The sequence below is a fragment of the Petromyzon marinus genome, chromosome 22, assembly GCF_048934315.1.
Source record: "Petromyzon marinus isolate PM22_M1 ecotype Great Lakes invasive population chromosome 22, UKy_Petmar_22M1.pri1.0, whole genome shotgun sequence".
Classification (NCBI taxonomy): Eukaryota; Metazoa; Chordata; class Hyperoartia; order Petromyzontiformes; family Petromyzontidae; genus Petromyzon; species Petromyzon marinus.
In genome coordinates, this window is record NC_133688.1 from 15,726,254 (window position 1) to 15,798,342 (window position 72,089).

Below are 72,089 nucleotides of genomic sequence, written 5' to 3' on the forward strand. Positions count from 1 at the left end.
ACATGTTCTGTATTTGCCATCTTCTGGCCACCTCGCTGGCAGATTTTCTGGAAGTTTCACGGCCATGCTGTTGAGCCACTGTGCTGCAGACCGGCGTGTGCGCACAAAGGCCCTGTTTTATTTGTGAAACAGCCTTTAACAGGCTGTTGGGGCAAGCTCTGTTAGCAAGCACGTATCAAGGCCGAAACGGTACGCCAAGGGGGTGAGTGGTCGCCACCACGCCCGACCGCCGTTGTCTCCCTAGTGGCGATGTTTACACACTACACCAGGTACGCATTTGAGGCTGAGGTGACCTAGGGGAGGCCCAGGACCGGTTCAGATTATTTTCACTGATATTGGCCGTGAGCAGGAGCGCAACTCGCTAACCGCTACGCTACCGCTCCCCATTGTGTGGAATAACACGCGTGGTAGGTTGCACATTGGACTATAGTGTCACGTATACATAAACATCACCAACATTAAAGCATAACTATGAATGAAAATGTATCAAATGTAACCATTGTCATTTGACATTTAAAATTTGTGATGAATATAATTTGAGAATCAAATGAATCATGCTGATATAGGGGACATCATTCTATACACTAAATATGTTAAAGTCTCTTTAAAATGCAAATTAGCAATGGAACGTACGGATAATTCAACACACATGAATAATGTAAAGACACGTGCATGTGATCCCTGGGCGGCTGCTTTGAAAAATACATATATAAAAAAGAACCACACTGTGCTGACCAGCATAGTAAACTTTGGTCAAACAGCCCCATGAGCAACACAATTTGGCTAGGCCTTTATCCAGCTGCGGCTTGACAAAGGTTCGTATATTATTGTATAATGTTTTTGTTGTTATTTTTTTTAGCAACAAACGACAATTATTTCACGTACAATTGTGTTTAAGTGGCTATGATATACACACATCTCATTTTATTCGATGATTCCTTCCATTTTTTTACGAATACTAAACAGACTGGTGTTTCACAGACGTAGTAAGCACGTGTCTTCCAAGCTTTAGAGTGAGTGACCTTAAATCAAGAGTCCATGAGATGAGAGGCAATGTCATATTCGAGTTCAACCGGACACTTAAATATGAACTCTGGCACTCTCGCTGATTGCCACGCAGCCTTTCGCGGCTGCCGGGGATCTACAGTGAATTGCACAAATCAAGCTCACACTCGGAGGGTATTGCCCTTTGAGTGTTTTTACAGTTTTTGGAAGAAAAAAAATCGAGAAATACAACATGGAGCTGGGAAAAAGAATCACACATTTGGCGAACATTTCTGCTGCAAGTTTGGAGGCCCTTTTGATTGATATAGCTGTCGAATTGGCGCAATCATCCAGCTGTCTACCAAAATTAGAAAAGCGTATCGTGAGCAGTACGTCTCTGACAAAAATATATATATATCCGTTGAAATCGCGCAGTTCAGTGAAGAGAAGCAACGGAACAGAATGATACGGAGCTCGACAAAGGCAGGACGAGGCTAATGTGAAGGGTAGGGCGGGGGAACCAAACATAAGAGCTTCACAGTTGAGGTGACAGTCGAGCCCCCTGGATTCTGATGTCACGAACCGCATCGGAAACGTCACACGGATGCTGCGCATTGCCTCATGCACTCACGGCACGAGTTCTGCAGTGGCGAATGTGGTAAACAAATCCAACCGAATGTGGTAAACAACTCCAACCGAATGTGGTGAACAACTCCAACCGAATGTGGTAAACAACTCCAACCGAATGTGGTGAACAACTCCAACCGAATGTGGTAAACAACTCCAACCGAATGTGGTGAACAACTCCAACCGAATGTGGTAAACAACTCCAACCCAATGCGGTAAACAACTCCAACCCAATGCGGTAAACAACTCCAACCCAATGTGGTAAACAACTCTAACCGAAAGCGGTAAACAACTCCAACCGACGGAATTTCTGGGTGAAACAACCGTCCACTCTTACTCGTTCCCCAGAAACATCTTTGATAATTTCTCCGCAATCTCCAGAAACTCTTTGGCGAGGTATCAAACCTTCACGTCATACTGTTAAATGTCGCCATTCCTCCGTACGGCATCATCATCATTGTCCACCAAGGTGAAACTAAAACACATCTGACTTGGTGATCCTGTTACGTTTAGGCAAACAAATACACAAATAAGTAAATCAACGAAATAACACATTAATCAATAACACTGCCTTCAACAGGCTTGTCATGGCACATCATGCGACTTGAAGAAGGGACATTTACTAAAACGTCGCCTATTTCACATTACTGTATGTATGTTGTTGAACTTCTTTCGCAGCGTACGTAGCCAACCGTGCTACTGACAAATGTGTTGAGTTTTAAGGGGAAAATAAACAGAGGCAATCCAAATTTTGATTTAAAGCTTTCGTGACTGCAGGGATTCATATTCTTTGTTCTTTCGGTAAAGTCACGTAGAAGGGAAACAATAAAATAATAAAAATATAAAACAATAAAATTCTCACGACGTTTCGACTGCAACATGTGATTCCGGACATACAGTACCCTGGCGTCTACAAACTAAGTTGCCTCTGTGGTAGTAGTTACATTGGAGAAACCAAACGACATGTCTCGGACCGCATCGTGAACACAAAGCAGACCTAAAACACGGTAGGACCAACACCTCGGCCGTGGCAGATCACTGTTATAATTCAGTAGGCTCACATGACATTGACTTCTCCAAGACAGAGGTTCTCTGCAAGCCATCTGGCTACCATGAGAGATTCGTTCATGAGGCTATCCACATATACAACAACACAGAGACAATTTCAACCGAGAAGATGGATTCTGGCTTAGCAATCATTGGAAGGATTTGATAAACCATTTCGGGTCTTAATTGGTTGATCACGCTTAAGGTGGCTTTCAGACCGCATCCATTATTTTTCGTCTCCCCCCTCCTCTTTTCCGAACATAGATGGACTCGTCCATCTGAACAAACTGTCAAATCGCTCTCCGTGGTGCTAACGTTAAAAAAACGCCACTTGCTGTGGTTTTCACACCTGATGATGATTGCTTGTGCTGCAGTCGAAACGTCGTGATAATTTTATTGTTCCATATTTTTATTATTTTATGTTTCCCTTCTACATGACTTTATCGAAAGCGCCAAGAATAAGAGGCAATCCAATCGTTTTTTTGTTTGTTACACTCACCTCGAGATTAATATGAGGAGAGTCATCGTGACATCGCTCTCCCTGTATTGTGTCTGGTCGTCACTCTCAAGTCGTTTGGGCTAAACGTGCGTTCCCAGTCCCTAATTCTGGCCCCCTCTAACAAGCTCCGGATGAGACGTGCCAAGGCCTGAATTGGACACATATTCCAGCTATGGTTTTAAATCTGACAGGCAAGGGAAGACATCTGCAATGCCGAAACCAAGGTTATCATAATGCGTTCTGATGGCATACTCTGCAGTGAAAAACATTGGCAAGTAGGCTGTTTCACCCATTAGATGTTTGACCTATTCGCTTCTCGAATTTTGTATTCCCATTCAGTAGCACCTAAAGTGCTAAGTTTCATATTGTTCGCAAGAGTCTGTAAGTGCTCTGTGTACATCCCGAGTGGGGAGTGGTGATAGCGTGGCGCATCAAGCTCTGGTATATTCTGGTGATGTTACCTGTGTGCGACGCCAGTAACAATTTGTGTTTGAGCCTAAAATAAGTACCTGTTAGGGGTGCATCGAATTGCATTTTTTACTATTCATCCAAGTATTGAATTCCTGATCTCGGTGTTACATTAATCGAAATTACGTTATATTCTTGGGTCTTTTGGTAAAGTCACGTAGAAAGGTTCATAGAAAATAACAAAACAAACGAAACTACGACGTTTCGATCGCAACACAAGCAATCGTCATCAGGAGAGAAAAAAAAGCGGGAAAGCTGCAGAGGCAAGTTATTGGTGGAACGTTTCTGTGAATATGAACATCTCTTGATTTGAAGCTTTCGTGACTGCAGGAATCCATACTCTTTGGTTCTTTCTTTATGACCCTTGAGCTACACCCATTTCAAACCTTTTAAAAAGTCTGCCTCAGCAGCAGACCATACTTTCTCACCTGATGATGGACGCTTGTGCTGCGCCCGAAACGTCGTGATTTAATTTATTTTATACCTACGTGACTTTACCGAAGGAACCAAAGAGTATGAAAATCTCTGTCTCTCCGTCCCCCGGCTTTACGTCAGTCTCGTCAATGCCTCCCTCTGTCTTTGCCTGTGTTCTGTCCCCTGGACTCTCTGCGCGTGTATCTCTCTGGCTCTGACTCCTTTGGTGACTCTGAGTGTCTCTGTCTCTCGTTTTATCAACGTATCTCTCTATCTCCCCTCCGCCTCTGTGTACAGCACGAGTATATGTATCTCTGTCTCCCACTGTCTCCATCTGTCCTCTCAATACCTGTCTCTTAACGAGGGAGAAAATAACTATGTGATTCTCAATCCTATTTAATGAGGCAGGCACTATGCAGTATGTTCATATTTCTAAGTATAATTTGCCTTCGAACTATATTAATATTTAGCAGCATAATACAACGAGTTAAACATGAAGTCACCGTTCTCATCTATAATTAACAAGCTCTTCCACTGATAACCTGAACGTAATATGGATGCAAATACTTTGAAGTTAACCGGTGCCTGCCATCAGTTGCAAATTCCACTTTATTAAACCACCTCCTGGGTCAAGTCACCAGATTATTTTTTTTGAAAGACACATCCTCAGTAATTGGTGCATCTCAAATAATTGGATCGTTTCTTGCTGCCCTTCAATAGGGTTATTTCTGTTTTGTCTGGTTATATTTTTGGCCTGATTGTTCAGTCATCTGACAGCTCACCATGCCACCTCTTCTGACAACAGCAGCAAGTCACAACAATTATTGCTCAGCACACTGATTTGCCAACTGTGACAGCTCTGGCTATGGTGAGCTGTCCATTCCAAATCCTTCATGGCCGATCAGCCATTGCATCCAAGCCTGTCCAATTACGAATGGCGGTCTAACGTTTGTCATGCACTCTTCAATTTCACGTTTAAAAAAAAAACATTGTTATCGGGTGGATTTTTTTCAGCCCTTGCTAAATCCATTGGTGGATGAAGGCCACTGCATTCAGTGTCTCAATGGTATATCGCTGGCGCTGGCCAATGCTGACTGACGCAGTAGGCAGCCTAAGACCGGGTCAGCTATCACTCGCCACTGATGCTCGTGCGTGGTCGGGAATCAAACTTGGGGTCGTCAGGTTCACAGGGTAGTCCGTTAACCACTGCGTCACCACTTCGTCGTATCCACTGTACAATGCGCATTCCTTTTTTTCAAATATTTTTGTTCAGATATCCTGATTGTGCTATCGACGCCATGCTCTGAGAATAGGTATCAAATCACACGTAGCACCTGTGTTTTTAAGCAAAGTAGTGTTTTTAAAACAACGTAGTTAACAATGTAGATTTGTCAATTACACCATTTCTGACCACCTTCATGCGCTCTACTGATTTGTATGTCTTCCGTGAATGTAAATGCTGAATTCACGTTGTCGCCGTACTGCGACTCGGGTCAAGTCCAAACCATCGGCATCATTCACGGACATCCTGGCGGCGTTCCTGCGATCCATAGGGCGTCTACTGCCTCCTTGTTTTTTTTTAAGTGAGCATTCGACGATAATACGTTTCAAAACTGTTGGTTTTCCACCCAACCATACGGCAGAAGAAGAAGATGCCACGAGTTGTATTACTATCTGTTGGCAATCTACCATTTGTATTACTCTGTATTGCCTTTTCTCGGCTGTATTACATTCTAAGGTGCTACTAGTTGGTGTACGTCGATTCACTGTTCAATACAGGACTGTGTGAATGGCTGTTTCTGAGTTTCAAGGGAGTGCTGCTGATGTTGTTGCGGTGGATTTTCCTTTTCAAATTGTTTCACTGTTATATTTTCGATTTTTCAATGTTTTCATTTTCATTGTTTTCTCTTTTCACCCCTCCCCCTCCCTCCCCGAGGTCACCTTTGAATAAGAGGTGTATCGCTCAATGGGGGCCCGAACAAAAACAAAATAAAATAAATAGACATCCATCAGAGCGGTGTGAATCCCTTCGTGTTAGAGAACGGCCCACATAAGTGCACCCCACAGAACTACCGCTGATTAAATACATTAAAGTTACCTCTGGTCCACACATTGGAGGGGCAGCACTTTCCCACCCTCCCTGACACAGAGTAATACGCATCGCGTGACAATCAAGGCCGATATCTTTAATTATCAGAGCAGGAACGTAGCTCAATTGAATGCATAAACAAAGTTAACTGTGATGGTTTTTTGGTGACTGGGCTGAGACCATCGACAGTCGATTAACAGTAGGCAGCTGCCTGGGATTCAATCCCAGAATCTGAGCGGTGCCAATTCAACGTCGTGACCTCTGAGCCACCCGCCCACCTCATGTAAAGTAGAAATGCTTAATCAGTGTTGGTGCATCACTTGTAATATTATGCATTTCAAAGTTGACTGTGGCTGGAACAATTGTTACGACTGAAGCAGGCGGTGAAAGTGGCATTGATCCCGTGTTGTAACTTCAGTGAATTTCTTGGTATGATAAAAAAAAATCAAAAGTCATGGGTGTTTTATTGTCTCTTGTTTTTAATGTTGTTTATCTTTTATTATTGTCTTGCCTTCTTCTATTCTTGTGTTACGTTTCATCTGAGCACGTTGGGTAAAGTGCTTTCATACATTGGCGAGCCAGGAGGTTATGAGATAAACACAAGTTATTGTTTACATTTTATTTGTTTAAGAACGAAACTCCTCGAGTCCTGAATTCCTCTACCTTAATCTAACATTATAATAAATAGCCAAACTATTATGTTACACACCCTTTCTTGGTAAATTTACTTTTGTGCCACTGTGTTTAAGCACTATGTAAATGCAAATCGTTGTGTAAAAAGCTCACGCTTTAGGATGTAACTGGGCGATCCAGAGGTGAGTGCTGAGCTGGCGAGATGTTAACTAGCTCGCCTGGTATACAGTATGTCATGGGTTCGATCCCGACCCTGACGCCTGCTGTATATTTAGAGTTTGCATGTTCTCTCTCTCTCTGTGGTGGTGTGGATTTCGGGTTCTCCACATTTCGAATCATGCGTTTAGAGTATTTGGAAATGCCCTACTAATATCGAGGCAATGGCTCTCCTACCTAAGCACTCATTAATTGAAGGTCGTGGGTTCGATCCCGGCCCTGACGCCTGTATATTTAGAGTTTGAATGTCTCTATGCCGGTGGTCGCGTGGATTTTTCTCCGGGCCCTCTGGTTTTTCCCTCCACGTTTAGAATTAACATGCATTCAAAAGTATTTGGCTGATATAAACGTCCACGTGATAGGCCACTTCGTTGAGCTATCATTTGTGGCCAGGTCGCTTCTGAAAAAGAGCCACGTAGCTCAGTGGGCCTTACCTGGTACAATAAAAAAAAGTTCATATATATAAAAAACATAGTTTCGTTTTGTGCTGAGTTGGCACAGCTGAGATCCTGGGTTCGATTCTGGTCAGAGACCCATAATTAAACTTGATTCACAGGTGTGGGGAGCTGATGGCCTCAGCCTGGTCACTTCTGACGGACCCATCACATTGCGTTTGGTTTTGCACTTAATTTCGCTAAGTTCCAGCTCTGCAACTTGAAAATGTTTCTTTGACTTACATGCGATGAACACAGTTTGCAGGGCATTCGAAAGTGTGCCCTGAGTGTAGATAATGCGGTCTATTCAGAATCAGATTCAAAATATGTATTGATATTGGTGGAATCAGATGAGCTATAAAGCTCTTTGTCACCGATGTCCAGTAGGGGCAGGTCAGAACGTGACAACAACAAACAGTACGAAACAGGATAGGAGTGCAACGAAGAATAACGGTAAACAAATCACCAAAACAAATACAATTAAACCATCCCCATCCTACTCTTTGGTTTTTTCGGTAAAGTCACGTAGGTAAAATAAAATAAACAACTAAATTAAATCACGACGTTTCGGAGGCAACACAAGCTTCCGTCTTCAGGTGGAATAGTCACAGCAGAATATGTGTCAAGTGGACAGTTCTGAGACAACCGGGATTATATACAGGTTAAGGTGGGGGGGGGGGGGGCAGAAAGGGACGTGGGTGGGGGGGAGGGCTGAGTTAAGCCGCCTTTTGTTAAACTGCAGGGGGTTCGGGGGGAAGGGTGGTGCACTGCGCGAAAAGCGAGTACAGCCCCATCCTACCAGGCAAAGCCCACTGAGGCTCCCCACACCTGTGAATCAAGTTTAATTATGGGTCTCTGACCAGAATCGAACCCAGGATCTCAGCTGTGCCAACTCAGCACAAAACTAAACTATGTTTTTTTTATATATATGAACTTTTTTTATTGTACCAGGTAAGGCCCACTGAGCTACGTGGCTCCTTTTCAGAAGCGACCTGGCCACGAATGATAGCTCAACGAAGTGACCCATCATTTGGACATTAAGAGCAGCAAAAATATTCTCATTAATCTCAATGCATGTTTCTATTGAAGTGAGCTCGGAATTAGTTCTATGATCTCATCTTCTAGAGGCTGTTCACTGACACGGGGTGATGCATTGCGAGCTGCAGAAGGTCCAAATGAAAATCGCTTTGTCTCACGACACGACAGGGAGAGCGCAATTGGAATATTATTTGCGGGGGGGGGGGGGAGCTACTACAATACAACATTAATAATAAAGAATTACAACGTAATGCTTTAGATGTTACAGTTTTGTATGTGGTGTGTGTTTGGCTTTTGAAACTTACACACGAAGGACAGGAATGGCGGTATCAATAAATGAGTGGCTCTGCACTTTAGCTGTCGCTCACTGGCCAACTATCGCTGCGGTATTTGCAAAAAAGATCAAGTGGTTGTCTGGCTGAATGTGAACGCGTGCATGTATGCGCACAACCCTGTGTCAATCTACTGCTATATGAGGGCCTTCCTACACTGCGTGGCTCGCGCGGGCTATTTGATGATACGTCACCATGCCAATCAGGATCAGATTCTTTATCAAAATCGTTATTTAGACTGGAGAAATCCGATGAGCTACGAAGCTCTTGTGCACATATGTCCAGTAGTCAGCATGAGTTCGTGAAGGTGTGGAGCATAGAAGTAAAGCACAACTTGGGGGGGGGGTGGTAATTTTTCCGCATTGCCCTCCACTGCTGACAACACAGTCCTGCATGATGGCCACCCATCCTGCAATGCACTATGCAGGCTCATACCTTCTGAGAGATCCAAAGCGCATGCGGGGTGATTTGTTTGGGTCAAAGGGGCTCGCTGAGTAGACTCAACAAATAGATCCCCCCGCTGTGTTGCAATTTTTCATCGAATGGATTCTCGGCAAGAAAATGTGCCTTTTCAAATACGTGGAAATATAGTTTCTGGATAAACATCTGTATCCTCTTCGCGGGGCTAATAGCATGAGGTCAGCCCTTGTGTTAAGGAATTGGCCCACTAGGCCTACGCCTGCATAGACCAGGATACACGAGAGCCAAATGAATGGACACTTGATTTTAAAACCTCATTTTGTTCGTCTTGTTGAGTGTATTACATGTGGGATGGCGGTGTAAAGAGCATCAAAAATATGAAATTGGCTCTGCGAATATATTAGGATTCTCCGTACAAGACAGCATTCGACCACTCCGCGATGTGGTTAACATGTAATCTAGGTACATATATATACCCGATGTTCTGAAATAGCTATGGAACATTCAATTTCACAATTTGTTGCACACCGTGGAGTTTTGCATTGAAACCAGTGTCAGGCAAGGATTCTAGATAAATATTTCAGATCGCTGCACTTTCAAAATATGAATCCGTTTTTTTATAAGTTTTCCCACACGTATTCGGGTTGTACCGCGTGCTGATCGGCACGATGTCTGACGTTTCGCAGCATGTGCCAGAAGAAGTGAATATCATTCCAATCAACGCACGTTGCAACATAAACCCCCATCATAGAGTGATACAGCACAACAGCAAAAACTCACGCAGTTTTTTTTTCATATTTGTTCACAATACTGTGATATTATCTTTAGCGTAGGGTAATAAACTCGCACATTCTGTTAGAGGAATGCTTGAAGTTCTTGACAATCCTGGGCAACACGGTGCACTCTCTCTGGCAAGATACATCATTAAACGTGGTGCAATGAAGTAAAGCACACACGTCAGTACGGAACTTTTAATGCATCAATATTTCACAGCGTTGTCCATTGACACCCCGCACCTGGGGCAGGTGCACAGCGCATTGTTCTCTCTGCTGGCTTCTCATTGCCAGCAGGGTCAGCTACAAGATCGCCTGCCTGTGCCACAGCGCCTCGACTTTCGGTGGCCCGCCGTATCCCTCTTGGCTCCTGTGACCCTGCACTACAGCTCACGGTGGAGCTCCCCGCAGCAGCGTGACTCACAACCTCCTCAGCCTCTCTACGCCAAGGGCCAGAACTGTCACTGCCAGGCGTCATTTATAAACGGAGGCTCCCCCCCCCCTCGTCCACCGTCCGGAATGTCATCCCTGCGACATATTCGTGACAGCATTGAATCTACGCACGGATTAGCACGGTTGGCTACGTACGGTGCGAAATAAGTTCAACAGGTCTCTCCTTCCTTCTACTCGAGGCTTGTGCGTGTGCGGATGGCGTGCTTCGCACACACACACTCAGTCGGAGGCAAGGTAGTCGCAGTAGGCACCCGGCCCAGACACGACCCTGTCCGCATTGCACCGACGGCGTTGACCGAGACAGCCAACCACTGTCCGGCCGCGCAATGATCAGGCGACGATGACAGCAACAACGAGAAGAGTCCACTCCCAGAACCGGCAGCCCGGAGCTCTCGCTCTCCGCTGCTTTTATTCCCCTCGGCGCGGCCTGGCACCGCCCTAGCCGCGCCTCCCTTCTCGAACCCACCAGAGGGTTCCAGGGGCTTCCCCACGAGGTCTACCGTGACCCTTGCCCCAGTTCCTCCGCCCTGCCGGCACACACACACACACCGTGCACACACACACACACACCGTGTATATGCTCAACGGCGTGTGCGATAAGTGTCTACCTGCAGTTGCAGCTGTTGTACAACAGTCAGGGCTATGTCACGACACATACATAGACTCACACAGAGACCCATAGACTCACACAGAGACCCATAGACTCACACAGAGACCCATAGACTCACACAGAGACCCATAGACTCACACAGAGACCCATAGACTCACACAGAGACCCATAGACTCACACAGAGACCCATAGACTCACACAGAGACCCATAGTTTTTTGTCGTTACCTCTGCACCTCCGATTAGCACGGTTGGCTGCGTCCGGTGCGAAGAAAGTTCAACATACGTACACACAAATTTTGAAGAGACACTTGAAGGCCCAACATCTCACATTTAGATTTCGAGTGACACCTTACTTAGCTGCACGCCTCGGAGCTACGGGCATTTATCTCTGTGACATATTGTACATGTCACAAATTGCATTATCAATGCAGTATTGTTATAATTACGTTTTCAAGCCATTATCAAAATGTTTGTTATTGGGAATAATCTACATTCCACAGCAACTGAAACACTCTCCAACTTTTATTCGTAAACCATTATTGTACCCATTGTTATCTGCCATCCTTCATAAATTACAATTTGAGAAACATTTTCCAACACATATATGTTTGTATAATATATCACTGCATTTCATTACAATCAACCCTGTCATATTGCCCATCATGCATTGTTAAATGTGTCCTCTGAGGCTGTCTGAGACTGAGCATTTCATGCAGAATCCTAGAATTTTCACGAAAAAATTAACACGATAAATTTTACAGCCTGGATGAAGGCATGTCCGTGCTGAGCCAGTAATTGAGATTTTCTCACCGTGGCCAGTGTGGGTTGGTGAACAGGTGGCCAGCACCGGTTGGGATATCACTCGTCATTGATGTTAGCCGTGGTCTTGAATCAAACTTGGGGCACCAGGTTACGAGTGCAGTGTGCTAACTACTCCTGCACCAATGTGCCGATACATAAATTATAAAAGAATATTATTTTGTTTCAAGCTACAGCTTGCCACAGTTAACTATCCCCTGTTACGATACAATATAGCATTTGGATACGGAGACTCAAGGCCAAAGTGCGCAGAAACGTGCCCAAGATAACAAAACTAAAAAAGGACTGCAGAGAGTGCTGAGTATAACCTAAAGTAATATAACGTCTGATTATATAATGGCAATTGAGGTTCATCCGATCATTAATTTAAGAACCTCGAGTCCAACATAATCGTAAAATACGAGGGTAATAAACCTATTGACTGGTATAAATGTGTAATTAATTAACTAACTAGATTTTTTTTACACCGTGTGTCGTACATTACAATACAAATGTGATACCGAATGCTGAAGTGAATCGTTTAAATGTAAGAGACAACTATTCGTCGTTAACATTGAATGATCATGGTGCAGGACCCCCATTGTAGATATATTTACCATTACACACCTTTTCCAGAAATATTTTAACAACTAAAAGGGGATGATAATGAGTATATCCTCGTCACATCTATTTCTTTACAGCCCTTTGCCAATCCACTGCTAGGCAAAGGCCCCTCAGTATCATGTTAGTCATGGGGGAAAGTTTAACCAGACTTCGCCACACAATCTAGATTTGAAGTTTTCGTGACTGCCACACAGTTCAGCGCGGGTTGGTGACAGAGCATTTTGATATTCGGAAACGTGTTTACTTCGTATGTTGACGCTTGCGTTCCAACCAATTATTTTGCACGCATTCACAGCCCTGTCACGAATATTGCGGTGCTGTCGCCGCTCCATTCTACGTTGATCGTCAACATCTCGCTCATAACCTGCACGGGATGAAGGCGTGTGACTCACCTTGGGGACTGGCCACAGCGTGTGTGCTCGGCACAAGGAGAGATCCCATTATTATTCCTGAAATTTTAATAGAAATCCCACGTCCGTCCAGCTCAATAAACTGGCTGACACGGGAGTGAAAATATATTGATGTATACATATTTTAACGGTAACTTACAGCCGTGTGGCAATCCACTGCTTGATGAGGGCCTGCCCACACTGTTTCGGTTACCGGGAGTTGATTGACCATACTTCACCATGCTGGTCAGTGTGAGTTGTTGAAAGGCAATGGAAAGGGCATATTTTGGATGTTAGCCGATGGCTGAACATGTAACTGAGGTTCTGCTGGCTTCATGGTGCACAAATCAGAGCCACCGTTCTATCCCTCTTAGCATTTATGCTGCGTTTTCAATTTTATTTTGCAATACCTTTAAGAACTGTTATACGGTGTGTCAGTGTGTGCATGTATACTGTATACTGGGGAGCGATCGTGTGGTTAGCACGCTGCACTACGAACCCGGTGACCCAAGTTCGATTCCCGCTCATGGCCAACACCAGTGACGATTATCTGAGCCGGTACTGGGCCTCCCCTATGTCGACTCAGCCTAAAAAAGTACCTGATGTGGTGTGTAAACATCGCCACTGGGGAGACAAAGGCAGCCGGGCGTGGTGTTGGTCACCCACCCCCTCGTGTGCCGTACCAGCCTTCATAGGTGCTCGCTAACAGCGCTTACCCCAACAGTCAGTTACAGGCTATACTGTATGTATATTATGAATGTTTTTTCCCCAATTGTCACATTAATCTAAAACATCTGAAAATTGGACTGGACACATTTCAGATTTTATTTTTTGTTTCAGATTGATCCGAAAATGTGATGACACAGCAAGGCCCTGTCTTGCTTCACTTCACGTGACGTCATTTTGTCAATTAATCTATATTTTTTTTAAATCAAGTTGTTCATAGTAACATTGAATAATTGAACATTATGTTGAACTCTTCAATTAAATTACTAATATTTAACATAGATACAATTACAATTATTACGTTTGGTGCAAAAAAAATGGAAGCTATTAACGTTTCTTAAAATGAAATATTAAAAAAATCTGAAATCGGGCTTAAAAATCTGAAAATCTCTTATTTGGTGATCCCTAGTGTATTACTATATGTCATGGGGTTATATTTTATTTTAAAACTCATTTATAAGGGAGTACGATTTATTCCTCGGGACGGATCTATATTTTTTCTGAGTGAGTGTGAGTAAGGGGTTCGTACGTATGTATGTTGAACTTCTTTCGCACCGTACGTAGCCACCCGTGCTTAATCGGACGTGCGAAAGGGTACGAAGAAGATGGTGGTGGTCATGAAGTTTGAGTGAGTGTAATGGCCTGGTCAGCATGGGACTATCTCTAACAACATATGATTGCAAGTGGTAAATACAGCTATTACATGTGAGTGCCATATTGGCTTTAAAATCACAGCCGGGGTCGGGGTTACCAAATATATTAACACAGTGAGGTCGCACAACAATCCTCGTGGTATTATAAATAATCATCGCCCAGTTGCACAACTCTATGTGCCTGGGATGCTGTTTGCTGCTGAGAAAGCAGGTGGTCTCGGGATTAGGATAATAGCTGTTCTTCGCACAGATTAACAGATATATTTTAGAGCATCAAAATGCCAGTGAGTCTATTATTTGGTGGACAACGAATTAATCGTACCACTTTATTACCCATCGCGCGCAGCAGTTTAGTGTATTTGTAGGGGAATTAAATGCGATGGGTAGACCAGTGGCACGGTGGTTAACGCACTGCACTATGAACTCCCCACGGGGAGTCTCACCTGAGTTTGATATTTGGCCACGGCTAACTTCAGTGATGAGTGACATCTTAACCCCATCTGGTACCCTCCCCACCTTCACCAGTTCGCGTTGACCGGTGGTGGTTAAGTATGGTTAAACAATCCACCATAACCATTTAAGTAATACAATGAACAGTATACAGCGATTACGAGATGTCAAATAACACTGCATGGAGCAGCTAAATATAAGCCCTGTAATGTATGTTTAAGGCAGTGGACGTGGGAATTTAAAATAAATGGACAATAAATGGCAAATTGAGCTTTGTAGATGACGTAGATTTGCCGGGAGTATCACGTGAATAATCACAGACTGGGTGTGTAACAGCAGCAGTAGATTTGGACTCGGTGCAAATACTCAACAAACAAGAGAAATGCCATTTGGAAAACGTCGGAAGAGGTGACATTCCAGCTGGGCAGTCGGGATTTAGAGCAAGTAAAGGGATTGTGTATCTAGCAAGCACATTGACCGAGGGCAGTTCATGCAAGTCGAATACAGTATTAACCATTGCATTGGGATAGCCTTCAGTAGCATTTGGAAAACCGAACAAAATCTGGAAGGCAACGGAGATCTCAAGGACAGCCAATGTCAGACTAGAAGTGGCATTGGCGGTCCCGGCTCCACATTATGGATTTGGATGTTGGCCCCATAGGAGAAAGCATGACATAATGACACTGGGAGTAGAAATGAACTGGATGAGAAGGATCCCGGGAGTATTGAGACTATAAAGAATGAGACATTGCATCATAAGCCAGCAGGTATTGGTTCAAATTAAAGAAAAAGCAACAAACACCTCTGGAGCTGCCACCGCATTCACTTGAAATTGCTGTGGCAAGGATTGTCACTCAAGGATTGGCCTACTAAGTCATTCTAGGCGCTGCAAAATCTACAGCTGACCTCGTAAGGTGCAAAAAGAATTGTCTCTCGAGACACAAAGGGCTATGTATGTATTGGTTCAAAGATTTAAAAAAACTTTATTTTACCAGGTAAGGCCCACTGAGCTCTATCGCTCTTTTTCACAAGCAACCTGGCCACAAATAGTATCCCAACGAAGTGGCTTATCACGTGGAAATGTATAGTAGCCAAATACTCTAAACGCGTGTTTAACCTAAATGTGGAGGGCAAAACCGGAGGACCCGGAGAAAAACCCCACACGACCACGGGAAGAGAAACACGCAAACTCCATATACACACAGCAGGCGTCAGGGTCGGGATCGAAGCCACGACCTCCTGCATACCAGGCGAGGTAGTTAACATCTCCTAGCCACCGTGGCGCACTCTCACTACCCACACAGCCGTGTGTGTGGGTTGGGCATATGACGAGATACATAGGCCAACAAATTAACATAATTTAATTTGCAGCGTCATGTGGAAGAATCAAGAAGAATCAGGTCGTCCGTGCTAGAGGTGACTTGACATTGAAAAGGAGAAGTATCTTCTTGGTTCTTTCGGTAAAGTCACGTAGAATGGAAATTAAAAAAAAACATAATAAAATAAAATTCTCACGACGTTTCGGCCACAACACAAGCAGCCGTCCTCAGGCGAAGAAACAGAACCGTCGGAAAGACAGCACTCCAATGAACACCGCCAAGCCCAGCAGCGCACCCTAAGCTGGGTGGGAGGAGCAGAGCGCCTCGGCAAAGGAACCCACACGTCAACAGAAGAATTCAGCATCGAAGTAGCCACGTCAATGTGAGAGACCAGCAGGATGCCAAAGCCAGAAACCAGCATGCAACTGGGAGATCAGCATGACGTCAACGTGAGGAACCAGCATGCAACTGGGAGATCAGCATGACGTCAACGTGAGGAACCAGCATGCAACTGGCCACGGAAGCAGCTACGTCAAAGTCAGAGCCCACATATCAACAGAGGCATTCAGTACATTGACGCCAAAGAATGTACTGAATGCCTCTGTTGATGTGTGGGCTCCTTTGCCGAGCCGCTCTGCTCCTCCCACCCAGCTTAGGGTGCGCTGCTGGGCTTGGCGGTGTTCATTGGAGCGCTGTCTTTCCGACGGTTCTGTTTCTTCACCTGAGGATGGCTGCTTGTGTTGTGGCCGAAACGTCGTGAGAATTTTATTTTATTATGGTTTTTTATCATTTTTATTTCTTTTCATTTTATTTCCCTTCTGCGTGACTTTACCGAAAGAACCAAGAATATGAATCCCTGCAGTCACGAAAGCTTTAATTCGAAAGAAGTATGTCAGAGAGAAACATGTACTGTAGGTCCACAGAGAGCGATCGCCATTACCAGCGAATGCAATTACTGAAGATGAAGAAGTTAATGCGGCCTCATCGATAACCACCATGTGACGACTGGCGTCAGAAGAAGAGGAAGAAAAAAGATTAAAAGATAATGTGTTTTGCTGTAAAATGCGAGCTCAACCAATACTACTCAATAGATACTTACACAAACACGCACTTTTAAAATAAAAACCCCCTATATTTTATGAATACTGACATTTAATGCAAATTGGGCAATCAAAATGTCGTTAACAGAAACATCAGCACAGAGATAAAACGAAAAAGAACCTTATACCGTATAGGAAAATGACTTTCTACATCATGTCAAAGGTGTTTTTTTTTATTGAGGTGCACCCTCAACCACTGCAATACAACGTTGCATGCTGGCACGAGTGGACGTGTACACACAATTACCGCAACTCATTTTGGTTGTGGCTCGTAGCTGGAAAGGAATCCTGGCAGGCGCCTGACACACACAGGCGAGCGGCACCAAAAAAAATTGCCAAAAACCTCCCGGCTCACAGCAAGTTGGCAGCAGCAGCAGCACCACCACCAACAGAGGCATCGTAATGACCGCTTTGTGAAGCCTCAGAGCACCTCTCATTCCACGCTTCAGAACGTGGATTTCCTTTCACGGCGTTGCTGGGCACCACATGGACGCTGTTCGTAGGGGGGTTTTTTTCTTCTTCTCAAGAACGCACAGAACCTGCCACAGGAGTGTTCTTTTATATATATAAAGACCCCAATTGCATGGATTATGCAACAGACATCCGCAGTTAACTTTGAATGGATTTCACGATTATTTTTGGGCAAGGCTAACCCAGTATGTACTGCCATTTATATGAATGTAGCCATGCACCGTATGAACAAATGTGATGCGCTATTCAGTGGTGATGCGGTGTTGGCAGTGGTTCGAAAGCGTTAATTCACGAAAAAAAGTCAACACATTCGTCAATAAAACCGTGGCCTTAGAATAAAAGAATATATAATAGGCAACGTTTTGAGCAGTGTCCCTTCTTCATAGGCATTTCATCATTAATAAGCTAAACTAAAAGTATTTGTTAAAACAGTCTGCCTCAGCAGCAGACCATGCTTTCCCACCTGATGATGGACGCTTGTGTGTTGCGCCCGAAACGTCGTGGTTTATTTGATTTTCTACCTACGCGACTTTACCGAAAGAACCAAAGAGTATGGATTCCTGCAGTCACGAAAGCTTCGAATCAAGATTTACTAGGTAAGGCCTACTAAGCTATACAGCTCTTTTTCAGAAGCGACCTGGCCATAAAATGATAGATAAACGAAGTGGCTTATCGCGTGGAAATTTATAGCAGCCAAATACTCTAAAAGCATGTTTGTAAATGTGGAGTGAAAACCCGGAGTACCCAGAGAACATGTAAACTCCAAATATACAGGCGTCAGGGTCCACGACCTCATGTATTTAAGAAAGGCCATTTCCTGAAACATTGCCCATCGTATATATATATTTTTTATTTTAACATGTTGGGTTTTTGCTGCATTATCCAATGTCTGGTGTATGCAGGTACAGTGAATGATCTGTTGAGAAAGCCAGCGAGTGCAGCAGGCACTGTGGCATTCTGCCTTGTTTCACACTTCTGGAACGATTTTCTCTTTTGCACACCAATGACAATTGAAATTGCCATGGATGTTCCTGTGCATGCACGCGACTCATTATTATGCACGCGGCTCATTATTATGCACGCGGCTCATTATTATGCACATACTTAAACCCACTCATACTTGCTGCTTAATGTAAGTGAAAATGTATGTCTTAACGGCACTTCTAGCTAAGCTATTGTGAGTACAAGTACTGTGATAGTCATCTTTAGAGTGCATCTTGGCACTCATCATAAAAAAGTACATTTGCTGTTTAAAAAGGGGAAATAATAAATTGCAAGGGTTTTTACCGATTTGCAACCGACTTTAAATGATTGTGTTTTTACATTGTTTGATTAACGCATAATAAACGTTGACTGTAAATGATAGCTTTGCATTTGATAATTACAGCTAATAGCTGTAAATTAGCGCACTCTTATTTCGTCGATGGCCCTTAAACGTTGATAAAACATCCAGAATACGATGCATAGGAAAAAAAAACAGTACTCGCCGAGCTACAGGTTCGAACAATTTGAAATACAATGTTTATTACAATAGAATTGAACAAACAATTTAAAACAGGCGTCTGCATGTCCTTAGGCCTCAAAACAGCACTCTGCAGGCCATCGGTTTTTTTTCTTCTTCCAAAAACCAAACCAATGACCCAGGCGACAGGGCGATAAATCCAGCAGACCGAAACAGCGTTTCTCATTATACAAACGATAATTCACAGGTAAAATATTGCTATTTCTTAACATTGAGGGAAACACCCTGTGCTTCGTGTTTACACAAGCGGTGGAGGTGATTGAAAAAATAAAATAAAATTCAAGCATTTCCCATTCTCCTTGACCTTTCATTCCTCGTCAGCCACGATTAAAAATTAAAGCATGTATAACGTTATATCCGCACGATATTGGTAAGTAAAAAAAAACACAAACGATGCTGGGAAGAGAAAAGTATCAATATTACGAATCGTATCAATATTACGAATCATTTAGTCTTTCAGATCTATTTCGTAGGCTTTTTGAAGACCCAAATACAGTGTTAACATCCGGCAAACTTTCTAAGAATTATTGTACGTTTGAATGTTACTTTAATCAGTTGCATTTCTGTTCATTAAATGTGTCAAGGTTACATTTTTTTGTTTAGAAATATGATGTTCATGAATGCCAGCTATGGGTTGCCGCTGTTTTTGCACTTGTCCTGAAGAAACCCTGCACAAGGCATTCGTGTTTGGGGCGTAGAACTTTGATTTGTACGGATATCTGGTGATATTGTTGTCGAACGTGCGTTGGACACAGTTTTGTGTTCGATCGCGTAAATATAAATGCGTCGTTAAACCCGCCACCACCCGACACAGCCAATTAGTAAGATTTGTCACGTAAACAAAACGTGCCAATCTGTTGCCAGTACACAACAGCACACCGGAGAGTAAAACCTACATTGTGGGTATTATTGGTCTCGAAAGCCGATGTATTAAACTGACGGCTTTGACAGAACTAGGCTGGCTGAGGAATACGGTCTGTGAAAATTGGTGGCAACGCTAATGCCAGCCACTGTAACATCCTGCACATTCGAGATCTGCTTCAACAACTGTAATGCTTCACGAGTGTAGTTCAATTGAATTCTCTTTGCAGACATGGTTTCCAATTTATGACGCTACACTCAAAGTTAACCAACTATAACCACAACGCATATTCAGACCTAACGACAGCATTTCTTTAAAAAGCAACGCTGTTATGTGCTCAGCACCTAACACACACTTTTCGTGACTATGCAGTAAAACGCTAAATTCTGAAGTATTACTTAACGATAACCGTGTTACGTTCATAAGCATCATGGAAATGCTAGCTTGCTTAATATGGATAAAATTACGAAAAACAGGTATAGGTACAGGTGTATATATAGTACTGTATTTATTACCATAATTAGTATTTTGTGCTTTTCATTAACCATGTTTCAATAGAATATATAACACAACTTGCGCATGATGACTTCTGCCAGCAATCGTAAAAATATGCGGCCACAGAAAGTGTGAAATTACGGAGGATTTGTATACAAGAAAGCACTCTGTCATAAACTTGAGTAGGCAATTAAAGCACAAAATAGATCATTATATATCACGGCTCCTTCAAAGGCAAAAATCATCTCGCTAAGTTATATACTTTTTTACAAAAGGTCAGGCATTAATCTCAGGAGACTCGTACAAGTTAACCTGACAATGACACACTTCTGATGATATTTAAATAACAATATAAACTGTCCTGCTGCATTACATCAGCAGCAGACTTAATGACATTAAGAATTGCTAAATGACTAACTTGATCCATTATGAAGTCAGACTGAATAGTGTGTACGATACAGTATATCAATATTGCCTGCCAGTTAAGTGATCTCAATAAATAACCATGCCAAGCAATATTATGTTATGCTTAGTCTGTGTCTAATGAGAGACAAGTGCGATCGAGGATCGTAGCTTATATAAGCTATGTGTACGTGTTTACAACGATAGGCAATATAGTTTACAATGCACGTCTATAAAGATATTAAATGTTTAAACGGAGTTGCACATCAACTGCAGGTGAATGAAACAATACATAACAATAAAATGATTTGCATCTGTTTTATCGGCTCAACTAGGGGGACAACTTGCCTAGTTTTGCTGGTAAATATCGCTAAAGCGTAATATATAGTTATTTTCCAGAGTAATAATCTAAATAAAGGCACATCCATTTCATAAGAGGTTTTTTTTTTTACAAGAGAACAGAACTATTGCCGTGAGATATGTCATTGGGGTGGTGCCATTTTAGATGCACATCAACAATTTTGAAAAGTGAAAATTCTAAATTGCGCAAGACGTCTGTAACGGGGCTTAGATTTTTTTTAGTTCTTACAGACAACCGTATTTGTACAATATCCATTTACTAAAATGTGCGGTATACAAATACTCCTTTATTTTCCGTTAAAGTATTTTCAGTACGTAAAATACCAATGTATTTTTTTTGTAAATGCGACACAAAATTAAAATGTTTCCGTCTGCAGCAACAACAGTTTTTGTCTGTGTTAGTGACAGTGTATTAAGTGTAGTGTAACATGTATTTAAAAACGGTGTAGCAAAATGTACATTAAACAGCACGTTTCAACACCATGCCTTATATGCCACGTGAAAGTCAAGCAGTGCCATCATCTTTAAAACCATCAAAAGCAAACTACTGCTCACCAACTGTGTGCTGGATTGCACAACGACCTTCCAAATATACTTCTTGGCCTTAAAGCCCCACTTTCGGGACCGACGCTCAGAGTGGCACAAAAAAATGGCTGAGGAAGCTCCTTAAATGTTTTCACGCTAAAAATCCCAGCCGCCAATTGCTTTGGTGCAATGATGTTCAATACAAATTGCACGTGCCTCCGGGGCATTCTATGTGCATTTTACCTTAAAAAGAGACATGAGGCAGAGAAACGTAGGCCCGAGGCTTGGCTTTCTCTTGTGCCTGGGTGTGAATTTCATCAGAGCACATACAGCAGCCGCCATGACCACAAAACTGCCTTCATTGAGGACGGATAAAGAGCAAAATCGCTCTCCTTTTCCCTCCTTTTCAAACTTCAAACCCCTTCAGTGGTTCCATCTCTTACTTCGACACCAGACGTTTACTCATAAGATTTCATCAAAATCATCCACAAGTTTGGAATGCTGCCGAGCCTTCCATAACTTATAAAGACGAAAGCTAAAGTAAGTTTCTATCATCTTCTTGCCTGCGAAAACAAAATGAAGAAAAAAGGGATAAATATATTGATTTAACCAACATATCTTAATGCATGGTGCTAATGTAGTATGTATGAGCTGACCAAAAATGTTTCTTGTACCTTTTTTGTTAGTTTTAACTTCACATTAATTTTATACCGCGTCTATGCCTTTTAATTCATAAAGTAGTTTCGTAAGTGGCACTGCTGACTGCAAACTAAACCTTTAGCCACTGTTAACAACATGTGTAAAATTGGTATTTCGGTATTGAGAGATAGACACAATTAACTACAGAGCGGAGAACAAAAGGTGAACGCTGCAGAGGAATAGAGCGTAAGAGATGGCGGCAGAAAGTGGAAATCGCAGATTCAGTTCAAAAGCCACTACTGGACAGGAAAAAAAAACAAAGCAGACGAAGCACACGTTTAACACGTAGGCTTTCGTCACCAACGTTATCCAAAAATATTTTTTTCTGGTTAGATCGCATAAATATAAACTCTGGCTGTCCGCCTGATGAATACAGTTGTGATTACTGGCGAAACGTCGTACGCGAATTGTTGATACTCTTTGGTTCTTTCGGTAAAGTCACGTAGGTAGGAAAAGAAATAATAAATCACGCCGTTTTGATCGCAACACAAGCAATCGTCATCTACTACTGCCGCATCTTTCAACCTGATGACGATTGCTTGTGTTGCGATCGAAACGTCGTGATTTATTATTTTATTTTTCTACCTACGTGACTTTACCGAAAGAACCAAAGACCATGAATTCCTGCAGTCACGGAAACTTCAAATCTAGATCGAATTGTAAATGTTGTGAATTTTACCCTCCAACACACCGGTGTGCTGAATTAGTAACGAATTGGCACGTTCTGTTTAAGTGACAAACCTTACTAATTGGCTGTGTCGGGCGGTGGCGGGTTTAACGGCACATTCATATTTACGCGATCTAACTCAAAACACCTCTATTTTGGAGAGGAAGCACCGCATGAGAATGGTAAGGCCATTGCCCAGCAATACGAAGTTACAGTCTCACAAGCGCATCAACAAGCTCCAACACGCACCTTGAGCAGACAACTCCAGTGGTGACTCAAAAGACACCCGATAGGGCCCCATTATAGACTTGAGGCTGTCCAACAGCTGCACGCAGGAAAATTAAAACACAACACGTTCATTTTTAACTTGCGGCATGCGTCCATAAAATGTGATTAAAGCACTTATTGAACAAACAAAAAAATCGGTAAATATATTATGCGGAATTGGTGATTGTCGCTAGGTTTCAAAATAAACTTTTTTGTTCCAACTATGCTGTTTATTTGATTAAGAATAGTTTGAAGAAATGTTTGAACGAATAAAAAAGTATTCATCCTTTCAATAAACATCAAATATGCAAATAGGCAAACGCATGCATACATTCTTTATGCACTGTCCAAAATATACATTATGACCCAGTGAATCTATTATGAATAGAAAATGGGCAATTATAATTCAGTAGTCGCTGCTAAAGAAAACAAATCCTCGTTAGAAAATGGCAAGTTATTAAAATCCATTACAAATAGAAAAAGGCCAAGGTAAATATACTACTTCTAAATGGAAAATCGATACACGTTACGTGACAGTGACTGTATTGCTGCTACAAGAAACACGCTCGCCTAGGAATTAAATGTGCGGCTATCCAAGGGCATCCACAGAAGTGTTCATGACACCTGTGACCTGTATGGCACCAAAGTATTTGCGACAGCAAACTTGACGGTTATAACCGTCAACATACCTCCATCCTCGCGACAGTTATTCCTTGATTGCAACGATTTCAATAATATATGATAGTGCGGGTTTACTACTTCCCCCCCAAACTCCCGCAAAACAAGTTCCAGCCACAAGACACCACAGAATTCCTGTCGCCGTCCGGTGCACAACAAATGGAAGGGAAAATACGCCACAACGTCGCATATCCGCACCCCACCTATTGAGCGGCCACATACCAGCTGCAATATTTGTGCATAATGTCACTGTCACTATCTATAGATCTACGCAAATCCCGACCTTTCGCACGCAGCAGTGGGTTCTTAATCTCACGTACATTATGTAGCTCACTTCGAAAAGCGCATTCGAGCATTCTCCCATGTCTAAAGCAGCCTTTGCTTTATTTTTTGTCCGGTAACCTATCTGTTGCACGGTGTGCATCCACCTGGGTCGCCATCGAGTTGGATGTGCGATGTATGAATGTCCTTTCCGAGTGTTTTGTGCGCGGTATTGTAATTCGCACGCGGAAAAAAAACCACGGCCAGTACCTTCTCTCCATTGTGATTGCCCAGCACGTAGCATCCCATAATGTGGACGACGTTGAGCTCGGTGTTGATCTTGCTCATCAAGCTTCCGAGGCACTTCCAGAACCTGCACGACGGGACCAAAGAGCACCAGAGATGCTGTCACTGCCCTGGCCCAAAAGCTGCAATCCCCGTTTATGCGCCTGAAATCCAGCATCTTGGGAGGCAGCGAGAGAGATGGCAAATTTGTGAAACTCCCAAACCCACTGAAAATTATGCTGAAATTATGCACTCCTTAAAGGTTGTGTGCATGATGGGTTGTGAAAGAAATAGTTTTTTTTTTATGTGGAGAGATTAATTCATGAAGGAGAAAATGCCCGCTTAATTATTCTCTTATTTATATTCTCCACAAGGACGAGAATGGTTATTTTGAGTTGTAGATCAATTAAGTAATGATGATTACGTACATAATTAAATCATCTTCTTTCTCCAGCTTGGCGAATGTTGCCACCTTATTCTTCAACAGATACAAGTATCCGGGCCCTCCCTGTGTGGTGAGAAGAAGAAGAAGAAGAAGCACAACATCAGGTTACTGAAGTGTCACGTGACAAACCGCTCCACTTACAGTCATCGGAGTGTCTGTCTGGTCTGTGACCACAAAAATGGAGCAAAATTAATAACACATTCGACGAATGTTAATCGAGCCAAAGTGAATGCAAAGGTTATCCTTCAATAAACTGCTGTAGAATACTTAAAGACTGGTTATAGTTTATGCAAAGGTCACTGTTAAAGCATAAAATAACAAGGAAAAAAAAACAATCATTCACGTCCAAGGATTGTGTTAGACTTTCCAACGTGCAATTAGTTTAGAGTTCGTGATAACAACGTTAGATTCTGAGCCACACAACAGCCAGGTTTTCTGTCTGGTGAGTCCTATATAGCAACACAACTTTGCATCAAAATGTATTATGTAATGAATTACCTTCAGGAGAATTATCGTGACCCCATGTTACCCATACATGCATGAGTTCTGTACCATGGCTGAACATCGTTTCATATTTTATGTAAGAGATTTAGCGTTTTTTTACCAGGTGAGGTCCACTGGCCGCAAATGATAGCTCAACAAAGTGGCTCATCATGCAGAAATGTATAGCACTCAAATACTCTAAACACATGTTTATAAATGTGGAGGGAAAAATTGGAGTATCCGCGGAAAATTCCACACAACCACGGGGAGAACACGCAAAGTACAAATATACAGGCGTCCTCCTGCATACCTAGGCAAGAGAGTTAACATCTTGCCAATGCGGCGCTCCAAATATAAAGATCATCGAGCTTGTCTGTGGTTCGTCAGCGATTCTGAGATGTAATTTGCATGAACCACGCGACATAAACCTAAAAAAAAACGCCACTTTTTTCAAATGTTCTTGCTGTGGTTTTCACACCTGATGATGATTGCTTGTGTTGCAGTCGAAACGTCGTGAGAATTTTTTTTTTATATTTGTATTATTTTATTGTTTCCCTTCTGTGTGACTTTACCGAAAGAACCAAGAATATGAATCCCTGCAGTCACGAAAGCTTTAAATAAAAAAAATAAACCTAAAAGTTATTATTAATAACAAAGATGGATAGATAGACAGACACAGAGAGAGCTAATACATTAACGCCCTCAGCCTTAGTTGGAAAGCGTTAAAGAAACTATTACAATGCTATTAATCATTAGACCTCCTTTGCCAGTACCAAAATATAATAATAGGGTTTTTCCCCTTTTTTCTGGCAACAAAACTGAACCTTTTTACAAGTATTCATGTCTGCATTAACCACAATACCTGCAGTCAAAATGCAAACAAAAAACATACTATGATAATATATGCATTGTCCTTGAATCTGATTGGTCCACACCAAGGGACGGCTTTCTTTTGAGCGTCGACCCAATTGGTGCTCGACCAGATGACGCCAAAAGGCGTACAGCTCAAAGACAATGCACTATCAAAGTAATGAGGGCTCGGGGTGAGCATTACTTTGATAGTGCATTGTCTTTGAGCTGTACGCCTTTTGGCGTCATCTGGTCGAGCACCAATTGGGTCGACGCTCAAAAGAAAGCCGTCCCTTGGTGTGGACCAATCAGATTCAAGGACAATGCATATATTATCATAGTATGTTTTTTGTTTGCATTTTGACTGCAGGTATTGTGGTTAATGCAGACATGAATCCTTGTAAAAAGGTTCAGTTTTGTTGCCAGAAAAAAGGGGAAAAACCCTATTATAATGCTATTAATGTTTTTAATCAACACTATTAAACATTATACAGCTCAGACTTGAACCACCTCTTCGGGGAGGTAAGAGGTCTGTATCTTTGTGTTGTCTGCTTGTGTATCTGCCTTTGTGTCTTGGCTTGGATTTGTGTCTCTGTGCTGTCTCTGCCTGTGTGTGGGCCTTGTTGCTTCCGAGTGGGTGCTGCCGACCCCACTTTACCTCGTGCTGTTTTGTCCCATTGTGCGCTGCCGCTCCCCACTTTGCTCCATGCATACCTCATGCTAATTTTGTCCCATTGTCTCTCAGCCTTACCTTCTCTGCCTATTTAAGGCGACTTTACTGTGTGCTTGTCTCTGTGCTGGTTCGCTCTACTTGGATGTCTGTGTGTGTGTGTGTGTGCGGTCTGTATTTTGAGTTTCATACTCAACTTGCAATTTAGCAATCTTTGAAATAACGTGATCAACCGGACTATGCGTTAATTGTGTTTTGACCGACCGTCTGTGTTGCTTTACATGGTTTCCAAAATGTTGCTGAACCCTGTTTGTCTGGTATGCTTCTCCCTCTGTGTCCCCTATTGTGTCGGTGTTAGTTCCCCCTACTTGGGTGTCTGTATATACATCCGAGGTTATGTGTCTCCCCTCTCTCATAATTTAGCTCTTCTGTACCTGATGATGGCTTCTTGTGTTGCAACCGAAACGTCGTACGCTATTATGTTCTTTTATTATTTCTTATTTATACGTGACTTTACCGAAAAAACCAAAGAGTAATTATACAGCTCCTTGGCCTTGCCTGTACTCTGACAAGATAAACTACATATTCAATATAAAATATTTTAAACACTCTTAAGAATAGTTCTCGTCTAATGTGTTTGCTTCTGAGAGTCTGATGCCACAAACTCATGTTTGTTTTGCTCTCTGAAATTCCAAATGAATACTGCAATGTTTGAAAATATTGAATACAACAACAATCTTCTTTGGTTCTTTCGGTAAAGTCACGTAGAATGAGAATAAAATAATACATTGATAAAATAAAATAACACAATATCAATGTATTATTATCAATGTATTATTTTATTCTCATTCTACGTGACTTTACCGAAAGAACCAAAGAAGATGAATCATTGCAGTCACGAAAGCTTTAAATCGAAATACAACAATATTTATTAATTATATTTATGGTGATGTAACTCTCGACTGACTCTTAAAACAATGCAAACATCGTCAGCCAAATACATGTCCAGTTTTAGGAACCGCATTTTGGTTGTGATGAACATAGGCATTAAAACAATGCCTTGAGTTAAAACAACCCTTGTTTGTGATAGTTCCATAATCAGATTTTATAAGCTGGCCATCTACTTTGTGGATAATAAAGATATTATGATGCCCTTCAAGTTGGAAGGTAAATATCTGGCAGTTTCATGGCCAAAATAACCACCCACTATAATTGTCCCTCTCTTCAAACACACAATGCCCTTAATTTTAAATGAGCTTTGCACATGGTAGCATAATGAAGCCACCGAGTAAACAGATATCATATCCTTGTGCTAATGACTAATCCCGTATTCTTATATCATTTAGAATGCCTGCGTGCATGATTGTTCTGTCCGTATGGCAATCAGATAACATTCCCCACTGAATTGTGTGCTGGATTACAAAATACACGAAATAATCTATCCTTGAGCCGTGCCGTGGTTCAATAAATATGCCAGACAGCACTAGACCAGACGTCATTGGTTGTTATTGAGTCATAAATAAATAAACGCTTTCTTGAAGTCCATTTTCAGCCATGTCGCACTGGTAATGATTTGGGCTGAGATTCCTCTCGTGTTAAATGATTAATGTGTGTCATGAAGCTTCACCTGGCAGTAAATCAGAAGCTTCCAGATTTTGCAGCCTCTTCGATATTCATTCAGCTTCTTCTCTATCTCATCTATGAAAGGCAAAAAACATTTCAATGCTTACAACAAATAAGAGCACTTCAATTCCACACACAATTGCGGTGTAAATTGTGCAAAAATGGATAATGATGTCTTGTATACAATTGCACTTAAGGAGTCCAATCTACTTGTTATGAAAGTTTCTTTTCATGCATTTTATCAATGTCTCCTTTAACAATGGTGGGGTAAATCATTAAGGTGATGAGTTTTTGACCATTTTGTCAACAACTGACTGCGGTCCACAGTCACGAGTTGGGAAAAAAAATACTGCGGTGGAATACAATCGGGTGACATAATTTTCACTGCCTGGGATATAAATCAGAAATAAATAATATGTGTTTGTTTGCTTAATATTGTAAATACATCCCTCGCAGTTTTGAATTTGTTATTTTCTTAACGATGGCAATTATTCATCCGTAATTTTAATAGACATTCAGATATTTGTTTTACTGAAAAATCTGCCCGAGGACATGAAATAGGGCGTCAACCTTAAAAGGCGATGATCACGAAAACGAATCTGATTGGATTAAAAAAAAACTTCTGCTTGAATAAGATGGAGTCTACGTCGCGTCAGTCAACCCGCCACCCATTTCTGTAAACTCCATCTCTTTTAAGGGACAATGAACTGAGAAGTCGAGAAATTAACCAACTCTTTAAGGAGGTCACGCACACAGGCACATGGGAGCTGTGATTCCCCGGACTGGTGGCACTGAGCGAATGGAACATCTGTGTGGAAACACACATTTGCCAGTTCTTGCGCGACCTCTTACCACCGACGCTGACACTTTAAATGAATCACCACTTTTGTGCGATAACAGGTGTTTAACTGTAGAATTTTGTTTTTGCAATTTCTCGCTCATGCGGCTGTTGACTTGAAGGGCGTCCAATAATATAAAGGGTGGTCTAGAGATCCCCCTTGAGGGTAGTTGCCCTACTTTCCACGCTGGCCAGATGTGTTGGAAGAGGTGGCAGTACTTCACCCCACCTAATGTGTCCTGTTGTTCGACTCACAGTGGAGAACCCATGAATACCGCTACGTGGACAGAGGTGGCAGGGGAGTATACGAAACCCCTTTAGCTAATTGTGTTACAATCGTGTTAATATGTGAGAGGCGCTCCAAAAGTAATGTCGTCTATTTTTATTTATTTTATATTGAACTAACATGAAAAACTTGATATATAAAAGTCGAGTGACTCAGCAGTAGAGCAAGCGGCTCACAATCAGAAGGAATGCGAGTTCACATCCTGGTTAGGGGGTACTGTGGTTGCAAAATGTGTGGCCCACTTAAAGAATCCTTCAAAGGGGCAAACGTTAAATCTGAGAATGCCAAGTTTATGCTTTTTAGATGATGGATCAGCGCAGGCCACTTGACCTCTGAAATAGACTGAGTGTTCTGGCATTGTCATATTGGAGAAGGAATTCTGCCATCTGAATGTCTCACTTCGTTCGTTGCAAAAAACAAGGTCATTTCAAACTCTCCCGCATGTCAAAATGTAACCATGTCAAAATTTAAAGGAATCATTCAAAAGGTTACGGAGGTAGAAGTGTGACCATTAATTTTTGGGGTAACCCTCGCATTGCTGTTCGTGCTATTTTAATGAATAAATAAAATGCAGTAATCCGATGAAGCTCGGCAGATTATCACCAGATTACCAGCAAGGGTAAATGCCCGTTGCCTAGCAATGTTCTGAATACCATCAGATTACGGCTTAACAAAATGACGGAAAAGCCAGTGCGTGGAAGCAGAAAGGCAGGGAAATAATATCATGTTTTGATAGAGCTGATGCACTAAGCATCACGTGGAGTCTATGCATTCGGGTGCTGCACCGCCCGCTTCAGAGTATTTGCAAAAGAGTTAAATCAAAACAAATTAACATGGAGATGAAAGATGTACGATGATCTACACTTTGGCCTGCAGCTACTTAATGACTTCTTTTGTCTCCGGTGCCTAGTTCTGAGCCATGATTGTGTTCATATGTAATTTCCTTATAATTGTATGAACAAATAAAACAGCACTCCAACTCGAATATCTATCGAGCGCAATAACACTTTGTTTTGGAAAGCAAGGAAGTGCTGGAACACCTTATATGCAAAGGGAACAGCACATTAAAATGCATCAACAGCATTTGTATAACATGTCGGCTTTTGCGACCAATATCATCCATAATATAGGTTTTTGTGGGTTAGATCACGATTGTAAATGGTGTGGATTTGCTCTCCCAACACACCAGTTTTGTTGTACTAGTAACGAATTGGCACGTTCTGTTTACGTGGTGGTGGCGGTTTTAACGACACATTTATATTAACGTACTGTAACAAAAAAAACTATATTATGGAGCATTTGTATACGTTTTCAAAAGAATGGAAAAAATATTTCAGCACTTACCTAAAATGTCAGAAAAGGTTGCATGCTCATGGTCCTAAAAAAATAAGAGAAAAACAAATATTCAGAAAAAATGTTTTGCATTTCATCAAATGTCATTCATTTCTTTTGACCTCATTATATATATATAAAATGCCCTCAGCTCCTATAATTACTATAATCGTGATGGAAAGTTCTCTAGCTGTGTGGCTTTGCCTACAGATATGAATTGCTATCAAATCCGGACTTAATAAACATTTGTAGCGGACGGGTAAGCTTGAATCCAGTGCAATCCTCTGAACCCTGAGGCTGACAGCGTGTCTTCCTGTAATTTCCCCAAATCCCCTCCCATTGCTTTCCCTCAAAATTATTGGTGTAATTTTTATACTGGTTGTGCTGGCAGACAGATAATGGAAGTGCGTAAAGGCAGCGGAACGTATAAAAGTGAATTACGAGCATAATTTGCGATTCGTTTGCTGCCGCCAAAAAATTAAAAAAATTCCATTACTCTTTGTTCCATCTCAAAGCTCCTGCAGTTGATCCAGCACTATTGCAGCATTGAAATGTCCCGTAACATCAAGGTGCATGATCAAAACCCGAGGTGGTCCAGGAGGGCTAAACTACAATGCATAAGTAAAGCAGTAATGTTTAATAATTTATTGATTGTGGCAAGTATTACTGGATCAGAAATAACCGTGGGTAATATTAGAATTGGTTCTGGCAATAAAACAGGTGTTAAGATTTTGATTTAAAGCTTTCGTGACTGCAGGGATTCATATTCTTGGTTCTTTCGGTAAAGTCATGTAGAAGGGAAACAATAAAATAATAAAAATCTAAAACAATAAAATTCTCACGACGTTTCGACTGCAACACAGCAAATTTTCTTGCTGTGGTTTTCACACCTGATGATAATTGCGTGTGTTGCAGTCTAAACGTCGTGAGAATTTTATTGTTTAACATTTTTTTATTGTATTGTTTCCCTTCTACGTGACTTTACCAAAAGAACCAAGAATATAGGTGTTAAGATGTTAAAACATTTTCGCACGTAGGCTTTTGCGACCAATATCCATATTGTAGGATTGTTTTTTAAACAACAAACAGAAACCCTTTGCACGGAATCATGTCTGCTTTAACCACACTTCATACTTGTTGTGAAGATACAAACAAAAACATGCTCTGGTACTATATGCATTGTCTTTGAGACAGCTTTCTTTAGAACCGGGGGTAATTTGGCGATGGCCTCAACTGCCTCCATATTGGTGTTGGCCGCTGTTAGGCATTCCTCAAGAAGTGGTGCTACCGTGGCCAAGACCAGAACACCACTCTATCTGTGGTGACATTGGATCAAATGACATATCATCAGCTCCGATGTCGTCTGTAAGAGGAGGCGCGTGCACAGCTGATGATCATCATTGGTTGAACTAACTTACTATTGTGGACACAAAATTAATTAATGGTGGCAACTGTCAATTAAAATGATGCCAAGTGCATTCTTGAAAATTAACGTGATTTTACAGCACAACCGTGAGGAAGCGATAACGCAGTTCGTTTAAATATTCCCAATGAAATTTTGTTTTATTATTATGTGAATGCAATGTTATGCGGTGGCGCAATGATTACTGCACTACTCTGTGAAGTCCAATTACCTGCCACAAGTGATATCCCAACGACTCCCAGGCCACCCCTTCATCACCAACTCGCAATGACCAACGTGTTGACGTATGTCAACACCACCCTGACCTCTCTGTGTGCTCTGACGAAGGCCCATTGCCTGATACATCGCCTATTGTATACTTGTTTCTAGTATTAAAGACGAATGTGATGAGGTTTTTGTTATTAGTGCACCACAGCCAAAGCAGTATCACCAAATAGTCTGTTGATACGGACAAACAACCCCCCCATGACTGATACGACGTAGAAGATACCTTCATCCAGTTGTGGATTGATAAACGGCTTGTACGCATTTATACATACACAGGTACATTAATGCAGTGCGAATAGTATTATCTGTATGAAAGGTCACACAATTCCACCTAGACACTGTCGGCAGTTGTCTCGTTAGCACTGGGACATTGCCGCATGCTCTTTCAAGTAAGGGTGCACCTGATCAGGGTAGGGCTTCCGAACCGAAAAATACATTGCCCGTTTTTCCATTGATGGTAAATCAATATAGCAAAGAGAATTTCTGAGATCCTGCCTTGAATCGCACCGATAAAAAATTAACGCTGCATTGGCCAGATGGCTACTCTTGGCTTCCAGAAAAGCTGGATTGTACTCGTATTCGCGGTTGTGTCTTTGCGAGGTTTATTCCTCTAAATCCAGAAAGCTCTACTATTCCAGATTTAAAGGGCTTACTGGAGAGCATGCATGGTTGGGAAGCAAACCCAACTAATTATTTGTGTACTGCAAATTTTTTGTAAAGAGTTAAGATGAATTACTGAAATATATGCATGTTTTGCACATTACAGGAAAGACATTTGAACAATTGCTTACACGGTGATACCATAACTAGGGACGTGTAAGTAATGCATTATTTACATTGATGTAAGCTGTAATTATAGCACAATACTTATTTGATATCTGTGTATATAAATAGTTCTGTAGTGCGTGTGTGCGTGCATATTGGTTTGACGTCACCGAGAGGTATTGATTACATGCCTGGCATGACCTTATTTCTACATAAAGGATTTCACTTGAAAGTCAGCATTTAACACTGAACATTTGACCCAGTAGCCAAGAGCAGCGCAGAACTCTCAAAACCACGTTTAGTGGACCAAAGCGATGACCCCGTGCCCTGCCCGTTTGTTGTATGTGCTGTATGTTGAACTTCTTTCGCACCACATGTAGCCAACCGTGCTAATTGGAGGTGCAGGAGAAAGACAACAAACTAAACAGAAAAAGCATCTCTAAAGAAATGAGTTTTCAATCTAGATTTAAAATTGCATAGCTCCAGTGGCTTCCCAATATCGGAAGGAAGAACGTTCCAGATGGCTGAAAAAGCAGATCTGAAAGTTCGCGATGCAGTGACCGGCTTTGTCCGACGGCTAGCCAAAAGCCGCTGCAGCGAGCATGACCGGAGTTCACGTGATGATGGTTTATGCTCCTTGACGAGATCAGTGATGCACTGCGGTTCATTTGTGGCGAACACTTTTGTGTGTGTAGTGAGTGCGACCCTTATAATGTGCTCCTTCGTGAGCGGATCATTCAGCGGCGCGTTCTATGTAACCTCTGCACACGCCACTCAACTATCACTTCAGACAAGACAGCACAGCGGCCCATGCCGTGATTTATATTGCTCAGCATTTGAGGTTTTGTGGTGCGGGAGGGGGGGATTTGTTGTGCAGATATTTTGAGATGCCTTGGAGCCAAAAGTTCTGCAAACCGTGGTCTAGAGAGAGCTCAGCCATACCAGCATAAATCGTGAATGCTTGACATATGCAAGGGCCGGCAGAATGCAATAATACCGGCGCTTAATGTAAAATATTCCACAGCTGCATTAAGCAAGGGTATAAAAGACAAATTAGCAGGGAAATTGGCTGACATATCTCCGGCGTTTTTGTAGTGTTAAACATTCATCTTTAAAAGTTGTTAGTTAGCAAAATTGTCCATATAACCTGAGGTTCAATCATTTGTTTACACATTTTTTTACTAATTTTTTTTTACCTTTTTACCTTTACAATAAGAAAACTTGGGCCAAGTACTGCCAAATTTCAAATATGTTCTGGGTTACATTTCACATACGGCTGCTTGGCCTTAAAATGGGAATGTGAAAAAAATGGTAATCTTTTTTTGTTTGTTTAAAAAATCAATGCTGTATTTGAGCATTTGACAAGAGAATTGGAGGAAGAAACCCAAGGGAGCCAGACAGATCTCTTTGGCCCCTCATCGGCACAGGAAGTGCTTTATTTATGTATTTATGTGACACCCCCCCCACCCCGGCCTGCAAGAGGGCAGATACCTGCTTCAAGATGGCAGCAGATTGCATTACCTCATTGAGACAGATAGAATCGGAGAGCGCCCGATTTTTTTTACGGACAAAATTTCCAGTTATTCTCGCGGGCAGCTCTGCGCGCTGTAATGCCAATTTTTTTTTATTCAAAACATTTATTTGAATTTATAAAACAAAGGTACAGGTGCAGCCCTGCAATTTCTTGCTCACGACACTGCTGGCAGAAGCTCTGTATGGCCCCTCTGGAGAGTACTTTGGCCTTTTTCTTCCACTGTGCGTGGTGTACCTATTTACAGAGCTGGTTGGACAGAGGCGGGGGAATTTAAGATACCGATTGCAACTTCAACGCCGGGAGACGAACAAGCATCCTCTGGATCCAGTGTTCTAACCCTTATTCCACGGGAACATCCCACTTTTAATGAAAAAATATAAGTAAATAACATCACTGTCAGATGACAGTCACAAATATTTTCTCGGATTTCCCTCTACATATAAAATGAATATTTTCAACTGCAAGCCACGGAAAATGTTTCATCTCGAATAAGAGAATTCAATTTCTCATCTTATCTTAAAGGAATGTATATAGCATCTTACCCAAGGCGCTTTACACGTAATTAACGATAGTACATATTAATATAATGGTGGAGATGAGGTGAATGAAATAGATGAGAGGAACCAATGGGGGTGAATCTGTGATGTGTGAATTCGGTGAAAGCGAAATTGATGACGGTAAATTATGATTAATTAAATTAATGAGTGAAAGCAGCATAATGAGAATATGAAGAGGGAACAGTGACGGTGGCGGTTAAGAGGGGGAGATTAAGGGGACATGGGGTGAGTTAGAGAAAATAAGTCAGTTTTGAGTGAGGAACGGAAATTTGTAGATATGGATGTCTGTTACATAAGTCCTATGTACCGTAGTGTCATTGATGATGGCACTATGGTGAAGCGACAGTGCCGTGTGAGTGGTACTGCATGGGCGCAGCCTCTCCCTGGCAACTGATGGGCATACCAGGGGAGAGGCCGGGCAAACAGGAGGGGGCACGTGACCGGATGGGGTGGTAACGAGGGCCAGGGTGAGAGTGAGAGGGACACGTGATGTGGGTCCTGAACCCTCACGAAGGATCTGGAAAACGGGGCGTGGCTAAGGGCGGGGCCTGGCCACGCCGCAGCGGATAAAAGCCAAGCCCCCGGGGGGGACCGGGGTTGGTCCTTGCTGGGAAGAAACCTTCGTGGGCTTCGGTCTTCGTAGACGTGGACCAGGCAGCGTGTTGGCTGTCCTGGTCCGATTTAGTAGTTGTCCCATACAGAGTGTAAATAGCCATCTCCCCGAGTGTTTATAGTTAAGTAAAGGAACGGTGGGTTACCACCCTATGTCGTTATCCCGTTAGTGTTAAGAGTTTATGTGACGTTAGTTAATAAAAGCGTGTTGCCTCCAAGTTCTAGTGTGTGCCTCGATTGAACCAATTACACCTAAATCTGCTGTTGTAGCTGTTGTATTTTGAGCTGGCCCTGGAGCCTAAAGCACCATTCAATAGCTCATGACTCAAGACACTGAGGTCACTCGAGCAGAAAGACTGGGGCTTGACAGCTATCAGGGGGTCCTCTCATCTCATATTAGTGCCTATTCGCCCAAGTGTTTGTCTCAGTGAAAGCATCAAGAGCAAGACACAATGTCACATTGGCCTGACGTCGTATTTTAAAACGAGACTCCACATGTGTGCTCTACAAAATACAGCATACTAAAAGCATTACAAATGGATTAACATGTTCACATGAATGAAATGTCAAACGCATTAAAGCAACAGATTTCATGCCCATGTGAATGTGCGCTTCTGTGCATGTGTGTGGGTGTGCATGTGGATGCACGCTTGTGTGTGTAGGTGTGCATGTGGTTATATGCTTGTGTGTGTGTGTGTGTAGGCGTGCATGTGTCCATACATATGTACGCATTTACGCCTATCTCCCACGGCGTCCATCACCGACCGTGGGTCTTGTATCAGCACTATGTGCGAGTGTTGTGGCAAGCCTCTGGGGTGGTCTGCTGAGGCGTGTGGAGGTGAGCGAGTCACCGATTCATGTTGTGTTGCTTTCAAAAAAACCTACTGCACAACAGTGTCACTTACGTAGAGGATAGCGATGATGGACGGATCATCTTTGCGGATAATGTTGGGGATGTACTCGGCCTTTGGGACCTTTGATGAAATCAGCTGTGGGATGAACAAAAAACACGAGATGGAATTGTGTTTTTTTTTATATCGTGACTGTGTTCAGCGGCCACTGTCAAGCGCTTGCTTGTCTCTGAGGCTTAACGCAACACATGTCGTAGCTCTGCTTAAGCCCCTCGTAACAAAAACACAAACGATTGTTTATTATGCAAATGGCTCGCATAAAACGCCGCATTCAATGCAGCAGACAGTAATGGGAAAGATTATGAAACAAAACATGCAGTGCATTTAGCGCAAATCGCTTGTCTGCATCCAACATTGATCAACACAGCAGAATGCTGCTGCTGCTGCTGCTGCTGTGTGGCATTCTAAATATACAAGCACAGGACGACGGGATGTGCACATTGTGCAGAGAAAACGCTTGGACTGCCTTAGGCACAATTCCAAACCTGCGTGGCATGATGTCGGAATGTAACCAACATGAACCATGTACGCAATTTCCAGGCCTTTAATATTCAATATATTGATTCCTCTTTAAATGATTAAAAAAAATAAAACATTTAACAGTTTTAACTAAATAAATACAGGGTATCCGTAAAGATATCACACATTATAAAATTACAACTAGACAGTGGTATGAACAGAGCGGTTGAATGTTGGGGCTATGGGAAAAATCCCACAATAACCGAAAAACGTGAATTCTTTTCAAAAGCACATATCAGAAGCATTCTAATGAATCACACCCAAACACCCGTGACTCCTCAAATCTTGACTTATCTATCATGGCCTCAACACATTGACCATGTGTTAAGGTTTAGGGGGATTAAACTGATCTGATAAAATATACTACCAAGTGTGTGTGTATATATATAGTTTTATCGACCTAGCTCTAACTACTGTCTAATTATAACTATTTGATAAGGCGTGAGGTTATGTCTGGAGGCTGAATGACCATAATGTTCACTGAAGGGTCTTGGGCAATGGGCCAACAGCTGCAAAGTTAGATGGTGGCATTAGGGATCTGTTGTTCAACTGACCAGAATTCAGACATGGCTGAATGAATAAATATTGGATCAACCATCTCTCTGAACAGAGCTAAGGCTCCACTCGGGTATTAGCAGAGATGACGTGAACGCTAGATCCATTAACAACGTCACAGTGGCAGGCAGAATAGGCCTCGTCAACATTAACAAACCATTTTCTCGTGAAACACCCCACCACCACCATTCAGCCAGGATTCAACCAGCAGCATTTTTGTGGCATGGGCTCTGGTGAACAATTTTCACACCGAACAAGATCATCACGTAGCCAGATGAGATATTTGGGAAAGCCCAAACTGTAAATGTAAACATGTGCAGACTGATTAATGTTGAGGTGGAGGATGATTGTCCTCTGAGCAGACTGAATAGAGCACTGAGAGCTCTGAACACTGCAGATGATAATGATGATGACGTAGCCTGGCTCAGCAAGGTACGCATTCACTAGAAGATGCATGGATGAGACCTCCATAGAAAACCTGTAAACTGAAAAAGAACTTGAAATAATGGTCCCGAATATAGTCCACCTCGTCAAATGTGTAAACGTTTATTAGCATTGTACTCAAAGCCACTGCAATATCTGCCCATTCTTCACGGTTAAATATTGCCAAATTGTAAGATTTACAATCCAACACGTGAAATATCTGAACCCACTCACCCTGGAATGCGAGTGAATGGGAAGCACACCTTTGAAGGTCACAATATGAGTTCAATAAAAAAAACAAAAGCTTCTGTGTGGATTTTAATTGCTTCCCAGTTCAATAGTAACAAGAAATGTGAAGAGAAACATTTTTCAACAAATCTTTTTTGTTGCTTCAAGGCCATGGCTCCTGCGTCACTATTTTTGAGTAAATATACTCTCGTTTACGTGAACACACACGCAAATCATGCACAAATATTAACAGCACAACATACACAATAAAACCTCTCAAAGCTGGACTCGATTCAGCAGGATTGTGGATAATCTGGAGAGGTACCCATACATCATAAATAAACACCGATTTTCATAGACCATTAACAATATTTGCGTGCCAAGCTGTGCACAGAAGGATATGTAATTCTACACCCAATCCACATGCGTCAGCAGATTTAAGATGTGCAGGACATTTTTGATACATTTATCAACACGAGGGAGTGTAATATTTCAATCTTTGTAACAATTAGAATTGATGCAGATGCGTTGCGCTAGAAGTTCTAAAGCTATACACGTTATCTGGTGTATGCAATTTGGTGAGGACGTGTCCTTGGCTGTCTAAGCCATTCAAACTAAACTACGCGCATTTTTTATTTCATCTGAACCGATTCTGGGCCCCTCGACCCCTCTCACCATTGTTCTACACGCCAGTGTGTACTCTAGTACGTACTCTAGTACTCTACTGGCATTCATCTTTCATGAGTACATGTGCAATGACAGGGGTAATCGCCTGGAGGGGTAATCGCGGGTATGGGCAAGTTATATAATGACTAACTAGAAGGGGGGCGTATCTGGGGTGAAGGTGAAAGGCGGAGTCAGTCGGGAAGTTCCGGGAGCCTGCTCGAAGGTTCTGGAAGGGGGCGTGGCCAGAGGCGGGGCGTGGCCAGAGGTGGGGCTTGGCCACAACGGGAGGTATATAAGGGGGTCGGAACCAGAGGTTCGGAGCTGTTGCGTGTCCTGGGTCCTGGCTGCGTCGCTACTCGCCATCATCTCTCTTCTTCGTCCGGCCGCATGGCCGATCCTCTGCACGGCTCTCATCGTCGTTGTCGCTACGCTAGTCAGACAGCTGTGTAGTTAGACGCCGACGATGGGGTTGTTTAGAAGGGTCGGTTATGTTTCGCAATGTAGGTACGTTGTGTATAACGGCCAGCGTTGTGCTTAAAGTGTGAGAATAAGTAAGAAGCTCTCTACACGACGTGTCTCGGAAGTTGCTCACTACACACGTGACCGCTTCACAACACAAGCAGGACCCTTTTGAGCGAGGGTGTTTGGGACCCAGGTCTTCATGAGTAAAAAAAAAAAGTCTAAATACGTATATGCTCGATATAACAACAAAAAACAATGCCCTACCGAATGTTAGATGTATGTTTAATTACTCTCAGGATAAACCGGTATCGTTTTTTTTGTGCGCACTTCACCCACAATGCCCTGAAGTAACCTTGAGCGGGAATGCATCCATCTAAAATATTCATCCCGTCATCGCGCCAAGAAGAGCACACAGCTTCTTTTTTTTCCAAAGCAAACAAACAAAACGCTTTCCACTTGCCCAGGAACACATCCCAAGGATTTAATTACAATGGATGCGCCCGCTAAGAAGACTAATGACCCTTTGGCACGCTAAAGATTCATTTAGAGCACGCTCAAGGGCTGACCACAGCCTGGAGATCTACTGGCCTGGGGGACTTTAATAATCTCCACCACTGTCTCCCCCCCCCCCCCGCCCTCCAACGTGCGTGGTCTGATGGTTCTGGATTAATCAAAAATAAGAGGGGGGGGGTGGGCAGGGAGGGTTTTAGTTGTCCCTGGATACATTTGCTTTATCCTCCTCCTGCACTCGTGTGCCAATGAATGCGATGTTTAATACTACAGTGTACAGCTACACTTTAATTTGTATAGTATCTGAATGCGTCACCCTCTAAATATACATTAAAATAATATTAAACTTTTTAAATCAGAGTTGAAAACAACTTTGAGAGAGACAGACGATAATTTTCTCATTTATTATCATTAAATAAACACGAGGCATTCATGCAAACAGCATGTAAAAGTTCGTGGGTGAAGTCACTATCCTCGATTTAACCAGGAGAGCAAGTAAACACATTGGGACATAGGAATAATTGTCGCTCTTGCAAGGAAGACCTGAGTCTCATGAAGGCATTTTAAAGTGAACAGAATATTTGAAATCATTCATTTTTTTTACAAACCTAGTCTAAGTTCCACAAAAAATTTCATGACATTTCAAGAAAGGAAAATGACTCGAATAGGCAAGTTGAGGCAATGGAGAAAATTGCACAAAATGTAATTACATTTTTGATTTAAAGCTTTCGTGACTGCAGGGATTCATATTCTTTGTTCTTTCGGTAAAGTCACGGAGAACGGAAACAATAAAATAATAAAAATATCAAACAATAAAATTCTCACGACGTTTCGACTGCAACACAAGCAATCATCATCGGGTGTGAAAACCACAGCATGCTGTGCTACGAGCCTGGAAACCCAAGTTCAATTCCTGCTTATGGCCAACACAAGTGACATTTATCTGAACTGGTCCGAGGCCTTCCCGAGGTCGACTCAGCCTCAAATGAGTACCTGGTACGATGTGTAAACATCGCTACGAGGGAGACAAAGGCGGCTGGGCGTGGTGCTGGCCACCCAACCCCTCATGTGCTACGCGGGCCTTCATAGGTGCTCGCTAAGAGCACTTGCCCCAACAGTCTGTCAAAGATACGAGGGATCTTTGTCTATGATGCTTATAGTCACCCAGACTAGTGATAGATGGAAACAGATACTTTTCATTCTATTACCCGCTGTTCCAAAACAGCAGAAAACAGGGATGTTGGGCAGTACTCTGGAGCATTAACAATCAATGAGAGCCTCACCGCTCTATTAGCAGTGAATGGGGGTTGTGGTACGATTCAAAATGTGATGGTGCAGCAAGCACATCTGGCAGACTTGGGACTTTGTTGCAATGTACATGGAGGACCTTTAACAGATACACAACGACCTGATGTTTATGAGAACCTTCTCCAATGCTTAAAAGGGGGCACAGAGGCTGTAGGGAGGCCAGAGCAAATCGAATCATATTTAAAGATTCATGACCGCATTGGATTTGTGAACACATAACTGCATACACAAGAAAAAGCAGGCAGCAGCATGCGGTTTGTTGATTGTCTTCATTTGTAATAGTTAATTTATCCGAATGGTTCCAGGGGTCTCGAAACAATCACACATTCTCCACGTAACGGAAATAACCTTTCTTAAAAGAGGAACTCGTTATGTGCTGTATTCGAACATACTGGGTAATGAAATAGACACGTCGACTTTGATCCGCATCACCACAAAAGTAATACTCTAAAATCTATCCACCTGATCGGCCTTCTTAGAACCAATAGGCATGTTAAGGAAGTAGTAACCTGGAAGGCAAACATTTCTTAATTTGTTAATACCTACCCTGGGCTATGTGTTCCAGGCTGTCGCCCTGTGTGGCTTTTAAGCTTTGTTCACGATAAGAAAGCAATTAAGTTTTGGTAATGAACACTCTTGTGACATGATTGCTGTATCACTTCATTCGATGCAGTAATATCACAAGAGTAAACGTGGACGTGATTTTACATGCTTTTTTATTATTATCAGCAAAGCTTCTAACTGGTGTCGGTAGCCTGGAACACATAGCCTATGTGTGTACCCACAAGATAACAGCTGTCCATCGTTTCGTATTGCATCTTTTAACTGATGCAAAGTTCATTTGCAGACTGTGTGTGATGATTGATTTATTTTGAACCAACACATCAGCTTTTGTAAATACTCAAAGTAAGCATAATAAATGATCGTCCTTCATCAATTTAAAGATCTCCCCATGAAATGTCAGTAATAGCACTTTGGATTATGAGGATACTTTACCAAACTGGTCAGTGCGGGTCGGTGTCGGATGATGCCTTACAACATTTAAAATATCACTCGCCAACTGATGTTAATCCAGGGTTTGGGAATCAAACTCAGGTCGTCGGCTTCAGAGTACAGTGCGCGAATCACCGCGTCACTACCACGCCGCCCAAAACAATCACAACGGATAATCTATCGCAACTTTCCGCACTGCAAGTGGCACCCCCCTTTTCCGTGATGGTCAACTCAAAGGCAGCGGTAACGACGAAATAAAAAACGTAAACGTGAAGACGCTGGCTGGAATCACAACAGGAGACAAATGAAGGCTCACCATAACTTTAGGCGGGATAAAGTCCGTTCGGCTGCAAGATTCCAGCTCGATCTCCCTCTCCTCCTCCCAGCGGGCGCTGTTGGGCTCCCTATGCAGTCTCTCGTAGGTGCTCTGCATGTCGTGACCTGACACCAGGTTCCGAGACCACCGCATTTCAGTTGGGGAGGATACGTGCAGGATGGAAACATGACAGTGAAACGTGACAGTACTCAGATTGTAAATGTTGTGGATTTGCTCTCCAACGCACACCGGTGTTGCTGTACTGGTAACGAATTGGCCCACGTTCTGTTTACGTGACAAACGTTGCTAATTGGTTGTGTCGGGTGGTGGTGGGTTTAACGACACATTTATATTTACACGATCTAACACACAAAAAATAAACCTTTATTATGGATAGCAGTGCGTGCGCGCAAAAAAAAATAGGCTGTCTTGAACAGCGAAAACACAATGGGAAGTTTGGCGTGTTTTGCACGTCAAGATGCCGCCACAATTCTTGTGCACATTTTGCACAGACCTGTTGCCATGGTTTTCAGCTCAACGGAGCTGAGACTGTGTAATTTTTTTTTTATTTTGACGGTAGAAAGGCAACATGACAACTGTGTTCCCCGTTTTAGAATCATTAGGATTCATCTGCAGAAGTGTTGTCATCATAGCCTGACGCTGCTGCCATGTCTCCCCGAGCACCTCTTCCCGTTGTCTTTCCACTGCCTACATTACAACGCCACAATCTTGGAGCTCTTCTGAGCTGCCCGGCTGCGTCTGTGGACTTTGCGCAGGGGTGGCGACGTCACGTCGGCTTGCAGAGCACGCGAGGAATCGCGGTTACGTTTGGCCGTTCAGGGCACCCATTTTGCATATGTGTAGAAATCAAAGGAAGAATTTGCAATGCAACTGAAATTACATTTGATGGGCTCGGTGGGGGGAGGGGGTGGGGAGTGAACGCAGCGAGCCGAGTGTGAACGCCCGCGGTGCAGAGGGAACGGGAGGACGCGCACACTGGGAACCCCCCTCCAAAGACGCTGTTGAGAAGGCATTGTTCATGCCGACTGCTGCTTTTGTTTTTTCATATCCAAAGCTTACTGCCAGAACTTTGACAGCGCAGAATTACTTGCCGTAGTACACAGTGTCGCGCGTGTTAACGGGCGCGAAAATTAGTGACGTCTTCCAAATATTTAAAATGTATTTTTGCCTTCCCCCCACCACCCACCCCCCACCCCCTGTTTCTTTTTAAGTGCTTACAATATTCTTAGTTTTTTCGGTAAAGTCACGTTGAAGAGAAACAACAAAATAACAAAATATATATAAAACAATAAAAAATTCTCACGACGTTTCGACCATAACTCAAACGGTCATCATCAGGTGTGTCGGTTTGCATAAATTTATTTTGAAAACGGCATATTTATTTATATATATAAAAATAACGTTTGCGTCACGCGCAACGATGGCAGTTTGCCAGGACTAGTCCATCTATTTTTTGAAAAGAGGAGGGGGGAGACGAAATTTGTTTTTTTATGTATGCTGTCTGAAAGGCACTGTAAGCGTGAACAATCAATCAAGAACTGAAATGATTTATCAAATCTTTCCAATGATTGCTAAGATAGAATCCATCTTCTCGGTTGAAATTGTCTCTGTGTTTGTATATGTGGATAGCCTCATGAACGAATCTCTCATGGAAGCCAGATGGCTTACAAAGAACCTCCGTCTTGGAAAAGTCAATGGCATGTGAGCCTACTGAATTAGAACAATGATCTGCTACGGCCGAGGTGTTGGTCCTACCGTGTTTAAGGTCTGCTTTATGTTCACGAATGCGGTCCGAGATATGGCGTTTGGTTTCTCCAATGTAACTACTACCACAGAGGCAACTTAGTTTGTAGACACCAGGGTATTGTATGTCCGGAATCACATCTTTTACAGACGGAACCAGATCACGGATTTTATGTAATGTGTTGAAACGGACCTGGATCTTGTGTTTATTCAAGATTTTGGAGATCTTTTTTGTGATCCCAGCAATGTAGGGTAAAGTGATGGTTTTGAAAGGCTCCTCAAGAGGGTTCTTCTTCATGGTTTGAGTGATAGCTTTGCGGATTGTATAGTCGGAGTAACCATTAGCCCTAAGAGCTTGGTGTACGTGCTTGAGTTCACTGCTTATGTGTTCCTGGTCGGATATGCATTGGGCTCTATGATACAGAGTCTTGATGAGAGAATTCTTCTGTGAAGGATGGTGGTGGGAATCCGGTTTCAGATAAGCATCCGTATGGGTAGCTTTCCTGTAGACAGAGTGGCTCATTGAACCATCAGGTCTCTTTTTAATTAGGACATCCAAAAAAGGTATCTTGCCATCTATTTCGACTTCCATGGTAAATCTGATGGCTGGGTGTATGGAATTGATGTGGTCGAAGAATTTGTCTAGAGCAGGCCGGCCATGTGGCCAGATGACAAAAGTGTCATCCACGTACCTCTTCCATAAGGTTGGGCGCAGAGTGGCAGTCTGGATGGCGTCAGTCTCAAATTTCTCCATGAAAATGTTAGCTATAACTGGAGAAAGGGGGGAGCCCATTGGGGTGCCCTCAGTTTGTTTGTAGAAAGTTCCATTCCAAGTGAAGTATGTATTGGTTAAACAGTGTCTCACCAGGGGGGGTACCTCAGTGTTTAGTCCTTGATGAACCAAGTCTTCAATGATTGCAATGGTGTCAGGTACAGGAACCTTGGTGAATAAGGAAACTACATCAAAACTGACAAGCAGGTCGTCTGGGGACAGGGAAATACCCTTGATTGTTGATACCAGGTGACTAAACACTGAGGTACCCCCCCTGGTGAGACACTGTTTAACCAATACATACTTCACTTGGAATGGAACTTTCTACAAACAAACTGAGGGCACCCCAATGGGCTCCCCCCTTTCTCCAGTTATAGCTAACATTTTCATGGAGAAATTTGAGACTGACGCCATCCAGACTGCCACTCTGCGCCCAACCTTATGGAAGAGGTACGTGGATGACACTTTTGTCATCTGGCCACATGGCCGGCCTGCTCTAGACAAATTCTTCGACCACATCAATTCCATACACCCAGCCATCAGATTTACCATGGAAGTCGAAATAGATGGCAAGATACCTTTTTTGGATGTCCTAATTAAAAAGAGACCTGATGGTTCAATGAGCCACTCTGTCTACAGGAAAGCTACCCATACGGATGCTTATCTGAAACCGGATTCCCACCACCATCCTTCACAGAAGAATTCTCTCATCAAGACTCTGTATCATAGAGCCCAATGCATATCCGACCAGGAACACATAAGCAGTGAACTCAAGCACGTACACCAAGCTCTTAGGGCTAATGGTTACTCCGACTATACAATCCGCAAAGCTATCACTCAAACCATGAAGAAGAACCCTCTTGAGGAGCCTTTCAAAACCATCACTTTACCCTACATTGCTGGGATCACAAAAAAGATCTCCAAAATCTTGAATAAACACAAGATCCAGGTCCGTTTCAACACATTACATAAAATCCGTGATCTGGTTCCGTCTGTAAAAGATGTGATTCCGGACATACAATACCCTGGTGTCTACAAACTAAGTTGCCTCTGTGGTAGTAGTTACATTGGAGAAACCAAACGCCATATCTCGGACCGCATTCGTGAACATAAAGCAGACCTTAAACACGGTAGGACCAACACCTCGGCCGTAGCAGATCATTGTTCTAATTCAGTAGGCTCACATGCCATTGACTTTTCCAAGACGGAGGTTCTTTGTAAGCCATCTGGCTTCCATGAGAGATTCGTTCATGAGGCTATCCACATATACAAACACAGAGACAATTTCAACCGAGAAGATGGATTCTATCTTAGCAATCATTGGAAAGATTTGATAAATCATTTCAGTTCTTGATTGATTGTTCACGCTTACAGTGCCTTTCAGACAGCATACATAAAAAAACAAATTTCGTCTCCCCCCTCCTCTTTTCAAAAAATAGATGGACTAGTCCTGGCAAACTGCCATCGTTGCGCGTGACGCAAACGTTATTTTTATATATATAAATAAATATGCCGTTTTCAAAATAAATTTATGCAAACCGACACACCTGATGATGACCGTTTGAGTTATGGTCGAAACGTCGTGAGAATTTTTTATTGTTTTATATATATTTTGTTATTTTGTTGTTTCTCTTCAACGTGACTTTACCGAAAAAACTAAGAATATGAATTACTGCAGTCACGAAAGCTTTAAATCAAAATTTGCTTACAATATGTTGTAATGTATTTTCATCGCACTAAGTTTTTCTACAAACGCAACCTGAAAATCCTTGCTGAGGAAGAGATTTAAAAACGGCAAGCGCGTTGAATATGAGGCGTTACGTCGCAGTTTACGGATAACTTTTTCAGGTGACCACAAAAAATGCAATTGGTGATAACTGCACGAGGTGCAACAGTATATTTACGAGACAAAGCTCTCCGTGAGCTTGATATTAATGGGAAATATACACGAATTAAAATGTATATATTTCGCATAAGCTTGATATGAAACATCCTCACATTGCAACACTAAAAATGAAATACAATCAAATTATTTTACTTTTCCCACTATTCATTACCACATTACTTCCACTAGAGCAGTCACGTAAATGAGCCAGAAATTAATTTAATAAAAACCTTCTGTTGTTATTAACAAATTAATTTCAACTTATTAACAAATTAATTTCAACTTGTTCACCGTGTCCAGTATGATAAAGCTTTGAATAATAGATTTCATTAGATAATCAATATAATTTCCTTTGATATAGAGATAGTGAAATCAACCTGCAGTTGATTTCTATTGGGTAACTCTTGCTCTATAATACTTAACTTCATCGTATTTGTTTTTTGTCATTTTGGTAACCTAGGTCGCTCTTGAAAATTAGATGATCACGGTCTCTTGAGTCGTCACCCAGTTAAATAAACTTAGGACATCCACTTAAACTCGACACCAGCGTGGATTTTCCTTCACCGGGGCAAAAGGGGCGACGGGCGAGGCCACTCACTGAATCGAGCATCGAGGACTGGGTCGGACTTGGACTGCGACACGTCGCTCAGAGGCAGGGCCCGGCCGCACTCTCTGCTTTCCTGACGGTCGAGGGACACTAAACGGAGAGGAACCAACATTGCACTGACCGTGAATGATTGTTAAAAGAGGCGAAGAGCACAAGTGGCATTCAAACGCGCACGTATAACGATGTGCGAGTACAAGTTTATTCAAGTTGACAAGTTTAGCTGCTGCAGGTATAATCCACTTCAACAAAAGCATTGGGTCTCTTTTTTTAACGTCTACAACTTTTTGTGTTGGCAGTTTTGCACCACGCCATAAAAATGCTGACAAGCGATAGTCAAACGTATTTTTCGTCCTTGTATTTGTACGCTGTAATGTCGAGCGCACTGGACTTGCAACCCAGAGGTCACCGGATCGCTTTCTCGCGGTGCGGCATTTTTAAGTATGAGCAGGGTTCTTAAATCCCAGCACCTCTGTCCACTCCGCAGTAATGAATGGTGCACCGCAGTTAGTAGATCGTTGTGCCACACGTGGTGTGGTAAAGGTTGTGTACTCCCGCCTCTCCCAAGACGAATGGCCCAATGTGGAAGAGGAGACAAAAATAACGTCTGGAGGTGGCTCTCCAGAACTCCCACTCGCGAAGGTCTTGCCGCCAGCTGCGGCGTCAGCGAGCATTTGCAGGGCTGCATCTCTACGCTTTACTTCGCTTGCAAACAAAATCCTTGACCTCAGGCTCACGGCAAAATGCGTGGTCACCGGTTTTTTTTTAAAGTTACCCGCAAATAACTCAACTGGAATATATAAATACTGCAAACAAGACTTGGCAGGCCCCTCCTGCAAGAGAGTCACGGTCCTCATTGAGGCTTTTATTGGTAATACAAGCGTAGTAGTAATAATATAAAGTCTGGCCCATGAGCACGGATGTTTGTAGCCTGTAGCCTGACGTGGCACCATGTTTCTGTAAAACCCGCCAAGTACATTTGTGGCACATTAGGAATGGACCACTCTTTTAATTATTTCCTCCGTGCAGTAAGGTCATAAAGTGTGGTTTTGTGAAAGTCCTTATGTGCTGTGCAGTACATCAATGCACGTGTGTACACCAGCATGGGATAACTGAGTTGGGCCTGTGGGTGGCTGGCAGGGTTATTGATTAACCAGACATTTACACCAGTCACGTGGTTAACGGCGACTGGTTGAGAATTGCTGTTGCATTTTACAGATTGACCACAATAAATGTGTTTGCCGTCAATTTGGAGCACCTGCCCACGTCGTTCATTTCGAGTGTGGAACACATTCATCCCCATCGAGCCACAGCGGGCCAGATGGCCGCTGCTCATTACACATCTCTACCGGTACTTTGCTCATTGTGGAACCGAGAGCTCCCCTTTATTGGGGCAGCAAAGCGTGTGACTTGCCTGCAGCCCTCCCGCGGTGCCGTCCCACCATCCGCAGATGTTTGTGGAAGTTCCTGCGAAGGATGCGAGAGAGTCAGTGGGAGATGCATTGCCCGATGACAGACGTCGCTTTAACAAGGTAATATTTACCCGACTAACAAGCGGCAGCATTCGACGTCAAATCGCGCTCCTGTTAAGTGCCCGTGTGGGCAACTTTTTTTCCGTTCGTTCTCCGGTTGAGTGAGCTGGAAGCACCAGCTCATTAAGCGAGCCTCCTCATTAAAATATAAAATGCACCTGTGTCCCGCAGCTCTGAGACGCTGCAGATGCGTCTCTCTGTGCACTGCGTGGAAAGTCACAGATTTTTTTTTTAATTTTAAGCGAAATGTGCCGTGCAACGCGGCTCGCTATAAAACGTCCGTCGTAAACACCGAGCTCAAAATGCGAAGCTGGAAGACCTCGTACAATACAACGGGAAGGCGTGCGCAGTTGGCAGTCGGCCAGAGGTTCGAATTTCACTTGGCAAGCCACTTTGTAATGCAGAACCAGCCCTTCCTACAAAATGGAGAAGCGGTGGCACTTTATACCCATTTCAGATAAAGACTGGAAGCGGATGTACAGCCCAATCAACGCCCACCCTTAAATTTAAGCCGCGTTTGGTTGGAATATCCACGAAGAACCACAAACGCGCGTGTGAACCAACGCGCCCGCGTTAAATCGCACACAAAAAGGCAACACACTTGGATTTATCCAAGTGCCAGCACTTCAAACATGTCCGTGGCTTTTTTTCTTTTGTATCGCGAAACAGCACATTTTCCGTGGCCCCGTGGATGGATTTAAGACTTTCAATTGTGAACAACTGTAAATACATTTTGTCGGTGGAGAGTGTCTCTCCTAACAAGTAAAAAAAACAACAACAACGTTGAAATGGGTAGACGCTCCGAGCACAGGGGAACGAGACAATCAGCTGTCTTCTGCCACAGCTGTGCGGTGTTTTACAATTCTACAGAGAGGTTGTGACCCCTTTCACAAATCGGCCTGCCACCACGGCTATACCCCAAAATGGAAATTCTCAAGGCCAACGCTCCGTACAGTCACATTCACAAAACCGCAGGGGGGGATGGGGGTGGTGGGCACACTCACGTGCATGCACACACCGAGAATACAAACAACATACACCGGAATTTCTGGCAAATTTCAAAGCCAGCAACCCCCCCACCACACACCTCCATGGCTGTTCTTCCACGCGCACGCACGGAGCACACGTCAATGTGCATTGGCACGAATGGCCAACATATTCATCGCGAACGCTGATGTCCACGGCGCTTCGCTGCGATTTCAGTTTCCCAGTGACGATCGCTGAATCGGAAGTGAGAGGACGCTCTGGATTCTGAGGCGGGAGCGGCGCGCTCAGAGCCGTGCCCTGTGATCTTCCGTTCCCAGAGGCTGCGTCTTTATCAGATCACGAGGGCAAAAACGGCGCCCAGCTGTGCTAGTGTGCTGGCATTCTTCCATTACTGATCAGCGAAAGAGGCGAAATCAAATTCGCAAGCAGTTAGTGCCAGAACTGCCGATGGGTTAATCCACCTCTCAATCCACCAAACTGCCTTCCCCATGAGATGCAAGTGTTGGGAAAGCGAAAAGTGTGCCCAGCAAACACCTTCACCCTCTGCGCCTACCCCATCGGCCAAAACAAATAAATCCTATGATGAAGGCTGATAAAATAATATTCAAATCTACTTTGCCTGCCCACCGTTTGATGTACTACCAAGTCTTCCACCAAACATAATGGCTATATATTCAAACGTACGCTTGAAATTTAAATTCTGTACTCAGGGAAGCCTCCCCTAAGTCTTCAAGAGTTTTTTTTTTATGTTTGGTCTCAACTCTGCATCACTGTCAATGGAAATACAATATAGGCATTTATAGAAAGTTGGTAAAGGCGCAACCCTGCAATTGTTTGCAAGCACCACCGCTGATGGAAGGGCAAGCTTTCGAGACCTTCTCTAGAGGGTAATGTGACCTAATCTTCCACACTCGCCAGACACCTTGGAAGGGGTGGAAGTACCCACAATATTCATCACAACACGTGACCTGCCGATCGACTGTGGTGAACCCATTTGCACTTGCTTGGGTGGACAGAGGCGGCGGGAAATAATGCCCCATCATTTCAACTGCTGCGCCAAGAGGTCAAACCTGCAGACCTCTTGATTGCAATTCCAGTGGTGTAAACCATGACACCACGGAAGCACACGCAGGCGGGCATTAATCGCCAGTGCCTAAATTACGCCTCCTTCTCTACCGGGCCGTAGCTGAGGGATCTGGCAGAGGGTAGAAAGCGTTGGCGAGGTGTGATGGTATCGATGGCTCTGGCCATTGACCTTTCTCTCCGGCCGCTGGAAAGGCAATGCTCACCTCTGCACCATCGCTGAAGGATCCAGTTCCCGCTTGCGTCTCTTCCGCTCCGCGTATCCACGGAAGGCACTGCAGACGTGCAAAGCACAGCCGCTCGATTCACCATTAATTATTTACGCGCAAGAAAAAAGTCGAGCATTTTAAATGAAGCACAGTCCTGAGATGCGACGTAATGACGCGGAATGTTATTTAATGGAGGGTACTTACGCGATGCTGTGGTTCGGTGTTCGTGCAAAAGAAAAAGAAAAAACAGAATTACGAGATGCTCATTATTTAAATGCAAATGGGTGTTTTTTTTGCACACGAGATTTATTTATTGCAGAAAATATGACGCAAATATAACGTGCAAAAAAGTTGTATACGTTCAGTTACTTTAAACAATGATTCTTTAATATATATAATAAATCCTTAACTCAATAATACGCATGCATTTATATGGGGTTACTACTGCCACCTGATGATTAATGCATTGATAATTACGCGGTTGCCTCATGATTGTACGCACATTTCTAAACACGGCAAATGTGCAACAGCTGAGAGGTCTGTGAGAGGAATGAAGCGATGAGACGGGGTGGTGGCATCTTCCACGTTGGCCTTGAAGACCTCACAACCTTGGTCTATTCTACCCCAGCTCATCGTCACATGACGCTTGTCAAAACTTTTATTATATGGGGTTGTTATTTTAAATATATGTAAATAATAGGGCCAGACCAGTTTCAAACACCGGCTGAAAAGGAGAGACACCCCCCCACCCCTTCCCAAGAGATATTCCAAGGAGCACGAGGTTAGGGACGGCGGTCGGGGGAGCGTGCTACGTACGCCTGCAGCGTCGACGCGGTGCTGTGCAGCATGTGCATGCTCTCGCTGGGGAACCAGCTCCGGCACTCGATGTCGTCTGTTAGGCGAGAGACAAAAGATGATGCCCCCCCCCCCCATTTTCAAGCAATCCTCACAACAAGTCACCGGAAAAAAATGAAGAAAATTACGGTAACACGCCTTGCCTTAGGAGGCCCTGCAAATTGCTCGTTCAGAATGAAGTAAACAAAAAACACTCCACGTGTGTACTTTCGCGATCGTACCGGCCAGGGCAAGCCTCGCTCGCCGTTATGCCTGTCATACTCAAGTGGGAGATTAGTCATAATAAGGGATTCTTGAGACTGAACCCAAAAGTCCTTTAAAACATCTTACGAACAACACGTCCACCGCCCGAGCGCTGGGGTTTAATTAAACTTGGGCACCACAAGGTGGGAATGGAATGTGAAAGTATCTAACTGAAATAATGAAAGATTAATGTATAAATTATTAAACAATATTACATCTCACAATATGTTCAACATCATTAAACCTACGTATGTTAATTGTGAGCAAGCGAGCAGTGACATTCACAGCAATAATATTCATACGTATTGCATACATATGTCTGACGTGTCCTGTCCAAGCCCGACTACATTTCTTAACAGTTTGAATTCTCTTTACTATGCACGCGTTCTCTAATCCATGAGTTCTTCTCCCCTATCTCAATTGAATTCCACGCATGCACTTCTCTACGCCTGAGACGAGATGGTGGCCGATGGCCAACAACATTAACGGAGTGGGTGAGCCAAGGCCATTGAATGTGTTGTTCGGAGGACACGTCCATTTGGGGGAGACGGAGCGATGAAATCACCTCGTGTGCAGGTGCAGGGCGAACGTTCACATCGCAAGCTCGTGAGAGACAGTGGTGGATGGGGAGACCTTCAGCCAGCAGTGGATTGGCCATGGTTGCTGCTGATAATATATATGTCACTGCTGGAAAGATTATTTTTCCAATTTGGTGCCAACAATCTTTCTTAGGTCTCCCCACATCCCGACCCCACTCCAGGGTCAACGTGTAAACTTTAAAGTGTTCAATGTCTCTTCTAACACACCCCTAGAACACACACACACAGCCAATGTCTCCCTACACACCCACACAAGACTTCATGAATATCTGCTTAGCAGAGCAGCACACACATACAGGATGAGTTTAATTTTCGTCACTGACCCTCGGTACTGAAAACACGATGTTTTACTCTCCGCGTGGCTTATCAGCTGATTTAAAATGTCCTGCTCAGCTGTTTGTAAAGCCCTTTTAGACCTGCTGTACATTATTTATTTTTTTACAGCTTTTATAGAATTCAAAAAGTACCCCCATCTTTCGGTTGCCATATTTTTGGTTTGTAGTGTAGCTTTGAGCATTCCATGGAGAAATAACTTTGGCCAGCTATTTCCCACTATCAAAGACGTGCGTCACAGCTTCCATCCGATGAACTGTCCCAAATGATTCATACATCAGTTTTCATCATCATCATCATCAATCATCCATGGTAAATCCAATGCTGGATGAAGTGCAATTTTTGGAACAAGATTATCAGGCGTCCCGAAATATTTTGACATAGAAATTAAATACCATAATTTAAAAAAAAATCCTTAAAAAATTCCCAAAACCATCAGCCTCTTATCACATTGTTCACGATAATAATTTGTGAACAAAATTTGAGGCCAGCCAACAAGGGGAGCAATAAGAAATATTTTTTTTTTAAATCGGCCACTTACGCATTACACATCAGTGGTCTCAACATATACATACAAATGCAGGAGGTCAAATGTGCGGAAGGTTAAGCAATGACTCTAGGTAATTTTACCACACCTGTTCACCCACACGGTTTACCCGTATTATTGTACAGGGAAATGGAGTTTTCAGGTCCATATGGCATACAGCCGTTTCAATAGGGCACTTTTTTTTTTAAACATTGTCTATTTATTTGTGTTTCTCCCTTGTGATACTTAGTAGGATGAACGTTGAGATTTCTAAGGGCACGAGGTGACCAATAAGGTCTGCATTGTTCTGTAATAAGTTAGGCACTTGATTAAGGGGGTGACAGGTATGTTTTTACTTTTCCCAAAAACATGGCAGTTGAAAAGAGCTCGCACATTGCTGGAGCCTCACACAACAACAACAACCACCACCCTCCCCCCCAAACGGAAGTCAGCAACAAAAACTTAATAAAAAATACATCAAAACAAATTGGCAACGTTAAGCGTGAAGTCCAATTATAAAACTGCTCATGCAGCCATGCAGACAACAGTCCTGTTTGAAAGCAGCACCAGTCAAGTGATGACACAGTTACATAAACTCTCAATGTGCCTTGGGATAGAAAATGAGTGAGAAGTGTGCCTATTTTTGTCCGCTAATGCTACTCTCACAAGCACGCCGGTCCCCTTATGTTGCACATTAAAGCCAGGAGCGTAAACACTCAGAGGCCAAATGAATGCACCTGAGGTTCATCCTTTTGTTCGGAGAAAGAACGGTGAAAGCAAAATAAATGTGTTTAGTCCTCCTGATGCAAAACGCGAATTTCAAATGGGATTTTTACCTTTGTCCATGCCTAATCAGTGGCTCTGCAGAACAACACTACTTTTGTTTCTCTCTCCCTTGTTCCGAGAATGAGACCTCGAGTGTTCACAGCATTTAACGCTAAGACGGTACATAATGTCTCAAATAAGAACATCTAATAATAAATGCACCGGACAAAAACACCGTGCAAAAACGTCAGAAGGACAGCATTACAATGCTACAAGAGCTAACCGTGAAAAGCACCTGTAAATACATAACATCACTTGCAGCACACTTACCCACATACACCCATACGAACATAGATACAACTATATAATAATAAACGTATAGGCTTGTCAATCAACTGCTGGATAAAGGCCTCACCACGCCGTGTCAGTCAAGGGAGTTGCTTGACTACACTCCAACGTGGCTCGCCATGCTTCGGGCACTCGCCACTGATGTTTGCGATGGCCAAGAATAAAACTCGCCATCCAATATTAAAACACAATATCGAATAATACTTTAGGCTTTTGGCACCACTACGCATAAAATAAAATTTTGCTGTTTAAATATACCGCGTCTATTCAGAGTTCCTCCAACACATCTCAGTGTAGGGCTCTGCCCCACAGAGTCAGGGTTTGACATTTCACTCAGTGGCTGTCGTATGCCATTCGCAGTCGACCACAACCTCGTCCCGTAATGTTTCGCACCCTTGTCGGCGGCCAGCGGCGCCTCTGGGCGTCGCACATGCCACTGCCTACTGGGCCACGCACAACGTGCGCTGCAATCCGGGTGAAGAAAAAAAAACACACACAGAAAAAGAGGCGATGCGCAAACGACGCCCCGACACCCACCGGAGATGCGATCCATGCTGTACATCCGCTCCAGCTTCTTCTTGCTGTTCAGCGCCTCCTGCTCGGCCTTCTCCTGCTCCAGGTCGAAGGAATGCTTGAAGACGCCGAGGCTCTCGCAAGCCGGACACTCCAGGGAGTCGCGCTCCCTCACGCTGGAGCCGCCGCCACCACCATCCCGGCTGCTCCCGGCGCTGCTGCTGCTGCCGCCGCTGCCGCTGAAGTGCGATCCCCGGGAGATGGCGTGAAGCCAGCGCAGGTGGCGCCTGCCCTTGTTCTCCTTGCTGTGGCCTCCGCCGCCGTGGCTGCAGCCGGCGGCCGGAGAGGTCCGGGCGGACGCGGAGCGGGAGGGCGGCGGCGGCGGGGACGGGGGCCCGTAGTCGCGCTCGTCGCCGAGGATGGTGTACACCTTGGGCGGCTGCAGCAGCCCCGGGTCGGGCGGAGGAGGAGGAGGAGGAGGTGGAGGCGCGGGAACGGCAGACGGAGACGAGGAGGGGATGGAGGGGACGGAGGGGGAGGGAGCCGGCGTCGCGGGGGTACGCTCCGCCGCCTCGTCCGAGAAGCTGCGGCTCAGCGAGAGGCGACGCTTCTGCTGGAGCAGCGAGGGGGGCTGTAGGCACGGGGAGGGCGTCGTCGCGGCTGACGCCGACACCACCACCACCACCGCCGCCGCCGCCGATGCTTCCACGCCGGGCTCCGACAAGCACCGTTCTGCCAAGTGGCAATCGCACCGCACGTTCTCACGGCGCCGCCCACAGCAAAACAACGCCCTGAAGCTGACCAGAGCCATTTGCTGTCCGCCAGCCGGTGCTGATGTGCGACGTTGTTCCTTGGTAAAGTTCTAGGCAATGAAGCGTTTGACAGCAGGCACGGCGGCCGGGTCTAGAGACACAGCGCGGCGCTCACATGTTAGCAATCAGCTATAACTGGGTCATTTTTACAGTGTGAATTAGTGGTGTAGCGAGCGAGCTGGCTGTGCGTGTGAGCGTGCAGACAGTGAGTCTCCTAGGGGGCTCACCTGTGCCTCCTCTTTCGTGGCCCTGCATGTGACCGAGCTGAACGTAGTCCCCAAAAGACTTCACTGCCCTGCGCACCCACAGGTCACAACAACACAGCGAAGCAGATGTTCAAGTGCACCAAGATGGATTTGACAAAATATGGTGACAACACAATTATCAAAGCTGTATAAAATGTTTTACTGGATTTTTTTTGTACTTCTTCATGGTGAATTATAATGCCAATTGTTCATCCAGGAAAGCCTCACCTGAGTCTCAAGACTCTTTTTAAGGAAGGTCCTGCTACATGGGACCATTACGAATTATGTATGTGGCTTGGGGACAGGTACCAAATTCATATTTCGCCAGACACTATTTCAAATGCGGCAATAGCACTCCTACTTTAAGCAGATCAAGACAATCTCACCGTGATGACTAATAATAAATGAATAAACCAGCGAGCCAAAATGGTACTTCGTAGCTGCAATCAGGATTATAATGGAAAAAGACCATCGAAAGGCGAATTAATTCACGATTTGCCAGTTTTTAATGAGACTTACTGTACCTGAATTTAATTGCCGCTGAGGAAATAGCTTCTGCTCGCATTTGTCTTCTCTTGGACACAGAGGTCCCCATAGTCAGCCGAGCGCTCGCTCCGCTCTTCACGGTGCAGAACGCAGCACACCAAAGTGAAAAAAACACAGAAACAAATGGAAATGTAAAAAAAAATAACAGCTTTCGTGCGAGAGAGCTCCCTATAAATGTGTCTCTATCCCCGCCGAAGCTCTCACAACACCGTGGAACGGCACCACAGTGCCCACGACTGCTGCTGCTGCTGCTGCCCGACTGCCGTTGTAATTTTTGGACAGCGATGCCCGAGTCATGATTCTGGCCGGGAGTCCTCCTCCAGACTGAGTGAAGCGGCGGGTCAACGTGGTGGGGTAAGGGGGGGGAGTGGTGATAGCGGGGGTGGGAGGATGAAGCGTCCGTGTGTGTCTCTCTCTCTCACTCCCTCGCTCTCTCTCTCTGTGTTGTCAGTGTCTGCGTGCGGCCGTAACGGTGCCTGGGAGGTGAATAGAGGAACGGGGGTGTTGGGGGGAGGTGTGTAATCGCGAGCGATGGTGGTGGTGATGACGATTCCGGCGTTTGTGTCCCGTGGGGGGTGGAGGGGGGGTGATAAGGAGGGGGGGGGGGGGGGCGATCGCACCGATGAGAAGTCACTCTGCGCGTCTGCACGATGTGCACTACCCACCACTGGCTGCAGCCACACAGCACACAAAGACAAAGATCCCCCATATAGCCTTAACAGGCTGTTTGATGCAAGTGCTGTCAGCAAGTAGCACCTATGAAGGCCGGCACGGCACACGAGGGGGTGGGTGGCCAGCACCACGCGCGGCCGCCTTTGTCTCCCCAGTGGGCGATGTTTACACACCGCACAAGATACTAATTTGAGGCTGAGTTGACCTAGGGGAACCCCAGGACCGGTCCAGATATTCGTTACTGATGTAGGCAGTGAGCGGGAATCGAACTCGCTCGGGTGACCAGGTTCGGAGCGTAGCGCGCTCACCGCTACACCACCACTCCCACGTACCCATCCACACACAAGACAAAGATCCGCCTCTATAGCCTGAACAGACTCTTGGGGAAAGTGCTGTTAGCGAGCACCTACGAAGGCCGGATCGGCACACGAGGTGGGGGAGGGGGGGGTAGCTAGCGCCACGCCCGGCCGCCTTTGTCTCCCCGGTGACGATGTTTCTACACACACACGCCCACGCGCACCCCCTCCTTGCACGTGCGCAATCGCCAGCACACGCCTACAGCCGGCTTGCACCTTCCTCTCCCATCCATCTCCAAGCTCCAACACCCCCCACCCCCCAAACCCACCCACACCACCGACAAATCCGAGGCACAGATGACACGCAAGACAAAGACTTACACACACCCCCCCCTCCTCCCTTCCCTCCACACCGACCATTGAGTGCCAAGTTGCTGTTTGCGAGCGCCTATCGTGAGACCCCCCCGATGGTGAATGTGATGGTCTACTGGCGTTGGTACAGACAAAGAGAGAGAGAGACACGCACAGCAACTGCGGCGGACACCTTTGTCTTCACACGCGTTCGTCGCCGCTGGTTCCCGACCACAACCGCTGTCTTAAATGAGCTGCTGCTTGCTGCTCGCTCCTGGCTGTGGCTGCTGCTCAAATTAGGCTGAGTCAGCCGTGGGGGGAAGGGAGCTGGAGGAGGAGGAGGGTTTGGAGTCGTCAACGAGTCGCACTGCCACCCTGTGTTACTCGTGCAGGACCACGGGGACGCGGATCGACACCCAACCCAGGCGTGATGGCACCGGCTCCGTACAATGGGCGCGTTCGAAGGGCAAAAAATAAACACGCACGTGAACCCAATGACACACACGTGTGTGTCTGTGTGTGTGCTACATCGGTGCTCGCTAACAGCACTTGCCCCTACAGTCTGTTCAGGCTACACGGGGGATCTTTGATCTTTGTCACATCGCCGCGGGGAGCGGTAGTGTAGCGATTAGCGCTACGCTGCGCTACGAACCCGGTGACCCGAGTTCGATTCCCGCTCACGGCCAACACCAGTGACGATTATCTGAACCGGTCCTGGGCCCTCCCCTAGGTCGACTCAGCCTCAAATGATGACCTGGTGCAGTGTGTAGTAAATATCGCCACTAGGGAGACAAAGGCGGCCGGGCGTGATGCTGACCACCCACCCCCTCGTGTGCCGTGCGGTGCTCGCTGACGGCACTTGCCCCGAAACGTCCATCGAGGCGATACGAGGGAGGTCTTTGTCGAGTATTAAAAAAAAAATCAATACCGGGGAGACAAAGGCGGCCGGGCGTGGTGCAGGAACAACCCCACTCTCTCGCGTGCCGTGCCGGCCTTTAAATAAGGTGACTTCTCACAGCACTCGCCCCAAACAGTCTTTCTGAAGGCTCTATGGGGAAGAGGTGGTGGATCTTTGTCTTTGTGTGTGTGAAGGATCGCGCGTTATGTTGTGTTTAACACACGCGGTGACACACTTGTGCAACATCGCAACACTCTTTTTGTGTGCGCGTGTGTGCACACAAGACATTGAGACATCGCGTCCTTGAGATTCGTACCTGGGAAGGAGAGATAGGGGGGTGGTGGTGGTGGTAGTAGGGGAGAATGGAGTTTCGGAAGATACACGTGTGTGCGTCTTAGGGGCCGTCCATAAATGACGTCACGCACCTAGGGCGGGGGGGGGGTCAGACATTTGTGACGATGTGTGACGAGGGGGGGGGGGGTGAGAATTGTGACGTCACATCAAAATGCGCAACTTTAAATAAATATAGACAACACGTTCCACTTAATTAAATAGACGTTTTAATAAATGTTTTCTCCTACAACATCAGAGTACAGCGCAACATTAAATACGCGCTACAATGACAATCGTTTAAAGCGATTTGAAGCATGTTTTTTTTGGGGGGGGGGCAGAGCTTTGTGACGTCATATTTGAGGGGGGGGTCTGACTTTTTGTGAAGCCGTGTGACGAGGGGGGGGGGGTCAAAAATCGTCCAAAATCGCTTGACGTCATTTATGGACGGCCCCATTATTTAATCGTTTACAACAACAACAAAAATCGCGGCTTGCAAAAATCTCCATAGATATCATCATCACATGAGCGGTGTGACGTGGATGGTCCCGAGACACGTTGGTTCGCCTCCCACAGACTTGCTGGGACGATTTGCTGTTGGCGAGAGAGCGATGATGGGAGTAGCGTGGGATGATGGTACGGCAACTATGCCCGGTCACCTTTGTTTGCGCCCACCGCACCAAAGGAAATCGTTTAAGGTTGAGTCGACCTAGCCGATGCCCAGCACCGGTTGCGAATAATAATTATCACTCGCTGCCGACGTTTTACTTCCTTGGCCCGGTTGCGAGGTTCAACGTCGGGTTTCGCGTGCGTCGCTCAACAACATCTCTCTCTCTCTCAAAGCCAGCGTTTCATTGCGTGGACGCGAACACCACAGGCACACACAAAGAAGAAAACACACACAAAGAAAAAATACGCACGCAAAAAAACACCGCGCACACACAAATAAGAATAAAAACACACAAAATTCCACGCACACACACACAAAGAAAAACACACAAAACACCACACACACAAAGAAAAACACACAAAACGCGCACACACGCACACAATGCCAGATTACACAACGATGTAGGGCCCACTCCACTGAGTCTCCGAGGCCCCCCCACCACCACGAACCACATCGTCTCACGTATCAGCGCCGGAAATGGATAACAAAGACAAAGATCTCCCGTGTAGCCTCTAACAGACCGTTGTGTGTGTGTGTGGGGGGCAAGTGCTGTTAGAGAGTAGCGACCTACGAAGGCCGGCACGGCACACGAGGCGATGGGGTGGCCAGAATCGACGCCCGCCCCACCGCCTTTGTCTCTCGGAGATGCACATCCCATCGGGTTTCTCATTTGAGGCTGAAAGTCGACCGAGGGGAGGGCCCCCAGGCAATTGCTCACATTTAATCGTTGCCCGGGTGTTGGTGGCCTTCGAGCGCGAATCGAACTCGGGCGGCCGGGTCTCGGAGCGCAGCAGCGCGCTGATCGCTAACATCCACGGCTCCACACAGGATGACACTCGCACGTACACAACAACAACAACAACAGCCATTCGCCACTTAGTGGCGTTGAAGTCACCACGACGCTTGTGCCAGGCCATGTGCACCTTGAGGCCACGTGAAGTGTCGAACGCTCGCCGGCAGGAGGTCACGGTGCAGACCCAGCAGGTGCCACGGGTCGACTGACACGCACGCACGCACACGTGCGTCACACATGGACGCGTTAAATAGCTCTGGCTCATTTGTTTTGCAGATACGTGTGAGTGTGTGTGTAGGGAGGGTAGTGTAGCCGTTAGCGCGCCTCGCTTCGAACCTCACGATCCGGGGTCGATTCCCGCTCACGGTCAACACCGGTGACGATTATCTGAACCGGTCCTGGGCCCTCCCCTAGGTCGACTCAGCCTCAAATGAGTAGCATCGGGGAGACAAAGGCGGGCCAGGCGTGGTGTTGGCCACCCACCCTCTCGTGTGCCTTGCCGGCCTTTATAGGTGCTCGCTAGCAACACTAGTAACAGTTTGCTACAAGCTATACGGGGGATCTTTGTCTTGTGCGTGAAGTCGCACGATTATTTGCAAATATCGGCATGTGTTGCTATGAAGCTCCTACATGTATCTCAATGCTCGGGCACATGTGCCTTGCACTGTGGATAAAAATAATAAATGCGCACAGAATTAATCTAATTTTACGATTCCAAAAGCATTGTCTTTGGGAGGGTATCCAGTTGAAATGATGACTTATGGGATAATTGGGATACAATTCTAACTGCTATTGTCTAACGTTTCTCGAAAATAATGATATATGGTAAAATGTGTCAACCAAAACTCCCACGTTTTTTATATCACCTCTTCTAAGACTGACCATCTACTGCAGTATCTGCCGTGGTGGCTAAATATTAACTACCTCGCCTGGTATGCAGGAGGTCATGAGTTCGATCCCAACCCTGGCGCCTGCATATTTGGAGTTTGCATGTTCTCCCCGTGGTCGCGTAGATTTTTCTCCGCGTCCTCCGATTTTTCCCTCCACATTATAAACATGCGTTTACAGTATTTGTCTGCTATAAATGTCCACGTGATAAGCCACTTCAGTGAGCTATCATTCGTGGCCAGGTCGCTTCTGAAAAAGAGCTATATAGCTCAGTGGGCCTTTCCTGGTCAAATAAAAAATAGTTTAGTTTTAGTTGACCGTGGTCTTCCAACAGCTTCGACTGGTCGAGGCTGTTATATACTCCCTCCTTTTGAATATTTCATGATTTGTCGTCGGTGAAGAAATAAGATTTATAATTCCCAGTGTAGTTTAATTAATGCAATTACTGTGCAATGTGTAATGGAGATTTATGAATTTCTTGAACTATGAAGATGGGATTACAACAATCTTGAAATGTTAAATGTAAAGTAACTCATATTCTTAGCTCTTTCGGTAAAGTCACGTTGAAGGGAAACAATAAAATAATAAAATATATATAAAACAATAAAATTCTCACGACGTTTCGACTGCAACACATATTTTATTGTTGCATTGTTTCCCTTCAACGTGACTTTACCGAAAGAGCTAAGAATATGAATTACTGCAGTCACGAAAGCTTTAAATGTAAAGTAACTGTTTACATATTCTATGTAAAACATCATGCGTCGCTCGTGTCTGCTCAAAAGAACTCCCGTTGACACACAGAGCAACAACAACAGCCGCCATTCTCCACGAAGTGATGCTGATGTTGCCACTGTGCTTTGTTCCAGCCTCGGTGCACTTTGAGGCCACGTGAAGTGTCGAATGCTTGCTGGCAGGAGGTCACAGGACAGACCCACGTGTTATGGGTAAACTGAGATGAGGCACAGGCTGACATAGACACAAAGCACTGAGAAGCCCTGGCATTCAACGGAAGCGGCCAACACACCATCAGAGAGAGAGAGAGAAAGCTGCTTGCCTTTTAAGGCTTTGGCTCATAGATGTAAACTGGGCAAATACTTGCACACACACACGCATGCGTTTACTATCTGAGCTTCATTGCCAGGAAGACCAAGTGTCTTTATGCTTCGTGCTAGACACTACACTACCCAGCTTTATCTCATCCTTGTAGAATTGATTGTGCTGCCAGGTTACGTTCAGTGATCTGGGATTGCTTTTAGGTCTTCAATGAGACGACGGTGTCAAATTATCACAAGTTAGAAAAATGTGCAAATGAAGAGTTACAAAAAAAAGATATTCTCACATGGTATGTCAACGCCGATTGTGATGTTGATAGGGAAGAAGTATATCTTTCTAAGAATGCATGTTGAACTGTATGTCTAATCATTGCATTTATGACGTTTTGCCTATGAATACAGTTCAATACATTTCAAACGAATGTCCTTTTACTGCAAGGAAGACCAGTTGTCCTTCTATACCTAATGTGTTTTGCCATATATGTATCCTTGCAGCAGGTCATTAATTGTAATGTAATTACTTGATAAGTGTTCCTTTCAGAGAAGGGACATGTTACAAACTGAGCAGGGCATGTGTTTTTTTTTCTAATTTGATAATACGTCCATTTAAAATCCCCTTCAGACCAATAATAATAATTGTGAATAACGTACAGAACTTTGTCAATCCACTGCTGGGTAAATTCTTCTGCAAACCATATCAGATATGGGGGTTGTTTGAACGTACTTCACCACGCTGGTCAGGGGTGGTGGATGCTCGTCATAGCAGGGAGTCAAACCAAGCTCGTGCGGTTCATCATGCAGCGAGATACATACTGCGCTGCCGCTCAACCCCAAACTAATAAGTAAAAGTAAAAAGAAGCACATTTAGTTTTTCTGAAGGTCATTCTGAAAAGAAATTGCAAATTCTCATATATGCAAAATAGGCCAACTCTAATGTGCGCCGAACTGCCATTGTTTAACCTAATGCGTTAAAATTAGCTAATGTTAATCATTACTGGTATATTGTTATTTAATTACAGTAATTTGAACACGGGAGGAGGTTGGAATGTAACGTAAGCTATAATCAATGCTCTGGTTACCTGCTTCAGATGTATTGCCATGCACGTATGGAAGTAGTGGCTCTAACTCAATGAATATTTTTCCCAGAAACGTGGTGACTCACTCCTTGTTGATGCCAGTGTGTGTTCATGTACTGTATGTGATAATTAATGCCTTTTTGGCACGATATCATTCACGATGATTCGCCTGTCCAATCGTTTTCATGGGGGCTGTGGGGGAGGTACATTTCAACCCCTTGCGATGAGTCATATTTGTAGAAATAAAAATGTTGTCGCAGAACACGTACACAATACTATACCGCGTGTGTGTCCCACTGCGAATGTTACTTGGCAGTTAGAAAAATGTTGTTGCTTCGTCAATAGCTGCCTCATACGATCCTACATGTGGCTGTAACCCATCGCAACTTTCCACTGCAGTCTTCGAAGCGCTGTGGAGGAAAACGAAACCCTAATTTAATTAGTTTGTAATAATCGAACAACAAAAAATCATTGAATCGACCAACAACAACACTCAACCGCTACTTCAAAACGTTTGGCAAAATGATTAGGAATGATTAGGAATGTGGCATTTTTAATGGGATGTCGCAGGTTGCACTCTTACAATAAGTTATTTTATCATGTTGTATTTCATAACCTCATGCATACACACATTCCACGCCAAAATGGCACTTAGTGCCACCCTATTAAAATGCAATGTGTAAAACGTACTCGCATGCAATTAACAGTTCCGTAGAATATTACACACGTGTCAATGCGCTGAAAAGTAACATTTATTTTTCCCCAAAAATACCAATAATCTGGTCCCTAATTTTCTCTTATTTCTGCAAGCAATGTTTATAACGCTCAACTGTTACTAATTGCTTAACGGATCAAGTGACCTCATAGCAAAAGGTATACAGTCACCTGAAGCAGACAAAGATATGCTGTTATAAAGTAATGGTTAGCACACTGCACTTGCAATCCAGAGGTCACCCAATCGATCTCCGAGCACGGCAGTTGAAGCAATTGGAAAGTGTCTTAGACCCACCCTCCTCTGTCCACCCAGCAGCATTAATGGGGGACACGACTGTCGATCGGCAGGTCGCAAATGGTTGGGTAAAATGGGAGACACTTCGACCTCTTTCAAAATGTACGGCCAGTGTGGAAGAGTAGGCCAATACCCTCCAAGAAGGCTGTCTAGAATTCCCCCTTCTACCGGCAGTGGCATGAGCAAGGCAATAACAGGGCCACGCGATTTAACCATACGACGGTGGAGTCTGCTGCTGTGGATTTCGTGTTATGGGACATCTCCCTGCAGGAGAGAGCCATTTCAGATGCATTCCCCACTGTGTTCCACGAAAAAAGCGTGACGCGGTTGGATGGAAATTAAAAGGACCGAGCCCAATATATAGCCATGCAATATTTTGCCTTGTATTTTCCTGCAAATAACGATGAGTAGAATTTAATAAAATTGTAAATATAATTAAGTATGCATCTCTCAAAATATTTGCGAACACCAGAGGATGTTTCCCATTTAAAATAAACCACAATGGGGTTTTTATGTTTAACTTGTTATTGATTATTCATTTCCAAAATAGACCAATTATGAGTCAAATCTAATGTTCTTGTCACAGTTTTAACGAACTATTCATGTAAGAGATGTAAGCCCACAATACACTTTCTATCTCATGGTTGTATACACAATAGATTCTTCAGAGCAGCAACAATGATTGGGGAGTGTATATCTCTGAAAGGACAATTACTCAAATGAAATACCAAAGGTTGGTGGGATTTCTATAAATTTGTTGCTGCTATGGAATGAATAATATGATTTAATAAGATTTAAAAAAAATCATGTCACCTTGCATCCAATGGTTTAAAAAAAATCCTAAATGAATAGTAACAATTAAAAGTGACTCACTTAGAGATTATAATTATTTACATTTCATACCTCATCTCAGTTTATTATGGAATGGGTGGCTTGGGAGCGGATGACTCAGTGAGGTTGGGACAGTTAATTACTCAAACATCTTTTGGAAACTGAGAGAAGCTGCGGGGTTACATTGGATCAGGAATTAACCCCCGCCCCCCCCCCCCCCCCAAAAAAAATCAGATGCGCAAACAAGCAGATCAGAACGCGGGTTTAATTTTCTCTTCGAGAGCAAAGTTATGCCATCTGATGGCACCTCCACGTTCAAGAAATCAGGCCGAGAATCGGCAGGGTCCAAATCGCCAACGCTTGAACGCAAAGCAATGGAATCGCCTCCACACCTCCCACGGCGCTCCAGCCGCAGTTTACCCGCTCACATTGCTCACGGCGGAGATTTTAAACGAAGGAACGCAAACGCATGTCTCTACGGCGCCATGCGGTCGTTACGAATTCTAATTGAGTCCAATAATTTCAAGAGGACTGTCCACTAACACGCTGCCGCGGTGCAATGGTTAGCGTCACAGTTCCTATGATCACTGTTACATTGTTTTTATAGCTTTATTTTGGTGATTTCGAAAACGTTTTGGTTTAGCCATATTTGCTTGTTGTAGTACAGAGTTAGACTGATAACTTTAATCTAAATTGTCTTATGGTTGTTATTGTTTGACTTGCATCCCACTGGGATTTTTGCACACAGCATTGATATACGGTGCTTTTTCTGGAAGACTTTTTCTGTTTTTTCTTGGATTTTTCTGTTGCGCATAGTTACTTTAAGATAATAAAGTATTACAGCTTTCGTGACTGCATAAAATTGAACACGAAATTTAACACTCTTCTGAAATTCGTGGTCCGCCAGGAAGTGTCTAACTGTGTTGTTGGCCTGACTGGATGTGCTTCACATAATGTTTTTTCAGGTTTGTTGAATTCTCGTCTCTCATCTTTTTGTTGTATTTACCTCCGTGATTTGTTCTTGACACCTGATGAAGATCGCTTGCGTTGTGATCGAAACGTCGTGATTGTTTTTTTTTATATAATTTTATTGCATTTCTACATACGTGACTTTACCGAAAAAAACAATGAGTGAGTCACTTTAAGATGTTTCTTGTTTATGTTTTTGTTTGTTGTGGTTGCACCCGATTCAAGAGCCGCATGGCTCACAGGGCTATACCTAATAAATCAACTGAAAACTGAAACTGAACTGAAGCGTGAAATGACCTGTAAGGGGCCGTCCATAAATGACGTCACGCACCTGGGGAGGGGGGGGGGTCAGACATTTGTGACAATGTGTGACAAGGGGGGGGGGGGGTTTGAGAAATGTGACGTCACATCAAAATGCGCCACTTTAAATAAATATAGACAACACGTTCTTCTTAATTAAATATACTTTTTAATAAATGTTTTTTCCTACAACATCAAAGTGCAGCGCCACATTAAACACACTACAATGACAATAGTTTAAAGCGATTTGATGCATGTTTTATTTGGGGGGGGGGGGGGCAGAGCTTTGTGACGTCATATTTGAGAGGAGGGGGTCTGACTTTTTGTGACGCCGTGTGACGATGGGGGGAGGGGGGGGGTCAAAAATCGTCCAAAATCGCGTGACGTCATTTATGGACGGCCCCTAATCCAGACGGCGCCTGTTTTATCTCCTGGCGCGGCAGCTGAAGCAATGGGCAGGTTTATTCCATTTATTTATTTGATTACTCCTTCCTCTATCCACTCAGCAGTATAAACTATAAACTAAACTATTTTATTTTACCAGGTAAGACCCACTGAACTATGTAGCTCTTTTTCAGAACCGACCTCGGCCACGAACTATCGCTCAACGAAGCAGCTTATCACGTGGAAATTTCTAGCAGCCAAATACTCTAAACGCCTGTTTCTAAATGTAGAGGGGAAAACCAGGGGACCCGGAGAAAAATCCACGCGACCATGGGGAGAGAAACACCGCAAACTCCAAATATACAGGCGTCAGGGTCTGGATTGAACCCACAACCTCCTACGTACCAGGCGAGGTAGTTAACATCTCGCCAGAAGTATAAATGGATGTGCCACAGCTGATCAATCGCCAGGTCACGTATGGAGGGGTAAAGAGCGGGTGGCTCCCACCTCTCCCAATATGTCTAGCCAGTGTGGAAGAGCAGGTCAAATGCCCTACAGGGGCGTTAGCGTACATTCAGGGGTGTGTCTTTACGTTGTGTTTTCCTCTACAACAGCACGTACTCGTAAAAGGATGATACTGTACTAGTTTGTTGTTTTATTATATTCAATGTCACGCTTCTCCGTGGTATTTCTCCGCCGAGGCGATTGTTGCCTTGCTGCTATTATCTCGGCGATTCGGGGAACATTGTGAAATCCAGTCTAAAATTCCAACAACTTCGGCCAGCCTTTGTTCTTGATGGGGATTTCCACTGAATCTCTCTCACTCTCTCGTGTGCCAAGCCAATGAGCCATTGCTCATTATCAGTTCTTGAAGAACAAGGATATACGTGTGTCCGTATTTCTGCTATTACTGCAGGGTGATTGTCCCCCAGATATCGGGGGTGCTCATACATCTGTGATAGTCATTAAGTCATAAAAAAAAAACCCTCATTATAATTCCAAACACTCATTACTGGAATCCCATTGAGGTTTCTGTCACCAGCCCTAAAGACTGGACCAATAAATTGAAGCTTACCTCTGCCAACCCACGCATGACTTGAAGAAGCCCTGTCTTTAATATTCCTCTGCGTAGAATGTCAGGATGTGCGTAGGAGTGGTGCGTAGGTGGTAGGGATTTCCCGACCTTTTGGCTTGTAACTTTTTATTACTGAGCAAAAAAATATATATCATGATACATCCAGAATCATCCGTTGATGGTTAACACTGGAGGCTTGCAAAATGTGGTGGGGACATTGGATTCGTTTCTCATCTTTTTGTGTGAAATATATTTTCTAAATTTTCATAATGGCGATAATAATATACAGCGCTTTCTCAAACCACTGCTGGATGAAGGCTTCGCAACATTGTGTCAGTCACCGGGGTTGTGTGACCATACTTCACCATGCTGGTCAGTGCAGGTTTGATAAGGGATGTGCCAACACCGGTGATGTTATCCAAGACCCAGAATTGAACTCAGGTCGCTGGGTTCATTGCGCTATGCACAAATCATATGCTGACGTACCATCCCAGAGTTTGTATCATCACAATCAGAATATTTATACTGGAGGAATCCGATGAGCTATGAAGCTTTTTTCACAGACGTCCAGTAGATGTCTATTAAAGTCTACATGAAAAATGATGTGCAATTTAAACCAAAAACTAAACTTCCAAAACGTATGACCGATGCAATGGCGACGATGCACGCATGTAATCCAGCAGTGTGGAGGCAAGAGTTGGTGGCTCACAAAGATGTTGCAAGACTCCCTTCCCATTTGCGTCAATGTGCCATATCGTGGCTTGCCAGGAAAAGGCAGTATAGCAAGTGTAGACTAATCTCCATCTGTTCCATCTGTACGGGATAGTGTTGCTCCCTCACATGTTTTTTTCTGGGTGCTTAGATTTCCTCACGCACATATAAAGACTCATTAATTGGCTGATAACATCTTACTCTACTACATACGCACCTGCGTTTGTTGCAGATTGTACTTTCTTGCAAGGTGCAGTTTGCATGCCTGTATGTAGAACTTCTTTCGCGCCATACGTAGCCAACCGTGCTAATCAGAGGTGTGGCAAAAGGACAACAAACTAAACACAAAAAGCAGTTTTAAAGAAGTGAGTTTTCAATATATATAAAGGAATGATGCTAGCATATGATAACACCGATTATAGAAAGCTCTAGTGAAGATGGGCAGATCTGCCAAGAGAACCGATGAAATAAAATCAAAATTAACGAACGAGTGGCTACCGAGAGGAGGGAAAATTATAAGTGAAAGAGATGGCGAGATGCAATCAAATAATTCAGAGGCTAGCATGCGGGGCGGGCTTTCCCAGCTAAGGGAAGTTACAGCCTGCCATTGTGGGATCCTGTTGCTAATAACCATGCCAATTCAGCACAGTGCAATGTGAGCAAACATCGCTGGCAATTTTTTTTAAACCCGTATAAGCGGTGCCATGATGCATGCAGTGACGATCGCAATCACAGGGCTATCTAATACATTTCACGGTGGGTTTTTCAATTTTAAAATTAAATGCAGAATTGCGAGAGCAAACATCAGCAGCAGGATCAATGTTTAATTGCGAAAACCCTCAGCTGACAGCAGATGTTGTGGTGCCACGGTGGCGAGATGTTAACTACCTCACCTGGTACGCAAGTGGTCATGGGTTCGCGTTTGCACGTTCTCCCTGTAGTCGTATGGATTCTTCTCCTCCAGTTTTTCCCTCCACATTTAGAAACGTGGGTTTAGAGTATTTGGCTGCTATACATTTACACGTGATAAGCTACTTCGTTGAGCTATCATTTGTGGCGAGGTCACTTCTGAAAAATAGCTATATAGCCCAGTGGGTCTTACCTGGTCAAATAAAAATAGTTTATTTCATAGTTTAGTTTTAGATAACTGATACTGGTTTAGCAGCCCTGCTGTTTGGGTAGAGACAAATATGCTGCCATTGATGAGGGGAGGAGAGGAGGGATTGTGCAGTCTCCTACTGCTGCACCAGGCCATCCAACACACGGTGTGTGTAACAGTTTTCCTTTTAACCCTAGGAGGTAAGCCCAGAGCTTCAACCCCAGATTTCCGAATGCAGGCTCAGTGTCCGAACGTGGCTCTTCGCCCCGTGATACACTCAGCCACATCGATGCTGGTGGATTTGACAGTCGCATCGGTCTCTCTGGTGACCACCATGAAAAAAATAAATTGTGCCTTAAATTAATCCTGTATCGGATTTAAAAGAAAAACACGCTTTGTACAACCGGTGAATTTCCATTCATTAAAGAGTGCACGTTTTTGCCAGTTATTTCATATGCCTCTGTGTATTTCATTTTTAACTATCGTCTAATAGGTCGCACATCTAACACACCACACTCTATGATTACTGTCATTAGTACTAATGGGATGGTAGCTTGCCATTGGAACGAATTTCACAATTATTTTATCGCAGAATGTAAAAAAAGCAAAGACCCTGCAATTGCTGTCTCATGCCACAGCCGGTGAGAGGGCTTCTGTTCGAGTGAACCCTGAAGGGTTATTTGGTCTACAATTGCAAGTTGACCGCGGTGAACCTATGTTACACCGCTGGGTGGACACGGAGTCCGGGAAGCATTGAGAACTTGCCCCATTGCTTAACTGCAAACCGAAGACGTTAATGAACCAACGACCTCTGGATTGCAAGTCCAGTGCCCTAATCATTTCACGACAGTGGCTTCAATTGTTCCACTGTAGAACGCACGATCTTTTAATCAGA

At 44.0% G+C, this 72,089-nt stretch overlaps 1 protein-coding gene across 2 annotated transcripts; it reads right to left on the minus strand.

Annotated features, from left to right (window-relative positions):
- Nucleotides 1–19,060: 19,060 nt before the first annotated feature.
- On the minus strand, nt 19,061–59,359 carry NSMF (NMDA receptor synaptonuclear signaling and neuronal migration factor). Of its 2 annotated transcripts, none has more exons than XM_076068760.1 (16): nt 59,282–59,359; nt 57,766–57,860; nt 57,224–57,291; nt 56,209–56,916; nt 52,819–52,894; nt 52,000–52,068; nt 49,606–49,658; nt 48,186–48,284; nt 43,167–43,291; nt 37,181–37,264; nt 31,130–31,163; nt 28,666–28,736; nt 25,020–25,099; nt 24,577–24,679; nt 23,350–23,425; nt 19,061–22,297 (listed from the first exon to the last, which is right to left on the minus strand). In XM_076068760.1, the coding sequence occupies exons 2-16, from the start codon at nt 57,834–57,836 to the stop codon at nt 22,197–22,199; spliced, it is 1,818 nt and encodes a 605-aa protein (XP_075924875.1). In that variant the 5' UTR covers nt 57,837–57,860; nt 59,282–59,359; the 3' UTR covers nt 19,061–22,196. The 2 variants fall into 2 exon arrangements, with proteins under 2 accessions (XP_075924875.1, XP_075924876.1); XM_076068761.1 differs by having other exon boundaries at nt 59,300–59,318.
- Nucleotides 59,360–72,089: the final 12,730 nt, after the last annotated feature.

What these genes read in the sequence shown, in the direction of transcription:
- NSMF (XM_076068760.1), bottom strand. Translation starts at nt 57,836, where the DNA reads ATGGGGACCTCTGTGTCCAAGAGAAGACAAATGCGAGCAGAAGCTATT. An exon ending in CCACGAAAGAGGAGGCACAG is followed by an intron (nt 56,917 to 57,223) that starts GTGAGCCCCCTA and finishes GCCACTTGGCAG; the next exon opens with AACGGTGCTTGTCGGAGCCC. An exon ending in CCTTCAGCGATGGTGCAGAG is followed by an intron (nt 49,659 to 51,999) that starts GTGAGCATTGCC and finishes CATCCTTCGCAG; the next exon opens with GAACTTCCACAAACATCTGC.